Source organism: Camellia sinensis, chromosome 1 (genome assembly GCF_055761805.1).
Source record: "Camellia sinensis isolate YWXY chromosome 1, ASM5576180v1, whole genome shotgun sequence".
Classification (NCBI taxonomy): domain Eukaryota; kingdom Viridiplantae; phylum Streptophyta; class Magnoliopsida; order Ericales; family Theaceae; genus Camellia; species Camellia sinensis.
The window spans coordinates 141,707,019-141,779,107 of NC_138961.1; the positions used below are offsets into that span (position 1 = coordinate 141,707,019).

General features: G+C 35.8%; 2 protein-coding genes across 2 annotated transcripts; both read right to left on the reverse strand.

Moving 5' to 3' along the window:
- Window positions 1-11,754: 11,754 nt before the first annotated feature.
- LOC114290345 (large ribosomal subunit protein eL13z) lies at window positions 11,755-15,073 on the reverse strand. Its single transcript, XM_028234224.2, has 5 exons — window positions 14,879-15,073; window positions 13,322-13,437; window positions 13,017-13,150; window positions 12,242-12,400; window positions 11,755-12,145 (listed from the first exon to the last, which is right to left on the reverse strand). The coding sequence occupies exons 2-5, from the start codon at window positions 13,428-13,430 to the stop codon at window positions 11,924-11,926; spliced, it is 624 nt and encodes a 207-aa protein (XP_028090025.1). The 5' UTR covers window positions 13,431-13,437; window positions 14,879-15,073; the 3' UTR covers window positions 11,755-11,923.
- A 3,980-nt stretch (window positions 15,074-19,053) lies between these two features.
- EMB1270 (Pentatricopeptide repeat (PPR) superfamily protein) lies at window positions 19,054-26,087 on the reverse strand. Its single transcript, XM_028234223.2, has 4 exons — window positions 22,266-26,087; window positions 21,956-22,156; window positions 21,267-21,357; window positions 19,054-20,622 (listed from the first exon to the last, which is right to left on the reverse strand). Exons 1-4 carry the CDS (start codon window positions 25,844-25,846, stop codon window positions 20,089-20,091), a joined length of 4,407 nt encoding a protein of 1,468 aa, XP_028090024.2. The 5' UTR covers window positions 25,847-26,087; the 3' UTR covers window positions 19,054-20,088.
- Window positions 26,088-72,089: the final 46,002 nt, after the last annotated feature.

Genomic DNA, 72,089 nt, shown 5'->3' on the forward strand with positions numbered 1-72,089 from the left:
CTGCTGGATATCGAGTAAAGTTCAAACCATGATCACGAGTAAATCTTAGATATCTAAGAACCCGAATGATCGCTTTCCAATGGTCTTCTCCAAGGTTACTAGTGTACCTACTCAATTTACTGATAGGATAAGCTATATCAGGACAAGTACAATTCATTAGGTACATTAGGCTTCCAATGATTTGGGAGTATTTTAACTGAGACGCTGCATCACCTTTATTTTTTGATAAATAAAGACTGATGTCTACAGGTGTTCTAGCTAAATTCAAATCATCCTTAATAAATTTATCAAGAATTTTCTCAATATAATGAGATTGAGATAATGTATATTCGTCAGATGTTTTAGTAATTTTCATTCCTAATATAACATCTGCGACCCCCATATTTTTCATATCAAATCTTTTGTTAAGCATCTGCTTAGTTGATTTGATCATGTTTTAACTGCTTCCAATGATAAGCATGTCATCCACATAAAGACAAACTATGACATATCCTTGGTCAGTGTTTTTAACATAGATGCATTTGTCACATTCGTTTATCTTAAACCCATTAGTAAGCATTGCTTGATCAAATTTTTCATACCATTGCTTAGGTGCTTGTTTTAATCCATAAAGGGATTTTACAAGTCGACAAACTTTCTTTTCTTGCCCTGATACTACAAACCCTTCGGGTTGTTCCATATAGATCTCTTCATTTAGATCACCGTTTAAGAAAGCTGTCTTAACATCCATTTGATGTATTTCTAAATTAAACAACGCTGCTATAGAAATAAGCATGCGAATGGATGTTATTCTTGTCACAGGGGAATATGTGTCAAAATAGTCCAGACCTTTCTTTTGTCTGTAACCTTTAACAACAAGTCTTGCTTTATACTTGTCAATTGAACCATCTGCTTTCATTTTTCTCTTGAATATCCATTTATATCCAAGAGGTTTAGAACCTGGTGGAAGACCCACCAATTCCCAAGTATGATTTTGCATAATGGATTCAATTTCATTATTAACAGCCTCTTTCCACAAAGGTGCTTCAGGACCTGTCATTGCTGCCTTAAAGCTTTGAGGTTCATTTTCTAACAAATATGTCAGAAAATCTGGACCAAAGAATTTTGATGTTCTCGCTCTTTTACTTCGTCTTGGTTCATCATTAGTTAAATCCTGTTGGTCGTGACTATTACTAGTCTCTTGTGTTTGATTGTCATTAGTCTCTTGACTTTGTGTACAATCATAAGTTCTTTTCTATGAACTTAATTCCTGTCCTTTCTTGTAAGGTAAGACATGTTCAAAAAACACAGCATTCCTTGACTCTATAATACTGTTCACATTTATATCAGGTATTTCTGATTTATAAGTCAGAAACCGATATGCACTACTATTCTGAGCATAACCAATAAACACACAATCTACTGTTTTTGGTCCAATCTTAGCCTTTTTAGGAACAGGTACTTCAACTTTTGCCAAACACCCCCACACTTTTAAGTATTTGTAGGAAGGTGGTCGACCTTTCCACAATTCATAAGGAATGCTTTTGGTTTTCTTGTGGGGTATTCTATTAAGAATATAATTAGTAGACAATATTGCTTCCCCCCACAAGTTCTGTGGTAAACCTGAACTTAGTAACATGGCATTCATCATTTCTTTGAGGGTTCTATTCTTCCTTTCAGCAATTCCATTTTGCTGTGGAGAATAAGGGGCTGTAGTTTGGTGAATAATGCCATGTTGTGCACAAAATTCATTTAATGGTGCATCATATTCACCACCCCTATCACTTCTAACCATTTTAATGGTTTTACCAAGTTGATTTTCAACTTCTGTTTTGTAGAGTTTAAACATTTCTAAGGCTTCATCTTTACTTCTAAGTAAATAAACATAACAATATCTTGTGCAATCATCGATAAAAGTTATGAAATACTTTTTGCCTCCTCTAGTTTGAATAAATTTTAGATCACATACATCAGTATGAATTAATTCTAGAGGTTTGGTTTTCCTTTCAACCGATTTAAATGGAGCCTTAGTTAGTTTCGCTTCTACACAAATTTCACATTTATGATTAGGATTAATTTCAAACTTTGGTATATAATCTAAACCAATTAATCTACGCAAAGCATCAAAATTCACATGTCCTAATCTACCATGCCATAAATTTGACTCAAGAATATAAACAAAAGATGTGTTATTCTTATTCATAGCAACTTTCGGTACAACTGTCATTACATTCAACGTAAAGAGACCATCACTCATGTATCCATTACCAACATACATACCACTCTTTGTTAATACAAATTTATCAGACTCAAATACAAGCCTAAAATCATTTTTACTTAACAAAGACCCAAAAACTAAATTCTTCCGGATGTCAGGTACATGCAGTACGTTGTTGAGGGTCAGTTCTTTCCCTGATGTCATCTTCAAGATCACTTTCCCTTGTCCAGCCACAGTAGAAGTAGAAGAATTTCTCATGAAAAATTGTTCACCATTTGCAGCCTCATTGTAGGTAGTGAACATTTTCTTGTCCGCACATATGTGACGAGTTGCTCCAGTGTCAACCCACCACTCTTTGGGATTTCTAACCAAGTTAGCCTCAGACACTACAGCAGAAAGGTTGATGTCATTCACTCCGTCAGAGATGTAATCCAATTCTGTTACATTGGCCTGATTGGTGGTCTTCTTACTTGTACTTCCATGATTCTTCTTAGGGCGGCGGCAGTCAGAAGCTCGATGTCTAGTTTTGCCACAGTTATAGCATTTTTCTACTATCGTCTTGTTTAGGACCATCTCCAGTAAACTTCCTCTTTTTGTTATGTGGTTTATGAACTTGTTCAACCATATTAGCCTTGGACTCAATGAGATTTTTCCCATTCCTCTTTTCAGCCTTTCGGTTATCTTCCTCAATTCTTAATCTTACAATCAATTCATCCATAGTCATCTCTTTTCGTTTGTGTTTTAAATAACTTTTGAAATCTTTTCAAGCCGGTGGTAACTTTTCCACTAAAGCAGTGACTTGGAATGACTCGCTAAGAGACATACCTTCTGAATGAATATCATGCAAAATTATTTGAAAACTTTGAACTTGAGATATTACCGTTTGGGAGTTTACCATAACAAAGTCCAGAAATTTACCGACGACAAATTTCTTCGTGCCGGCATCTTCTGTCTTGTATTTCTTCTCCAAAGAATCCCACAATTCTTTTGCTGTTTTCAGAGGACTGTATACATTATACAGCATATTGTCAAGGCCATTTAGGATGTAGTTTCTGCATAGAAAATCTGAATGTTTCCAAGCATCTACAGCGGCAACAACTTGCCAATCACTTTCACCCTCTTTAAGTACTAGAGCCTCTTCATGGAGAAACCGGGCCAAATTAAGAGTTGTAAGATAGAACAGCATCTTCTGCTGCCATCTCTTAAACTCGGTACCGTTAAATTTTTCCGATTTTTCTCCATGATTGATTGGTACATGAACATGGTTCTGGATAGGGACCGATGTAGGTGTAACAATAGGAGTACCACTGCCAGATGCAGTTTCAGTTGCAGTAGTCATAATCTCTGATTACAAAAATCAGAAAAAATTAAAACACAAATTAATTTTTTAGTTACTAAAACCAAAAAATAAATTATAACAACAAAATAATTTTATTTTCCTTGTTACTAAAACTAGAAAAATAAAATATAACAATAATTTTCTGTAATACCAAATAATATTCTGCAATTGTTAATGATACCAGTATATTACTACTAGTTGTCAAAGAAAAGAGACAGTATATTATTACTGTCTGTCAAATAGCATAAATCACTATTTATTTTTCCAACCAGAATATTACTTTGAAAACACAAAAAATTAAATACAATGAAGATACCAAAAAAGGATCTGTCTTAAGATTGTAGGACAATCTTCACTGTATTTAAAAGATTTAAATTCTAATTGTTGTTGTGTACACAATAGAATTAAATCTTTTAAATACAGTGAAGATTGTCCTACAATTAGCAAGATGGCTTTACCAAATCTTGAGTCAAATTTAACTCAAGATTTAACTGTCATTCTTTTATTAGAGTATTGGCACACCATTGGAGCACCAATTTTGTGAAGTCAAGTCATTTCTTGGCTTTAACACGATCAATAGTACAACTATTGGAGATGCTCTAATTATACCAATCACCCTTTTAGTAGGTCCAAAGGTATAGGGTTGTGAAGACACAAAGATAAATAAAATAAAATGTGTATTTCAATGAAAAATAGATGAAACTAGTATTTATTCATCCATATTACTAGTGAATTATTAATAAAAATTGATTATATGTTATGTGAATTAAAACCTTATGAGAATTATGCTAAATTTATTAAACTTATATATATTTTTTCAAATCTCAAAGGAGGTCAATGTAATTTACCCTTAAGTTTATTTCAAGTTTGATTCACATTACACAAATTTTATTAATATCTTTTTGAAAATTTTTCTTTACAATTTCACAATCTACATTAAATCTTACTTTTGTCGCTCATTTTTTAACTATAACAAATAATACCTTGTATTTTTGGTCAAATTACAGTATGACTCTTATTGTGTGACCCTCACATGAGGCATGTTTTAGAATAAGAATAATGTAACTTTTTTTTATATTTTAATTTTCTTCTTATTCTCTATTATATATATATATATATATATATATATATTCTCTCACTATTGTATTTTCTAAACTTACTAAAGAAAGGGGGTAGGTGTTGTCGATTTAATAAAATGGAGTAGAGAGAAAATATTGTAAAAGAACAAACAGAAAATAGAAAATGGAAGGAAATTACATGTTATCCTACAATGCCTCATGTAAAGTTCACATGAGAATTTTCATTAAGCATTTTAATTTCAAACCAACAAAAAGATCTCATTATAACTTGATTGAGAGTCCAAAAAATTGATTAATTACAACTGAAAACTTAGAGACCAAATTAAAATTTATTGAAAATGTAAATAGGATGGGAATCATTTCGTGTCGTTTTCGTGTCATGTCATATCGGATTCGTATTTAAAATAATCCAACACTAACACAGCCCGTTTAATTAAACGTGCCAATTATTTTGATTCTGACTTGACTTATTTATAATCGTATTAACCTTAACATAACACAATTAATACGAATAGCATAAAAAATACTCATTATTTTTATATTAATTTTTCTTTTTTGAGGTGAATAATTTTTTTATTTGTATTTTTTTATCAAATTAATTTGTAGTTTGTAAAAAAATTCAAAGAACAAATTTTTAAAATGAAATCAAACAAAGTGAATAAAAATTTTAACACAAAAAATATTAATAAACAAACAAAATATATTATAATTGTCAATCACGTTGACTCACTACTGCAAGTTGTAACTTATATGCGAAGAAGAATAAAAATAAAAATAAAAATAAAAAATAAAAAAATTATGACTTTTGCTTGATTGAAGAGTTCTTCAAAATTTTCGTAAGAATCTCTTTGTTAGTTGGGGGAAAAATCCACACAAATTGAATTTTTTGAGGAACATATAGAGAGATAAAATTCCTTTTCTTGTGTCGAAGACTAGGAAGACGAATAATCACTCTTAAAATTATTTGCACATTGATCTGTTCTAAATTCTAAAAAATACTTTTCTTTGAAAAAAGAATAGACACAAGATACAATGGCATTGGGATCCATTACCACACATTGGTGAGAAGATTTGAACTATTGATCTTTTAATGAAGTGCAAGAGTTCTAACCAATCGAACTAATTCCATTAATTTGTTCCATTTCAAACTTGTTATATGATTATGACAAATAAAAATAAAAAGTTAATTAAGTTACCATTTTAAACAACAAACGACTTTTATTGCTCCCCAAGTCTTTACTTCTATACCAAAAGCAAAGAGAGGCTTAATTTAAGTTTAGTGAGAGGCTTAATTTAAGTTTAGTAACATTTACTCTTGTCATTGGATTCGAAAACACAGCTCACTAATTCATATATATTTTAATTGTCATGTGGCTTAGGGTATAGTATAAAATTAATAGTATTTGTTTTTTTTTTTTAGTAGTTCGTGTTACTCACTTGTTAATAATGCGAGAGGTCATTATGTTTTGATAAATTTAAAAAGCAAAATTATTGTACTACCTTCGCTTCCATCTTTTCTCTTCACTCTCATGCCACGGTATACCCACAACACAACACACTTACCCAACTATCCATTCACTATGTTTCTTTTTATCCTCATGGCAGCATCAATTATTGTCCTCAGAGCCAATACACCATGTATGATCAAAGAGATCCAGTTCAATCTCTAAGGCATCCAATGATTAAGGCAGTGTTTGGTGGACTTTTCAAATGCCTCTCTAATTATGAAAGTCTTTTTAAATAAAAATGGGGGAATTGGATGGAAAAAAAAAAAAAATTACACCCTCTATATTTTAGAGAGGTGCAAATGAGACATATCCTCATAGTTTTTCGCTTGCATCCCACTACAAAATCAGTTAGGCCAAGTTTGGCATATTGCAAAAAAGTTAAAAAGTTACTCAAAAAGTTAAAAAATTAACACTATTCACCAAAAGTCAACAATTATGGCTGCACAACTCTCAATCCTAATTTTTCCCTACAAATCAATTTTTACAATTTTTTATTACACATTTTTCCATAAAAAGTCAAAAAGTTAACCCAAACATCCATATTTTCTTCCTCAATTTTTAGTCTAAAAAGACAAAAAGTGCACTTATTTAGGACACTCCAAACAACCCCTTAATCTGTAACACCCTCTATATTTTTGTATTTTTGTGTTTCTTTTTTTTTTCATTGTTAAGTAATTCCCTAATAAAAATTATAGTTTGGTGAAAATAATAAAACATTTCACCAAAAGTCATGTACCCCAAAGTTCATCACGAAGAAGTTACCTCCAGAAGATTGCAAATTGGCTTCTTGGAAAGTCAGTTATTCACTAATTAATGATATTTTGAAATCTTAAGCTATCTATAATAGTCCATTATATTATAATATTTGCAAAATCAAACTTTTAATACATATTCATGAGTATGTGCATGTCTTACTTATACAATATGAAACAATATGAATGCTAGTCTTAAAATTTTATTCATGAGTATATTATAACTGACATATTTACAAATAAAATTCAGGTATAATTCATTTTTTTATATAAATTTCTTCTCAATTATTATATTTAATAAAAAAGATAATGTAAGCATTGGCTAAGGTTTGTATGTGTAAAAAGTATATTCAAATATACAAAAAAATTTATAAAATTATATAAGGGTATCTCATCATTCGTCCGGGACCATTGGTTTCTCACTCACTTTTTGTAGATGATTGTATGGTATTTATGTCTTTTCTTGCCGAGGAGATGTGGTGCCTTAAATGGTTTTTGGATGCTTTTTGCCGTCAGTCGGGCTTGCGAATTAATTATCACAAATCTGATTTATTTGTTAGCCCAAATATGTCCAGAACAAATCGGGAATTTTTACAGAACTGTTTAGGAATAAAGGTGGTGGGGCAACCGGGGGTGTATTTGGGGGCTTCTCTTAATTTTGTATATAAAAAGGGGAAGTGTTTCAGTCTATTTTGAATAGATTTATGCTTTGTTTGATTGGGAAATTTAAGAAGGAATTTGAAAAAAGAAAGGAAAAATGTGTGTGAAATTAGGTCAAATATAAGTATATTTTATTCACATTTCATTTTCTTTTTCCATTTCCCTTTCTAAATCCTTCTCCAAATCTCTTAATCAAACACAGCGTTAAGGTTAAGCTACAAGGGTGGAGGAGAGCTCTTCTTCCTATTGCAAGTCGATATATTTTGGTTAAACACTCCCTTCTGTCCATTCTTATGTATTTGCTATCTGTTTTTCGTGCTCCAATTTATTTTGTCCACCAGATTCGGAGTGTGGTTACTAGGTTTCTTTGGAAGAATGATGAGGGTAAGGGGGTGTATTGGAAAAATTGGAAAAGCCTTTGCCTACCGGGGAAACTTAGTCATTCACTCTTAGTTAAGGTCGCCAGCGAATTCTTATAAACCTAATCTTCTCATCAGCTGTGTGTTATAAGCAAAATATTGTAAATCCAGAAAGTTCGTAGACATCAAACCTTCAAGCGGGTGCTCTTGGGATTGGAGGAGCATTTTATGGGGGAGGGATTTGCTTAAGACAAGATTGTTTTGGAAGGTAGGGAGTGGGAAACAGATTGATCCTCAAAAGGATCAATGGGTGCCTACAATGCAAAATATGCTTGTTGGACAGTGGCTGGGAAGGATGTTTTCTTCTGTTCAAGTGGAGCATTTGATCAATCATGAAAATAAGGAGTGGAGGGACATATTTTGCATATTTGCATTCCTAGAGATGACATTCCTTCTTCTATTCCCACAGGAAATGGCCAAACACATGTTGCATAGTTACATTCTTGGAGATGACACTCCTGATCAACCTATTTGGTACGCAAACAAAAATGGACAGTGCTCGGTTAAATCTAAATACTTTTTTACTTTGGGAATTGAAAGACAATGTAGACACTTGGCATTGGAAGAAACTTTGGATTACACATTCCCCACAAATGGACATTATTCCTGTGGAAGTTATTCCATGGCATCTTGCTTGTTATAACTGTTTTGTTGAGTAGAGGAATTGAAGTTCCAGTGGTGCTACATCCCCCATTCCTTGATGCCTAATTGCACCCCTAATGAGGTGGGTGGAAAAGTACCTTTCAAATTTCAGTTCCACTGGACAGTGCGTGAAACACAAAAATACAAGACAGAACCCTGCTCTCTCTCTCTCTCTCTCTCTCTCTCTCTCTCTCTCTCTCCAAATCAAAGCCTCCTCTCTCTTTCTCACCTCTTCTTCCCAACGGTATTCTCCATGACACCACCAACGAGGAAATCCACCGGAGAGAAGACCCACACTTCCGAACTGAACTACCGACGTCGCTCTTCTCTTTCTAATCTCCTTGGCATCTTCCAGAGCTCTATTAACTTAGTTTCAGCAACATCCAACGAATTTCTTCACTGAGTGTTACTTTGTAACTTTTAATTTGTAAATTCTTAACATCGTAATAGTTGAATTTGCAAACTTTTAACATCATAACTAGCAAAAATTGCTTTCTTTACTCCGGTTGTTTCACTAATTTTTGCATTATATTTTGTGATATACTTATTTTTAACACACTTCAAATTAAACCCAACAAATGAGTACAATTACAAGGGACACACCCTGCAATACACCTTGTAACTACAAAAAAGAAGAAGACATATTTCCATACTTCTTGAATTATAATTAAAAAAATAAAAAATATTATAACTAAATGCAACATGATACATAATTAAAGTTCTCAAAACATAACTAAAATAATGTTATAACTAAATAAAAAAATTGATCATAACTAAATAAAAAAATAGATATAATTAAGAGTGCATATGGTACACCTTTTTTTGAGTGGTGTGCCTATTAGAATTTCCGCAATTACAATATCATAAAACAAAAACATAGATTGTATGGACTGGATTCAACAAAAAGATCAAACAATGTAATGGGGAAAATCTAAAACCAGAGTAATGTGGGAAATCTAACTTCTGAAGTACACATAATGCAAGTCAAATTCACAATCTTCGATTGGGCCTCGCTCCCGTGTAATGTGTTGTTCGTCAATCTTCAAGGCTGAATGTGCGATTCGTCGCCTAGATTGAGTCTGGGCTATGTTGTGGTATCCATCGCAAGGTTGCCGGAGGGAGTGGGTTTGCGACGATGATGCCGGCGACGGCGGTGGGTGGAGGGAGAGAGAGGGTGGAATGGCGTGGGTTGCCGGCAAGGCTAGCCTTTGAGAGTGGCGGGTTTGATAGTTTTTAGGGAGAGAAAGTAGGAGGAGGATGCCGAAGAAAGATGCTGCAGGAGAGAGGAGAAAAGAGGTCCACAGGTGGTCGGACTCGTCAGAGTCATCCACCATTGGGAAGGAGGGAGGGAGAGAGAGAGAGAGAGAGAGAAGAGAGAGCCAGACAAGGCACAAACAGAGACAAAAGAGAAAGAGAACAAGATGAGAGAGGAGGGAGCGTGGATGGTGTAGCTTTGTAATCTCACATGGCCTACCTCCACGTCATTAGGGATGAATCGACGCTCCCAAATTAGAGCTCTCAAATATTATTACTAAAGTTCAACCCATGAACCCAAGGCATGTAGCACACTTGATAAAGGCCTAGCGGCTAAGACCCCATGTCTCTCTTAAGTTCAAAATTTCTTGGGTCAACCTCCTGATTGTAGCGCAGTTGGTTAGGAAGTTAGCCTCAACTTATTGTTACCACAACACTTAGTGTGAGTTCAATGCTCCCTTTTACGTGAGTCCTGACTTAAGCAGAACTTATTTTGGGAGGTCAGGACAAATTCTCAAGTTATAATCCCTGACTCAGAATGGATAACAGGACACCTTGATAATTTTTACAAAGGGAGCTATCTTGGACCTTTGGGAACGGAGAAAGATTTTCCTGTAACCCAAAAAAAAGTTCAGCCCATTTGTCCACGGGGCTTTGAAGTGGAGAAATCATTAGAATACCTTTGTTTTAAATGTCTTTTTTCTAAATATATTGGGTGTGGGTTGCGATAGGGATTATACTTTGATGTCGGTGAGGAATTAACGGTAAGTGAGTTGTTGAAGCAATGGTTTAGAAGGGCTCCAGATGAGGATGCAATTGTGGAAGTGATCACAATGCTTTGGGGAATCTGGTTACACAAGAACAAGGCAGTTTATGATAATGTGATAAGCGGATCTTGCAAGGACTGTGAATCTTATGCAAAACTTGGATTGGACATACCATAGGCTCAGTTTGGGTATTCATCAATCTGACTGCGTTGACAAATCAGACAGCGGATGTTGGTTGCTCAATGAATAGTTTTGTTATTACTAATAATTTGTTTTGGTGCCCAGATATGTGTTTTGATAGGATACTAATAGATGGTGCATGGCATAAGCCGTCATGTGCAGCAGGAGCAGCTTGGGTGGGAGTTGATTCAAAAGGTATTCAGCTGGCCCAAAAGCAGCTATCATTCTTCACACATTCAGCAGTGGTTGCGGAAGCACAGGCTTGCTTGGAAGCTTTGAGGTGGTGTCTACAAAGCAACATCAAGGCTATCACTATTCTTACAGATTGTTATGCTCTGATTACTCAACTTAATGATAATAGCAAAGCTGAATGGGATATTAGGCATATTTTGCTAGATATTAAACTATTATGTAAATACTTTGATCATGTTTATATTTCTAAGGTGCCTAGGCGACATGTGCAGGCTGCTCATAAAGCAGCGCAAGCAGCCTCAGTGAAAGGTTGCTAGTTTTGTGAACTATGGTCCTTAATGTTAATATATATATATATATATGCAGTTTCCTATTCGTCAAAAAAAAAAAAAAAAAAAAAAAAATTGAAAAATTAAATTCATTTGTTTTTTTTTTTTTTTTCATTAATGATCTACACCTATAATTTTACAACATGAGAACTTTGGAGGGCCTAACAGGTCAGACTAATCTTCCCCAATCCATAACCAAACTAGAGAAGAGTTTATCCCTAACCAAAAACACAAGTTCCCCAGATGAATGTGACCCATACTTGTAATAGGTTTCTTTGAGGGAGATTACAAATCCACAACCCTAATAAATTTCAATATATATATTTTATTATGACATTCATCCAACATTAATGCAGTTCGAATATATAGCCAAACACCGAAGTTAAAGGGTTGGGCATTGTTATATCTATTCCATTCTAACAAGGATTCAGAATGATGGAACACAAAAATCCAAACAGATAATATAACCAAGAATAATCTTGAAAATTAGTACACCCAACTGATATTTTAAACACTACCACTAATGGTTCAAAAGAAATCCAGCAAATAGACTCAAGACTTAAAAAAGCAAAAACATTCCCACATTAGCATGGGCAGAAACTCACTTATTTCTTCTCTTCCTTCTCAGCCTCAGCAGCCCTCTTCATCCTGACACCAACATAGCGTGTATTCGTCCGCTCGATACGCAGCTTAGCATAGGCCTTGAATGATTTCATCTCGTCTGTGACCTTAACAAGTTCCACAGTTGGCTTCTCACGCACAATAGGCATGTAAGGACCTTGGACTTGAGTGGCTGTTGCCAATTCCTCAGGAGCAGAATCACCAGCCTGAAGAAGCCAAAGGAAATTATATGTCACAGTGTCGAGGCTTATAGATGAATAGCAAATGTTTTGAGTGAAGTTCGGTCAACCAATAAACATTACCTTGAATTTGCGAGCACGTCTTGGGAAGACAACCAACTTGGCCTTGTATGTCTTCAGCCTCTGCACATTAGTCTGAAGACCCTCCAGAGAACGGTTCCTGCGACGATGATCAACAGCTATGCCAATGGTTGGGGCAAGTTTTTTTGGAATACCTGCTGCCTGGTTGGAAGAAAAGGGAAGCGATAAGCCACAAAAAATATATCATTTGAAGAAATTCTAGATTCAATAGGAATACAAGAATTGTCCAGTTTGTGTCACAATCAAATCTACTCGCAAATACCTCCATCAAGCCAAGTACAATGCTTTATCTGAAAGTAAAGGACTGAAGCAGTATAGCTCCCTCCATTTCTAGAGAGCATGGCTTTCAAAGATGAACAAAATTTATAATTCTGTCTAATGTAACAGAATGCAACAATTTATGATTGCCAGAGAAGCCAAGAGCAATTATTTGGTTAACGAATCCAAACATATTCGGCTCTACCCATTATAAGCAATGCAAACGTTAAACTATTGTACCATAAAATGTACATATACATATCACTTTTGTCAAAAATCACAAACATAACCACCATGATATTCTGGCTGCAGATGTTACAGGATGGAGAAAACAAACACCACTTGACCACATTTCAAACCATGAAGAAATTAAGTGAGAAAATTTTCCATTAAACATTTCTATGCATACTTTCGTGTCCCACCAAGTCAAGATCCAAAAAGGACACTTGAGAATACACAAATGTTGAACAACATTAGGTACAAATAAAAAACAACTGACCTTGAGCTCCTCAAGGGAAAATCCCCTGCCAGCCCTTAGCTTCATATTGTACTTCAATGTCTGCCCATGAACAATGGGACGAAGTGGTCCAGCTGTAGGCCGAGGGAAGATCTTCACAGCTTTCTTTTGCCTTGCTGAGAATGGATTTAAAAGACAATTATTGTAGAAGTTGGCAATAAAAATTTACACAGGCAACTGTTATAAACAAATGTAATTTTCACCAAACAACTCAACCAATTCACAGCACCAAAAAAGGGAAAATTGCCTCATCTCTGTTTTTTAAAAGGGGCTGGGGATCTACTTACCAGTTCTTCTTCTGGTTTTGCGGGCAGGCTGGTTAAACCATGTCTTCACATAGTTCTGCCAGTGCTTCTTAAAGTGCCCATTGGGAATAACATTATTATGCTTCACCATAATTTACCTGAGAAGTCATAGAATGAGTGAGAAACATAACTCCAAAAACAGAAACCCAATTTCTGTCGAAGTTATAAGATCACTTTTAAATCATTGGATAATAGTTTAATTTGACACAATCTGCATGTGGTAGAACAGAAAACAAGGCCCCACCATGAAATCTTAATATTATGCATTAATGAGCATCCACCTTACTTTCACCAAACCAAAACAAATATAAATAGATATATATATACAAATAGATGAATTGCACAAATATATATATATATATATATACAAGGAACACCTCAATTCTAAATAGAAGGTTGGTGTGTAAACAATTCAAATAAATATGTTTTACAAGTTAGTTACAACGGAAATCTGAAAACATATACAGCAATTCATTCAGTCAAAACAAAAGAAATTAAATAAACCAGATTTAACTATAGCTGCACTACTACCTACCATGTATGCACATTCAATGCAAGTGAACACCAAAGAAGATAGGAATAATTCAATTTTCTCCATCACAGCATATTACTTGAATACAAAAAAAATAAAATAAAAATAATAAAAATAAAAAAAATCCACAAAATATTTCAATAGCCAACTAGTAGTGATGAAACAACTACAACAACATGCCATTTCATGAAAGCAGATAATTCATCACATACCCTCTGATGCCATGATAAAAATGAAACATACTGTTTTCAACCACAGTTAAAACTAAGGGCAAATTACATATACACCCCTCCAGGTTTGACAAAATTACAGATACCCCTGAGGTTTGAGAAATTACGAATTCCCCCCTGAATGCTATATTTGCATAAGAAATTAGGGGGTAATTTGTTATGAAATATAAACCTCAGGGGGTAAATTGTTATGAAAATACAAACCTCAGGGGGCGGGATGTAATTTCCGAAACCTCAGGGGTATCTGTAATTTAACTAATTTGCCCTAAAACTAACACAAAGTTGTCAAAGCTTAAAAAACATTGCAAATGGAACCATTAACAACAGGAAAATGAAAACAACAATATAAAAAGTTTCTCAAATTGCCAATTGTTCCCAACCGTACAAGTAACTCCCTACTTGACTGCTACAGAAATGTACATTCAAAATTACATTTTTTTTTCTTTTATTTCCGCTACCTGAAAAATAAAATCAAAACTTTGTACTGGAAATTAAATTTTTTTAAAAAATAACCTCATAGAATCAATAAACGTGAATTGATCCAAAACCCTAATCCACAACCCACCAGCTTGATTCCAAAAAAAAAAAAACCCAAAGATATAAAATAACTATCAAATATCGTCAGAACAAAGCTGAATAATATTTGTGTAGGTTTCATGAATCAAGACTTTCGTTTTCATCTCCTACATTTCCCAGGAAACAAACACAGATAACCTTACGATGAAAAACCTAGAAGTCATTGACGTTCCCAGATCTGAGAGAAAGCGAAATACTTACAACAACTACGATAAATCTTAGCAGAAGTGCTGAAGAAGAGCCTCGCTTCGCCAGTCGCCACTCTCAACCCTCTCGAATTAGGGCGTCTTGGTTTATAAATAAGAGATGATATGATACCAGGAAAACAAACAGGAACCCTAGGGTTGCTTGGGCCAGGGAAATGGGCTGTGTCGGCCCAAACGGGGTTAGAATTCACACTGTTGTCATGGCCCATTCAAAAATAAAAGTTATTTACACAAAAGTCTTGAGTGACATTTTCTACATATTTGTCTATCGTTTTGATGATGAGAAAATATTATTTTTTTGAGTTTTTTGTTTTATGTTTGTAAAATGATCATTTGGTATTGATAATGATACTGATAAATTTGTCAAAGTGATATAGATTAAAACATTTAAATTTTTGTTTGTGAGTTTTGATTTATTTTTAGTTTAGCTTTATTAATTTATATTGAAATATGAAGAAGGAAGTTTGAGAGATTGTCTAGACCTAATACGAATTGTGTCAAGATTTGCTTAAATCCACCGAAGTCTAATTTGAGCATAATAAATTGAACTCAAGTTAAGCTTAAATTATCCACAAAATCAAATTTTTTTAGGTAGATTGATTAATTTGTTAAAGTTAGATTATATTAAATGATAAGAGAAACATAGAGAGAAGTGAGATGATGATGGAGTAACCAATGTGTTTTTATGGTAATTTTTGTCATTTTCTTAACGAGAAAAGAAAATAGTAAGATTTTGTGTTTAATTTTTTGTATATATGATATATAGTGAATATGGTTTTTTTTTTTTTTTTTTATAATTTTTTTTTTAAGATGGGGGAAACAATTACACAAGAGTTGGAACCTTAGAAGCCACCAATGTCAATAAGGATGAAGGAACTTCCTCCATCCAAAATCATGGTAAGTCAAAATTAAAGACTAACCTAGGGGTGCAACTCGGGCGGGCTCAACCCGAGCAACCCGAGCCCAGCCCGAGTTTTTTTAGGGCTTGGGCAACTATATCTTGTAATCTGGACGGGCTTGGGCAGATTTTTGATGCCCGAATTGCAATTCGGGCCGGGCTTGGGCAGAACCAATGGCCAACCCGAACCCGAATTCAATTTAATATATTATATAAATTATATAATATATAATATATATATAATTTAATAAATTATGTAATATATATAAATTAAGTAAAAGAGTTAGTCTTAATTTTTATTTTTATTTTTTTTTTTTGTTAGTCTTCTATTAAGTAAAAGAGTTAGTCTTAATTTTTAATTTTTATTTTTTTTTGGTTAGTTTTCTACCATTAGATTAGCATCTTTATGTCTACCCTTAGATCTACAACAGGTTTCTGAACTCGGGCAATTCGGGCAATTCGGGCAACCCGAGTTCAAAATACAAAGCTTGGGCCGGGCTTGGGCAACAATGTTCGGGTTCATGGTCGGGCTTGGGCGGGCTTGGGCAGTGCCAAATACAATTCGGGTCGGGCTTGGGCAGACCCCCAACCCGACCGAACCCGCCCGAGTTGCACCCCTAGACTAACCTACACAAGCAACAGGTCACAGAATTTCCCTCTCTACACACATACGACATAAATGTAGATTAGAAGAGCATGAGACTCTCTTAAACAGCCCACAACACGTGCCCGTAGCAAGATAATTTCTCCACTATCTCCCCTGTATAGCAAAAATTGTTGGACAATCTTCACTATAAATAAATTAACTTAATTCTGTTTGAATACTAAACGACAAACAGAATATAAAAGAAAAATAGAAAAGGAGAGAGAAAGTTTGATTACAAAAATCAAACTAGAAAAAGAATTAAATAAATAAAAATAGATTTTATTTTGTTACAAAAATAAAATTAAAATATGATTTAAATTAATAATAAAAACAGAAAATACATAAATAACTTACTTGATTAATATCTTCAATATTATTCTGATCAAGCCCAGTGTTTGACACTGTGTCCTTAAGACAGATTCGTCCTCTCTATGGTGCTTTCAGAATATGGACGTCTATCTCTCATGATGAAATGATCAACTACAAATAAATGCAGCACTACAATTTATTTGTTTAACGAACACACCAAGTGTTTACACTATTTCTCACAAAAATTAAATGCAGCAAAATGAAGAATAAATTTGCAAAGGAAAAGTACGAAATTTCTAAATGTAAAACATCAAATGAGGGCTGCTTATTTATAAATTTGATCAACCATGATGGATGTAATTACCACCCCTAGTGAATATGATTTAATAATCTGAATTATTATAACACTTTCTAATGGCTAATAATTAAGCGTATATTTTTATTTTAACACTCTACTTGAAAATTAGTTTGTCTAACTTCCAATACTCTCCAAAGATAACTAGACAAGAATTGATGAGATAAATGGTACCATATTACCTATTCTATCGAAACTCAATTTTGTGATAAGATTGGACAAAATATTTAAATACTCTAAATGCCTCTGCAATTGGCGATGCCCTCACACCATTTCTTTCTATTTTCTATATGTATGTTTTTCTTTTCTCCATCTTTAAATCTCTCACAAATAATGTGAGATATTAGAAGATTAAGGCCTCGTTTAGGAATAGGTTAATTTAGTAATTTTTTGACTATTTGGTTAAAAAGGTAGGTAAAAAAAACTTGTATGTTTGGAATGACTTTTTGACTAATTACGAAAAGATGTGCAAAAAGTAGAGAGAAAAGAGAATATTTGATTTTTTGGTATGAGTTGTTGGCTTTGACTAATTTAGGCCTCGTTTGGGATGCTACCTTTTTAGCTAATTAGCCAATTAGTTATACCAAAAAGTCAACAATTACAGCTTTTCTCTACTTTTTGCACAGTTTTTCGTAATTAGTCAAAAAGTCATCCCAAACATTCAAGTTTTTTTTACCTACCTTTTTAACTAATTAGCCAAAAAGTTACTAAATTAACCTATTCCCAAACGAGGAGTAACTTTTTGACTAATTAACTAAAAAAGTTAGCCCCCAAACGGGCCTAAGTGTGAATACCATTATTCTACATCAGTTGTCACAAAAAAAAAAAAAAAAAAAAAGAATAAAAGAAAAAAGAAAAAACGTATATTGCCTAGTGTTTTAGAGCCACACTATCAAGTCAATTTCTCTACATTTAGGCCAAGTTTGGGGACTTTAAAAAAAGTCAAAAAGTCAAAAAGTTACTCAAAAAGTTAAAAAGTTAACACTATTCACCAAAAGTCAACAATTACGGTTGCACAACTCCCAATTCAAATTTTTCCCTACAAATCAATTTTTACAATTTTTTATTACACATTTTTCAATAAAAAGTCAAAAAATTAACCCAAACATCCATATTTTCAACCTCAATTTTTTAGTCTAAAAAGACAAAAAGTGCACTTTTTTAGTCTTCCCAAACTTGGCCTTAGTAATCTTATGCGCTACACAATCACATAGGCCACACGCATTTTAGTAGGCACTTAAGAGCACCAAAAGAGCACTGCTAATATATACACAAAAAATATATAAAATAAAAAATTTAATCTATTGTCTAAATTCATTTAAAATATAAATTTTACAATACAAACATATTATTTTTATGAGTATAATTTTTGCACTTGTAGTATGAGCACATATGGCTTTACTTGCACGATAACTTCTAAAATTAACTCTGGTGATAGTAATTGCAACAAAATCATAAAACATAATCGAGTAATGATTCATCTCCTTTTCCCCCCACCCCCTTTAACCCTCTCTCTCTCTCATTGGTTACCTTTTCTTTTTCTTTTTCTTTTTTTTCCTGCTCTACCAATCACCCCCTGCCACGTGGCAAAGGGGGGTGAGGGGGTGACCCCCAAAAGGGGGTCCCAAGCATTATTCCACAATAAATCAGTCACCCCACAAATACTAATATTTTATTTGATTTATTGAAATAAAGTAAAATAAAATAATTATTTTATCAAAATATTTATATTTAAATTTGGTTGACTAAATGATAACAAACTATATTACAAATAGAATCATCATTCACTATTATAAAAGAACAATCATTTCATTCCATTTTAACTCATTTCAATAAAACCAAATAATACTTAAAAAAGGAAAGCACAGGTCAGGTATGACAGTGGGGGTTAATAATTGCAAAACTATGTAATGTAACAACAGGATTCACTTGAATAAACCCGGTGAATAAACCCAATACTAATGAACAAAAGAAGCAGCAGAGATGCATAGCTTTTTCCTTTTCATCTGAAATTACATTTAAATTCCAAACACAATGAAATACAATTAACTCATATATGCCTACTTCTCAGCCACCAGTTTGGCTACAAAGGGTCTTATTGTTTGGCTGTGCTGTGTGCTTCTGTATTTGGCTCTACACAAGCTTTTATTTTCTTTTGCTTGGTACCCCCTACATGGGCATTCACTAAATTCTTCTGGACTAACAGTCCATACAAATCTTTCACTGGGTCACATTAGTATCTAGAAGAGCCTATCGTCAACAATTTTACAATTTTACAATTTTACAATTTTACAACACAACAACAATCAAATGATTCTACTAACTCATTTCTGGAGAGGGGGGTGGGGATTATTGCTTACTGTATTAGAAGCAAGGTTGGGACATAATTTTTAATAATAGTATCCAGATACATATTAGTATCGCCGATACAGTGATGTGTCGGCCAATATTTAAAATCCTAGTAAGCAGTCTTGTAATTTATCACAAATACCATGTCTGAAAGCCACAGCACAGTGGCTTGAAGAATACCATCAAAACTCCAGGACGCCTTGTTTAAGGCCTCATTTAGAATTTTACTTCACAAGGCAGGCAATTTCCAGAGATTATTGTAGCATTCAGCGCAGAGCAACTCATGTCAAACTACTCAGCCGCAGAAACTGGTCCCTCTCCGGCTACATACCCGTCAAAATTTTTAGGCAATGGAGTTTCTGTGATGTCCAAAAACACCTAATTAGTTGGGTGGTGAATATCCATGAAAGTAATGGGCATATTGCTCCTGCAATATCAACAACCAAGTCTACAATAGCCGTGTCTCTGGCACCCCAAACCGCGAAGTCAGGCCAACAAAAGAGGAGTGTAAATATGATCCTTCCAGATGGGATTTGAGGGAGGTGTGAATATGCTTGATTAGAAACTCTTCATCAAGCATCTACGTGCTGATTCTCTTCAACGTGCACTAGAACCAAAACATCGAGCACTTATAATTCATGAGGCACCTCAGTTCTTTCTTTCTGAAATCATGCTCCTCCTAACAAATTTTTTCTTTCCGAACTTCTTGGTCTTCTTCATCCTCGAGACTCCAATATTTTTTAACTTCGCCAACTTCTCTTGCCTCCCATCTATATCAGCTTGAATAGCTTTGTTTCTTTTCACATCTGGAAGCAAAGCCAGCCTTGCAAATTTCTTTGGCCTCACTTGCCCGAGCTTCTCATTTATGTCCTTGAAAGCAGGAACAAGGCCACGTCTAATATAACATCCTTCAACGAGCTGCATTGAGTTTACCTCTGGGAGATTGGGGCTGTTTTTCAACTCAAGGTCCAAGCAAAATGGTGAGTCCTTCAACCACATTCGAAGGGAGTGTGCTTTTGCAACAAGGAGCCCACTCCTTGTTTTACAGGGCAGAAACGGGGAACCCATTTCCCAAAGGTAGGCCTTCAATGTGCTGTTCAAGGAAACGTTGTTGTAGTCTGAGGTCCCGGTAATCAGTACAACAGATTTGGGAGACTCCGGGAAACCCTCCAGCGATGCGTCCTGACATAATTGAAGCCATCTATTAGGTGCATACAAAGTATAGCCAAAAACTGTGAGCAAAATAAGGATGATTCTAAGAATGTTCTTAAGATATTATTGACTTAAGACCATTCAAAGGAGGGCAAAGATTAATCAGAGGTGATGATTCATAGGATAAGCCTGTTAGCAGAACAATTTACCATTAGATTTATGTATGCCCAGAAATACAGTCTGTGTCCTCATAAAACTACAAAAAAAAGGTATGCAGATGGTAATGATTGGGTAAGGAATGACAAATCTATTTGGATTTAACCAATATTTTACCAACCATATGAAATAGATCAAATTAGCAGACACATTTTACAGGTTTCCATGTCCTTTGGGTTCAATCAGTGGCCAAACTCTGGTCAAAAACCAAGTAGTTCTACATGAATATACACAAGAAAGTAGAGAAGATATAAATTATTCAGGGTATAGAAGAATAGAGGTTTTGCAAGACTCTGAATAATCGTTCTCTTTAAGGGCTTTTAAAATTATACCAAACCAAGCCAAGCCTTAAGTCCCATCAGGCTTTTAAAATTATGAAGAAAACTAAAAAAATAAAAACCATACATCCATATACATCTGAATATATATGTGAAAAGATGAGATAAAAAGAAACTTGCTTGCATGTGGTCAAGCCATAAAGTAAGACCAACAAGAGCTGCACCAGCAGACAACTTTCTGAAATCAGCCCCCCAGTCCTTGTCAGCTACCCTGCAACAAGAAGATGAGATACGGGCAAAGCCATGAGAGAGAGAGAGAGCACAAACAAGTGGAAAGCTACCATGAAAATAAAAGGTCATGTCCTGACATCCACAGGACACTTAAATCATTTCCTTTGTTAAGTTTACTATTAAGATACCTCCTTCACCAATCATCAGGATCTCAATTATGATATGCTCCGTAGAATTTGCATTAAAACAGTTTGCCCACTAGAGATGAAATACAACTCAACTCAACAAGCCTGCTCACTTGCAGCTAGATGACATCTATTGATATCCAAAATGTGTTCTCATCATCAAAATTCCTGTTTGGGCCCTCTAGACCTTTCAACTATGGGTCATTTTTCATTACAATTTGCCTCAAAATAGATTTGCCCACTAGCGACAAAGGCATGATCCAAATTGTCCAGTAAACGGTTTCCCTACTATCAAGAATATTATTTATTTTCAATATTACAAACATATTATATCAATGTTAAATGATGCTTCATTGCCATTTTTGGGTGGATATCGTGAAATCTTTGGGGTCACAATGATGTTGATAAACAAGTAACCAACGGAATTAGCGTAGAACTAATTTCAGAAGTTACCTGAACACATCATGCTGATAAATGCTTCTCTTTATTGCCAGTTGAAAAACCCATGACGCAGTGGCCCGGAGTTCAAATGCCCACAATAGATCTTCCAAAGCATTAACAAAATTAAAAGCTGCATTATCTTCTATAGGTTCCAGTTTCTCAAGATACTGATCTACTTCCAAGACTATTGACTCAGATTTCTGTGTCAGAAGCCTAACAAAAGAATAAAAGAAAGATTATTTTTCCATTTAAAGGAAAGATATGGAAGAAAACCAGAAAATGGAGAAAGATAGGGTGATAAAAATCAAGTATTAGAGTGTACCTGAGGGGAAGATCAAAACCAGCGTCTCCTATAGCATTTAACAAAATTATGGCTTCATTTGTGCTCCGAGATAAACTTGCAGCCCTAATAAACTGAGTCCATATCATGTGGTCTGGCTCTAGATGTTCTTCCTTCATCTCTTGGAGCTTTTGAATTCCAATGTTATAATCTCCGTTCTTGAGATAAGCGTCAATGACTGAACTATAAGGTAATGTAAGATTTGCACCTGTTAATTTCAAATTATTAAGCACTTTCTCCGCTTCAATGGGTTGCCCTGAGCTGCCATACGAGATCATCAGCATATGCATTGTAGCAATGGTGGGTTCCACTCCTGCTTCTTTCATCACGATTAGTAGCTTTTCAGCTTTAGAATGATCTCCAGAGCTTCTAAATATTTTCATCATTATATGATAAAAAGAGCGATCAAGTTTATATCCTTCCAATCGCAGTCCTTCAAACACTTCTTCAGCTTGTTCCACCATTTGTTGCTTGCCAAATGCGGCAATCAGGCTTTTGTATGTGTTCAGCTTAGGGTTCAAACCTAGACTTTTCATTTTATGCATCAGCTGCAAACCTTCCACTGGTCTGCAATCCCTACAATACATCAATATTAAAGAATTGTAAGTCTCCTCATCTGGTTGAAGCCCAGCTTCTTGAATCTGCTGGTATACTCTCACTGTCTTTCTAAAATCCTTGATTTCTGTATATAATTTCAGTATGGAGTTCCATATCGAAAGATCAGGCCTGAATCCCACTTCATCCATCTCAGAAACCATGGCCTCAACATCCCTTACTCGTTTCCCCTTCGAAAATAGTTCAATCATAACTCTATAGAGATGCATGGAAGGCAAGTAACCTGCAGCCTTCATTCCGTGATATATTTTCTTCACCTCAAATATGTTCCCAGCCCGGGCAAATGCATCGAGCATCAAAAGAATGGAACTCTTACTAATCTTAAAACCCATATCTTGCAACTCCTGAATTACCACGTAGAGCTCATTTAATCTCTCGTCAACAATCAAAGCTTGCATGAGACCGTTAATGGTATCCAAAGTTGGGGAAGGACCGTCTCTCATCATTGTATTAAAAGCAGCTCTTGCCTTCTCATAGCAACCACTTGCAGCATAAGCCTGTATTAGTGCATTCCAAGCCTTACGATCCACTGTACTGAATCTCTGTCTAAGAATCCCCACCAAACTCTCAGCTTTCTGAAGTAGCTTCAACTTGCCATAAGCCTCAATAAGCGAAACATAAATGGAGATATCATCAAATAGACTGCCCTCTGCTTCCGTCTGATCAACCAAATGATGAGCCGTCTCGGGGAAGCCCATTTTACAATACATAAGCACCATACTTTCACAGACATTCTGAGAAGGTTCTACTCCATTAAATGTCATGTCGGAGAACACCTGAGAAGCTTCGGCAAACAGTTCAGTCTCTTCACAGCATTTAATAAGGGACTCGTACATGGACGGACTCCCATGAAATTTACTTAACCCCCTAGTTTTACTGTATTCATCCAAGGCAGCATCCAATTGATGAGCCTTACAATGAATAACAATCGCAGCTTCGGTTATCAATTGATGGGATCTTGGTGCATGCTCTCTCACAGAATCTAGCAATTGCAGTGCTTCTAAGTATCTTCCTGATGAACTATATGAACTCAAAATAGTCAATAAGTTCTCATGGTCCAAATCATAACCCTGCATGATAGCCTGTTTCAACAATTTAGCTGCATGATCATAGCATTCCCCCTTGACAAGAATAAATGAAATGATTTGTGGATCCAAACCACACGATTCTTCCATATCCTTGACCACTTTTTGAATATCTTCCTCTTTGTTCTCTTTTCCGAGTGCATGAAGCAAAACCTCATAAAGGGATTGATCTGGAGTGAAACCATTACGGACCATTTCACGATAAAAGGCCATTGCCTTCTTGGTCTCATTAGACCTCAATTGGACATCCAGCATAACTGAATATGCTAAATGATCTGGTTTAATCCCAGACCTCAGCATGCAATTAAACGTCTCTTCAGCTTGCACTCGCTTTCCAGCCTTTGCATACCCACAAATTAATGCACTGTAAGTCCGCAAAGAGGGTTTAACACCTGCATTAAGCATCTTTGTCATCACATCAGCAGCCTCTTCCATCATATTTGCTTTCCCGAGTGAATCAATAAGAACGGTATATGTGACCACATCAGGACTTCGGCCTGATGATTGCATGTCTCTGTAAAGTTGTAAAGCTAAATCATGCCGCCCATTCTTCCCATGCATGTGGATGATCGTGTTATAAGTCATCTCATCCTTTCCAAACCCCATTTTCACCATATCTTCGCAGATTTCCTGTACCTTCTCTATATTCCCTTCTCTAGCAAATGCATAGAGTAGAGAATTATACGTTACCGCATCTGGGAAAAACCCTTTTGACTCCAATTCCCTAAAAAGCCGTTCAGCCCTGCCAGACCGGCCACATCGTCCACAAACTGAAATCATGGCATTATATGTCCATAAATCAGGTTGGCATTTGTATGCCTCCATATCATTGTAAACCTTTACCGCTTCCTGCAAATTGGACTCGCGGGAACAAGCACTTATAAGTGTGTTGTAAGTAATTATATCAGGTCGAAGACCTGACTTTCTCACTTCATTTAGAAGCTCAATCACCAAGTTTGGTACCATGGACTCCGATTTGAGGCGTGCATTTATCAAAGTATTGAAACTCACAAGGTCTGGTTCGCACCCTTTCTCCTTCATTAAATCAAACACTTCCTGAACCTTATTGAACCGACCATTCCGAGCATAGACACCCATCATTGCATTGTAAACTTGGACAGTGTTACCCACCCCAGGCTCTGCCCTAGAAAAAATTTCCACAGCTAAGGCTTCTTGATTGGCCTTGCCTAGTACAGCCAGAATTGTTGCTAGCATTCGGGCATTAGGAGAGTACCAATGCCGAAGATTCAACCACTCGTAAACCTCAAGAGCGCGTTGCCAACTCGATTGCCCAACCCATTTCACTACAAAACAGAAATCAGTGGGAGTCATTTGCACGATCCGATCATCCAACACATCGGCCACAAACTCCTCTGATTTCAACTGTAATATCCTATCCGTTAAAAATTGAACCCTCTGTCGCCAATCTTTAGCCCTCTTCAAGGCTAATTTGGTCATTTTCTTTGCCCTAGTCCTGCTAGGCCTACCCAAAACCTCTAGGGTTTCATCATTAGCATTCAGAGACTCCAATACATCCCCGTTCTGGGTTTCCTCGAAATCTTTGGTTTTTACCAGAAGATTCACATCGTCGACGACATGGGTCGGCGGAGGAGAGGCGACAATGAATTGGGAAGGAGGTGAATTGTGATGGGTATCGGTGAGTTTGAGATGGGGCCATCTCACAGAAGGAGAGGCCCTGCTGTATCTAAATTTCTTGGTAATTTCAGGTTCAGTAGATGAAGATGAAGATGAAGATGATGATGAAGAGCAATCCAAAGAGCAAGAAGTAGGAGTGTATACCTTAGATTTTGTGGTTGATTGTAATGGTGGTGTAGCAATAACCAGCACTCCAGTGCATGCCATGTTTTCTTTCTCTATGGTTTATGGAAAAGGGTTTTGGAGATTGGTTTATGCAGTTTATTGTAGATCAGAGCAGATGAACACAGAGAGAGAGAGAGAGAGAGAGGGGTACCAATAGATATTTCATTTTGGCGGGTTGTTCTGTTAGTTTCGCTCTCTGTAATCTATCGATTGAGAGAGACAGGTTGGATTTTTTTTTGGGTACAAATGTGGATCGGATAGCCTTTGTGTGTGTTTATACGGTTCGATAGCACTCATCTAGTCAGCAAATTGTTCAGTGGCTTGTTGAGTTCCGCCGTGGCGTTAAGATCCTCCAGAGTGGATTCTCTAGAGGATCTCCTAAAAGAATCTATTCAATGGTTAAGATTTTTCGTGAGTAATTTAAAAATAAAAAAAAAATATTAGATTTCAAAATTCCTACGCAAAAGATAGAGAGAGAGAAGAAGAGAGAAAGAAGCAGAGGGAGACGACGTTGCCGCCCTGCCTCCTGACGCCCTTCCGTCGCCGCCGTCCTTTATTCAACTGTCTCTCTCTCGCGCTCACTCTGCTATCTTCTATAGCAGAAGCCTTACCACAAATGTAAACCATGAATTTCAAACAAACACCTAACAAAAACAAACCATCCTTTACAAATATAAATCGCCAATAATAACTAATTTTATCCAAAAACAAATCCACCATATCAAATTCCATTGAAGAAAATAATCAACTAAAAAACAACCAAATTCTTCTCAAATCCAAGTAGTTACTGAAAACCCACAACCAAAAACAACCATTAATGGTGATTCTTCAAAACCCTATTCATGTTTGAGAGATGTGTTCAATCCACCGAACAGAGGTGAGGACTACTCCATTTTACAAGCCCTGTTTAGCATACACATGGTGGTTCTCTTTATCGCCACCACTTGCGGCGTCAGAGGAACTTTGACGGCGATCGGCAGCGGCGTGGAAGTGGTGGCGGCAGCACGTCGGGGATGGGAAGGGGCTAGGGCTAGGCGGTGATGTGGCGGCCTCCTCCTCTTCTCTCCTTCTTCTATCTCCTAGCCCCTCTATCTCTCTCTCTCTCTCTCTAATGCTTTATCACAAGAGAACAACACAAGACTGAAATCTGTTTTTTTTTTTTTTCAAAATTACTCACCAAAACGACGTCGTTTTGGTGAGACTGAATCACAGCCATTGAATGGATCACTCTAGGAGATCACTCTAGAGAATACACTCTAGAGGATCTTAATGCTCCGCGGTGTGTGTTCAAAATGTGGGTTGGATGCTTGGATATTAGTGCCCAAAAGTCGTGGGTTGATAAAATAATTTTAAATAATGACATTATAATAAATTGGGAAAATTAATTTAACATTCTTTTTTAATTTTGGGTAATAAGAGAGATTTTCAATTTTTTAATTTTTTAAATTTTTTTTTAATTTTTTATGTTGGATAAGGTTATGGGTGCTCGCGGATCAGCTTTGTGCAGTTTGCGGTTCAGTTTTGACCCACTCGCATCTATGCGGTTTGGAAAAAAATCAACTCGCAACCACCTGCAGTGCGGTTTGCGGTTTGTGCGGATAGGGTTTGCAGATGTGCGGGCGGTTTGCGGTTTACACTTTTTTCTTTAAAAATTAATTTTTGAGTTTTTTTTTTCCCCATCGAATTTAGGCATCAGATTCATTTTATATATTTGTGATCATTTGACAATAATTTTATGATGAGTTTTCAAATAAAAATTGAATATCAATGCATTAAATGAAAGTACCAAAGACAAAGAGATCCTACACTAGCATTTTTGCCATAAAAAAATATATATCAATGCATTAAAGGTTGTACTCAATTAGAATTGCCAGTTCAGTAATCAATAATCAAACTAGAAGTTCCATCAACCACCAGAAGGAAAATTTTATTAAGAAAAAGTAGGTGAGTCACCAATAAAAATCATATAAGAAACCAAGTTTAGGACTTGATAATTCTACGGTATTAAGAAAGTTGAGAAATACTTAAAAATAAGGATCCTAGTGTCATAGAGAACATAATGGTACTTCTGTTAAAGTTACAAAGTCGGTATATAAATAATAATAATAATAATAATAATAATAATAATAATAATAATAATAATAATAATAATAATAATAATAATTAAAGTGCGGGCAGTTTTTTGCGGGTTACGGGTTTAACCTGCGACCCGCCCGCAACCCACAAATTTGTCATATTTTAAACCACATCCGCTTGCATTATGTTTGTGAAACTGTCAATTTATATGCGGGTTGGGTGGTTTGAGTGGTTCGGATAAACCGTTGCCCATCTCTAGATAAGGTATCTTATATCCTTTGCTTCAGTTTTATTAAAAAAAATGTTAATTTTACCCTTACTTTTCTCTTTTATCTCTTTTTTCTTCTCTCTTCGTCCTTCTCTCTCTACATATCTGGGTCTCTCTTCTCTTTCTACATATTTGGCTCTCTTTTCTCTCTCATCCATTTCTCTAATCTTTGTATTCCCAAACCTTAAAATTCAAATCCACCATCTCCTTATTCTTTGACATAGAACACAACTTCGAAAATAACTGAATAAAACAATAACCAAATGTTGAATTTATGGTCGCTGAAGAACAACAATCTCACAAGAGAAAGTAGAGTAAGTGAAGATGATGAAGAATAGTAAGGAATAGTAAAAAAGTTGATATAATAGTTTTAAATCGTATCTCTCTCATCTTATCTCTCATTTTTCTCTCTTCCTATTATTTTCTTCATATATGTTGAAAATCAAAATCTTTGTTTTTTTTTTTTGGGTGTTGAAGCATAAAATATCATGTGTCTCTATGTGCTTGAGTGAAATTTCTCTATGTTTTTGTTTTTCTTTGTGTCTTTCAACAATTTTTTTTTGACTTTGTTTTTGTGTGTGTGTGTGTTGAAACATAAGATTTTATGTGTCTTTGTGTGTCTAAGCGAAATTTCTTTGTGGCTTTATTTTTCTTTGTGTTTCTTAGAATTTCTTTGAGCGTGTTTGTGTGTTTTCTTTGGCTATCACACATCTAGTACTTCTCTAGCATGTTGATTTTTTCTAGCCATTACACACACACACACACACATACTCACGATTTCTCTAGTTGTGTGGAATTTCTCTAAGATGTTTCTCTAGTCATTTTACACTTTAGACACTTAATACTCTCTTGTGCATATGAAATTTCTTTGAGTTGCACATAAAATTTCTCTGCAAATGTAGTCAAAGAAATTTACTTTCTTGTGTATTTGATTTTCACTGGACACATTACACAATTGCATATTTATTTCTCTAAAACATTTGATTTTCTCTGAAGTTTCGTTGTCATGTTGATGTTTTTTGGCCATCACACACTTGCAATTTGACTTGCATATAAAATTTCTCTATAAATATAGTTAGAGAAATTTACTTGCATGTTGATTTTTTTCTAACACATTTGACTTTCTCTGAAATTTCTCTACAAATGTAATCAGAGAAATTTACTTTCATGCTGATTTCTAACTCAGTGAAATTTTGTCATTTTTTTTCTTTTCAAATTTCATATTCATCATAGATCTTATTTGATAGATCTTGACGAGAGCATTTCAAAAATATAATTTTTGTTGAAATTGGACATCTAAATAAAAAATTATTCAAATTTTAAGTTTTAAAAAATTTCAAAAAGCGAAAGACGTTAGACTGAGGTCTCGTTTGGGAAGGCTCTGTTTTAGCCAAAAAGCCAAAAAGTTATTAAATTAGCCAATTAGCCAATTAGTCATACCAAAAAGTCAACAATTACGGCTTCTCTCTACTTTTTGCACAGCTTTTCGTGATTAGTCAAAAAGTCATCCCAAACATAAAAGTTTTTTTTACCTACCTTTTTAGTCAATTAGCCAAAAAGTTACTAAATTAGCCTGTTCCCAAACGAGGCCGAATGTAAAATACAAGGATATTTTGATCTAATAATTTTGAAGGGAAGAAATGCATGTTTTTGAGGGACCTGAGGTAGTTTGAAAGTTTGGAATGCAGTTTATCTCCTAAAATTGTAATATTAGGGACCTTAAAAAAAAGTTATTTTTTGATAAATTCTCTTTCAAAGTGTTTTATTTCATCTAACCCATATTTTTTTTGAATATTTCATTAAGTCCTATTTAATGTAATATGACCAAATCATCATTTCTAATTTTTTGCATATATTTCTATTTTGAAACTAATACATAACAATAGTTCCTTATTTTATGGAGAAAGTCTTTCCCTCATTCTAAAGAGAAAAACTTTCTCTTATTCCATGGGAAAAATCTCTCTTTTATTCTAAGGAGAAAATCTCTCCCGCATTCCATCGAAAAAATCTAAAATTATGAATTTTGAACCTTTTTATAATTTGAAAATTTTAAAAATAACACAACAAAAAATTTGAATAAAAATCAAAATACAATGTGAATGTTCACAGTAAATGACAAACATACCAACTAACTTTTGAAAAAACAATACGCATACTAAAGTACAATGTGAATGTTTACAATAAATAACAAATATACACCTAACCTTCGAAAAAATAAAATTCATACCAAAATACAATGTGAATGTTCACAATTTATAATTAACATACAACTAGTCTTAAAAAAATAACTCATATTAATGTAAACATTTACACTGTAACGTGAAAACATAAAATAAAATTAAAAAAAGTGAAAATCGACTATTTCAATTGTTCAATGGTAACAAAAATGATTGATCAACTAACCAGCATAGAAACAAAAATAAAAAACATACAATTAACTTTCAAAAAATAAAACTTATACCAAAATACAATGTGAATGTTTACAATTTATAATTAATATAAAATTAATTTAAAAAAAATTAAACTCACACCAATGTGAACATTCACACTGTAATGTGAAAATATAAAATAAAATTAAAAAAGTGAAAATTATAGCGATCCCGGGTTTACCCTTGTTGTACAGTGATCCGGACATGGGTCCGTAGATGTTGGTAGTTGTTCTTTATCTTGTTTACATTCTTTTTTCTTCATATTTGAGTTATAGAATGTGTTGGGCAGGTTTGTTACAGGTTGGTTGAGTTTAGAAACCAAAACTAGTTGCCCAGATTTTTGGCCTGTCCGCTCGAGCGGGGATGTTGGCGCTCGAGCGGGGAATACACCCATCCAGTATTTCTTGTGCAGTGTTATACGCTTGAGCGTGGTATTGGCCGCTCGAGCGGGGTTGAGTGAGTGCCGCTCGAGCGTAGAGTTGTGAGCTCGAGCGGAGGCCTGGTTCTGCAAAAGTGCTGGGCGAGTGCATTCTGAGCTCGAGCGGGAGTTTGGCCGCTCAAGCGGAAGTCTGTGAGTGGCCGCTCGAGCGGTGTGTTTTACGCTCGAGCGGAGACCTGGGTTAAAGTCCCGAATTTGTGACTCTTCAAATCACTTTTTCACTTTCTCTTCTCTCTCCTACTTTTCCAAAAAACACCATTGTTGAGCCTCTCACTCTAGATACTACCTTCTCTCTAGGTTTTGATCTAGTAGGAGTGATTTGCTCACCTTTGGCCTTTACAAAAAAGTTGTTGATCGTCGAGGGCTACATTTTAATCTGAAAATTTCGGGTTTTGGAGCACGTTGGGTTTTGTCATCTTCTTCCTTGAGGCTTCGAATTTGAGGTAGGGATATCCTACTCCTCTCTATGGATTTTGTCTTTAAATTTTGGTATTTTGAGATGTTGGGCTTGGTTTGGTAATTTTGTGAAAGTTTGGGGCTTTTGTGTAATTTTACAAAAGTTGGGGTTTTATTCATAATAAACCTGGATGCATGTTTGGCATAGAGAAATTGAATGAATGTTAAATCATTGATGAAAATGGGACCTAAGGGTTGAAATGTTAATTATGGGAATTGACCTAATTACATTGTTTAATTAATTGGGATAATTAATTGAGAAGAATGAGGAAATGTAATGTTGATTGAATATCCATTGTGCATTTATTTTCTGTTTAGAAATAACTGCTTTGGGCTATCGGTGGAGGATAGTCGTGATTGTTGTAGACAATGCATGATGATTAGGCAAACTGAAACTAATCAATGAAATGTGTCATGGAACTTGACGGTTGATAGAATACATTAACTGTATGTATTGGGTGATTGTATATAGAACCAATGTGTTTATATACGTTATGTGTAGAGGAGGAGATAGGGGATGTACTCCACGGTTTAGGGGAAGATAGGGGATGTACCTCTAAACCGGATAGTGTTGGGAGAAGATAGGGGATGAACTCCGTAGATACAGCTCATATGCTTGTCTAGAGAAGTGAAGATAGAGCTCATATGCTTATCTTTGTGAAGTGTGGATATAGCTTATATGCTTATCTGTGGATATTGTTGTTATACATATCTGTTGAGAATGTGGATATAGCTTATATGCTTATCTGAATGTGGGATATAGTTTTTATACATATCTATGGAAATGATGATAGAGCTAGCATGCTTATCTGTTGAAAAAGGAAAAATGAAAGGTAACTTAGACTCGTAAGTTGTATGACATAAATGTGTAATTTATGTGAATGTATCTGTGTTAGCCATCTATCAATTGCTAATCTTTTAGTCATTGTTCATGGTTGGTTTAGTATATTTCTACTGGGCTATGGCTCACCCTATATGGGAATATCATTTTCAGGTGCAGGTAGCATGCCACCTCCAAGGACATAGCTGGGAGGCTAGAGGCGGACATACTTTTGTCGCTTAACTTTTGATGTATTACATGTAACTTCAAGCCAAGGGCTTAATGTGTAAACGAGTTAGTACTCTTTTGTTGTAACCAAGTGTTAACTTGGAAAGCTGTAAGCCCGTAGGGCATTTTGTTTTGATGATAACATGTAATACCTATGTAATGGAACTCTAATGTATAAAAGAATGTGGTTAGTTTATATGTAAATGCATGTCTTATCTGATGGGTTTAATGTTGTTATTTTGAGGGCGTTTGAAAATCGACTATTTCGATTGTTCAATGGTAACAAAAATGATTATGAACCTACAAGCATAGCAAAAAAAAAACAAAAAACAAAAAACAAAATATAATTAACTTTTGAAAAAACTTCACCAAAAAAAAAAAAAAAAACTCATACTAAAATACAATGTGAATGTTTACAATTTACAATTAACATACAACTAATCTTAAAAAAATTAAATTCGTACCAATGTGAACATGCACACTGCAACATGAAACAAAATTGAAAGAAAAAAAATGACTATTTCAATTATTTAATGGTAACAAAAAATGATTGTTCAAACAACAAGTACAGTAACAAATAACCAATAATATGTGAATATTCACATATTAGAAAATATATAATTATGTCCATATCTATATTTCAACACTTATTTCTCTGACTTTCAAACAATGTGAAATGTGAACATTCACATTGATTGACAAAAAAAATAGAAACAATGACAACAATAAAATTAGAAATTCAAAAAAAACTCAATCACTCTAAAAACAAAAAATATCACCCATCCCCATCATCATCATCATCATCATCATCATCATCTTTATCATTATCACTATCATTAACAATTTATGCAATTTCACCATTATACCAATCCAAATCAAACCAAACCTACATTTGAAGAATATGTTTGTAACAAAATTGACTGGACATAAATAGAGTTTCGACTTACAACAATGGAGAAATATAGAGTTTTGAACAGAGAGCAATAATGGACGAACACAGAAGTTCGAACACAAAGTGACAATGAAGGAACACAAAGCTTCACCGCAACAATGGAGGAGCATAATATTATTTCACCACCATGTGTAATCTAAAGTTTCTAAACCCTATCAAATAGAGAGTTTTGAAACCCTAGCACAATGAAACAATACCACAAATGTGAATGAAATTGATCAAAAAGAAAAACGTGAATAATGGTAACTACCAAAATAAAGGTATCAACAAAAAGGAAATGTGTATTTCATTTTTCTATATAATACATATCAATAATAGACATAAGGGTATAATCGTCCAAAGAACAATATAAATCAGGAAAAAAAGATCTCATGGAATAAAAATATAAATACATAAGACTAATTATATTATAATTTTCCTTGGTGAACTTATTGGGTTAGAACACCTAAAATAAGATTTATCAATAAAAAAAACCCCCAAAAAAGGCCCTAATAATAAATTTATGTAATAAAAATTTTATTTTTATTATTTTGAAATTATTTTTTTTATCTTTCACTTTTTTGAAATTTCCCCTATTTCATTTGGGCATACCTTTTTATGTTTTTTTTTTTTAAAAATAAATATTTTTTTATTTTTTTAATTTTAAAAATATTTTTGGACTAACCTTTTTTTTTTCAATTTAAAAAAATTAATTAAAAATGAAAATCAATTTTAAGGTGGTTTTAGTGGAATTTTTAAAAAGTTGATCTAATTTGTGCAACTCTCACAATATCATGTGGCATGAACCCCAAATTTTATCATTAGGCACTAGGGATGGGCGCGGGTTGGTTGCGGCCATAGAATCTCCAATTCGTCATCCTTTCGCCAGATTGATGGATTGGAGAAAATCAATCTGCATTTGTCTGCCAATTCGACAGATGTGGATTGAGCGGATTAGTGGATGGATGCAAATCAGTTTGGCAGTTTAAAATTTTATAAATTTTTAACATGATTCAACTTGTTCAAAAAAAGTATTACAGTCAATGACTTAAAAAAAAAAAGTATTACAATCACTGCATACCTTATCCAAAGAAATTTTGAAATTGAATATTACAATCACAGCATGCCTCATCCATATATTACAATCATAGCATGCCTCATCCACATAAAGTAGTACAATCTGCGGTTTTTAAAATATAAAAATAATTCCAACCACCGAAACCATGAACAGAGCAGTAGTAAAGATTGTATGCCTTTGTATTGTTACATCTATACCTGTTTTTGAAAACAAAAACCAACCAGCATATATCATATTTTCTATTTATTAGTTTTAGAGTTAGTTTTAAAAACCAAAAAATATAGATAAATAATACATTTGTTTTTTTCAATTCAAAAAATATATTCAAGTTGAAAACTCTTTTTCAACAGAATATTTAAACTCTTTTTCAATTGAAAACACAAACATAATATTTAAACAAATTGAAAACACAAAGACTTATAAATTACTAGGGGTGCTCACGGTTTGGTGGCTCGGTTGTGGCCAAAGGAACCTCAAATCCACCATCCGTCCAAAACGAGGCGGATTGAGAAAAATCAATCTGCAATCGCTCACTCGTCATCACGCATCCATCCAAAATGTGACGGATCGGTTCAGTTCGATCGGTTTGGGTGGATCGGTATATCCGCTGCTCACCCCTATTAGGCACCAGAGTACTAAATTGTTATGTGTGTTTAGTTATGGATCCTTGGATCTTCAAATCATTGAATACAATGAGATGGATGAAATACGAAAGTTTTCAATTTTATCATTTTTTTTTGTTACGAAAAATAAATTGCAAGAGTAACTTATTATATCCAAAATAGTTATTCGGGTAGGTATTTACTTGACCTGTTAAAATCAAATGATCAACTTGTCAAAATTGAATGATCTGAACCAATTCGCCATTTAATGGATGCATTTTTTTCAATCTATCTAAATTCAGACGGATGGGTTGACTTAGGAAGTCTAATTTGTAATTTATAATCTGCGACGGCATGTATGCCAACTAAAAAAGTTTTTGTGATTTCTATAAATTTTGTTCTTGATTTTGTCATCATGATGTCATCTCAAAAAGTATTTGCGACAGTAAATACAATTTTTGTGACCACCTCATGTGCTTCATTATTTATTGAATGGACAATTCAATATTAGTGAAGTAACTAATGGTGTTCACGAATCAACTTGGGTCGGGTGGTCTCCCATCTGTTTAAATTTAGGTGAATTAAAAAAAATCAATCTATCTCCGTTTACTTAGTTAGGTGGGTTCAAATTTGGTTGAGATAGTGCTGCTATGTATATCTATTTTGGAGGCTGCCATTGGTCTAAAGTTTTGTGCTTTGTTTGTTGTTATTTTACTTCAAAGTTTGGGTTCTATTTCGGCTTTGCTTCGAAGCATCGTTTGGTTCGTTATTTTGGGTCTTCTTAACTCTATTTCGAAAACAATTTGTTCATCTATTTGGTGAGATCTTTCCTGTTATTTATTTTGTGTTTATTTGGAATTCACCTAAGGGTGATTTGTGAGACCATTCGTGTCTCGTTTGTAATCGTTTGAAAACTCTTGGTTGATAGTGGAATTGGATTTCGGTCCCATAGACGTACCTCATATTTAGGGAACCACGTCAAAATTCTTGTGTCATTGTTGATTTAAACTTTTCGCATTAGTTTTTATTTCCATTGATTGATTTACTTGTGGGAAATTATCTATTTTCCCTAACAACTGGTAGTTGTTTATTTTGGCTTATTTATTTGTATAAATCAATGGAAAGGAATATGGGTCATATGACTAGCTTCAATGGAAGCAACTGGGTAATTTGAAAACCTAAAATGAAGGACTTATTATTTTGTGAAGATTTGTATGGGCCTATTGAGGGTGATAGTGGTAAACCTAAGGGTATGAAAGATGATAAATGGAAGAGGCTTAATCAAAAAGTCGTTGGTGTTATATGTCAATGGATTGATGATAGTGTGTTTTATCATATTGCTACTTAAACTTCGGCACATGATTTATGAAAAAGTTAGAATGTCTTTATGATTGAAAAGCAGCCACGAATAAATCTTTTTTGTTTCGAAAGTTGGTTAATTTAAAATATAAAGAGGGCACCCCCATTTCGGAACATTTGAATGAAATGAAGAGTATTGTTAATCAACTTGCTTCTATGAAAATTGTTTTTGATGATGAGTTGCAGGCTTTGATGCTGCTTAGTTCTTTACCTGAAAGTTGGGAGACTTTAGTTCTGACAGTTAGTAATTCGGCGCCTAATGGAGTTGTCACAATGAGCCATGTCACTAGTAGCTTGTTGAATGAAGAAAATAGAAGAAAATCAGTGGGTTCTTCTTATTCGGAGGCATTTGTTGTAAGAGGCCGAAGCAAAACAAGGGAGATGCGTAAGACTCCTCATGGTCGTGATCAAAGCTGTGACAAATCAAGAGATGGTTCTTTTTCAAAGAAAGATATTGAATGTCATTATTGCTATAAGAAATGGCACATGAAGTGATAATGCTGAAAGCTCAAGAACAAGAAGAAAATACGTGACAAAAGTATAGATAAGAAGCAAGAAGACACAATGATGGTTACTACTGATGGTGATCTCATGGTTGTTTGAGAAGATGATTGTGTCAATTTTGTGGGCCAAGAGAGCAATTAGGTAATTGATTTCGGTACTTCTTTTCATGTGACTTCTTGAGCTGATTTTTTCACTTCCTACACCAAAAGAGATTATTGTAACATGCTCAGGGGATACCTGTGCACGTTAAATAGTTCGGACCCTCGATTTCTTCGATCTAGTCTCACGGGTGCAATGTGAAACATATATGAGAGTCCATATTTGACAATTTTTATAGAAAATCTATTTTATTGTAAAACCATTGTCAGAAATGGACTGTATCACCAGATCTTAGAGTCACCACCTAATATTTTGGAAAAATTAGGAACCCCGTGACTCGCACTAAGGCCACTGTTCATCGTAACCAAAGATGCTTGGCTCGAAACCTTAGGTATGAGAGGGGAAGGTCTTTAATTGAGCACCTTCGCTCACTCGATCAAAGATCAGCCTCTACTAAATCATGACATGGGTTTTATTTACTTTATATGTTCATGTTCAGATTAGTTAATAAAACCTAAAATTTACTATGTGTAGCAAACAAGTATAGACTATGTCATTCATTTTGGAATAATTTGATTTCATGTATTTTGAAAGGGTTTTGAAGATGTACAACTCCAAGAAATTGAGTTTACAAACATGAAAATCAACATCATTCCAAATTAAGTGACACAATCTCCATCCATTGGCATTCATAGAGATACATCAAATAAGCAAATACCCATATGATAGAATACCAAACATAGTAAGAAAAACACACAAAAGTAGAATGCTAAAGCATAAAAACTTACATATTTACTAATGTCCCGCGAACAACTACAAAACAAAATTAGCGAAATATGCATGATCTTATATACAAAATCCTAATGCAATTCACTCATGAGATGAAACTAAAGATTCGGCTTCTAATATATGATGTGAATCATCTCAAGAACATGAGGTAGCACACATAATCACATAAGAATTGATTAAATCCATAAATACAAATTTAGCCGAATCAAGATGCATGAAACATGGATGCAAAGTATGGATATAATGAAAAGAAAAATATGATGCATATTTACAAATAAGGAAAGTAAGTAAAAGAACGTGATAGAAAGAAGCGGGGCGGAGAATTATTACAACACTTGAATAAATAATTACAAACCAAATGAAAAGAAGATAAAGAAAATATTACAACAAAATAAAATCTCACAAAACTCTCAAATGAAAAGAAAATAGAAGATATAGGTCTTAAGGATCGCCGAAAACTGGTGTACTCAACGCCGGAAGACTACTTTGTTTCGTTCATCGGAAGTTAGCCGGCTGGCCAAATAATTAGTCGGTCGGCCAACTAGGCCTAGCAAAATTTGTCTTGTTATAACACTGAGAAAAGAATAAATAAGGAATTTGTAGGTGGCTCAACTAACCACTTCCGGTTAAATTACAGTAAAACTAATATGAAATTAAAGCAAGAAAATACAAGAAAATGAAAGAAATTGATGAAAGGATTACTCTTTAAGTTTCTTGAACTTGGCAAGGATTACTCTATTTGATCAAAGTTTTAGGACTTGATTTCAATGAATTCCTTGAGTGGTGTTTTGCAATGGAAGATAAGATATATGGAAGCTAAGACAACTTCATTATTTGGCAAGACAACTCTTTCTTTTTCAAAGTTTTCTTTTCTTTCTTAACTCTAATCTTCTCATCTCAAACTCATCATTCTCTCCACATTTCTTCTCTCAAATTCATCTCCCACAATTCAAGACATAAGCTCTCCTTATATAGGCAATGCAAGTGGAGCAATTATGGAAGACAAAGTGGAGGGTTAATGGAGCATTAGGGAAGATAATGGAGCTAATGGAGCACCAAAATGGAGCATTATCTTCAATGGATCAAGCACTACTCAATGGAGGCTGAGTATACATGCATTGGGTGCAAAAATAGGTCAGAAATGGCATTATGGAGTGCCCCATAACAAAAAATTTAAAGTTCATTGTGTGTAGGTCATAGCCACGGACCAACTGGTTGCGGGCACGAAGGGCTTGGTCGCGCCGGCAATGGACAAGTGGTCGACCAGTTGGTCGATCGGCCAAAGGAAATTTTGCTCGTTTCACTCTGGTTTAGTCCAACTTTGCTCCAGGTGTCCAACGGGGCTTAAACACTTGGCCATGATAGGCTTAGGGTTGAGAATAAAGCTCAAATTCTAACTTTCTTATTGAGGATTTTGCGAGAAGCACATTCTTATTTTCATTATCGGGTAATCAAAAGAAAGGGCCCAAGTCTTAGGGTCGGTTAAAATGGGGTGTCTACAATTATGGTCGTGTTCGAATGAAAAATGAAGGTTTGTACAAGATTGTTGGCATGGGTGATGTTTGTTTGGAAACAAATTTAGGCAGCAAGTTTGTAGACACCCCATTTTTGACCGCCCGTAAAACTTGAGCGCTTCAGGCTGATCACTCGATGATGAAAGTTATGCTATACAAACGTTCGATTTCTTTAGCAAGAAGAGCTCTAAATCCCAACCTTACATCCAATTTTTGACCAAAACTATTTTAGACCAAACCAGTTTTAGACCTTAAAACCATCTTTTCCAAAATATTTTTTTTCAAATGTTTTTACAATGTTCCGAGACTCGCATTTCGTTAAAAATTGCACTTTTCGGTAAACCGAGTAAGGACAAACTGGAAACAAATGAAAGGGAGGTGAACTATTTGAAAAATATTTAAAACACATCTTATTTAGAGGTTTGGAGTAGAATAAAATAGGAGGGAAGGGAAGAAAACTAGTTGGGGAAATGGTTGAGCATGAAATCGTTGAGAGAGAACTGGGCAAGATTTACTAAAATAAGCATATCTCTTTGTAAACTTAGAATTTAGTTGTGAGACCACTGCAATTAGAAATTGGACTTCTGGGGCTTCAATTTACATGCAAGAATCTCCTAAAGACAAGTTCGGATGAGGGAGATATGACCGTTTGAAGTTAGGCATCAATCCGATTAAGATAGAAATGAGAAACCTTCACTAAAATAGGAATATCTCTTTACACACTTAGAATTTAGATATGAGGCCACTTCCATTGGAAATTAGACTGCTGGGGCTTCAATTTAGACTTAAGAATGACCTAAAACTGAGTCCGAATGAATGAGATGTGCTCGTTTGAAAGTTAGGCCTGGAAGCAGATTTTTGTAGCTAGCAGCCCACTATTTGGCCACCCACTATTAGTGGCTGGCCGGTCACTACATTTGGCCTGCCGGCCACTTGTGTAAAACTCAGATATTTGTTTCCAGCTGTCCCCCCAAAAGCTCCAGCTATTCCCATACAGATATTTTCGACCTGAGAGGTCGTTTTCTATATATACAAGGCCAACCCTCTTGGTTTTAGGTTACAAAAAAATTCCAAAAGGGCCAGAACTTTAAATTCTCTCTTTATCTCTATCTTGCAACACACACACCTTACCTAAACACTTCCTAAACCAATATTAGAGCTCTCCTTGCTGAGATTATTAGGTCTTGCTGAGATTATTAGGTCCAAATTTCAGCCCTTGAGAGTGTAAGCTTTGTGATTTGTGAATAAAAGAGTTACCTTGCTTCAAGAGGTATAATTTTGGGCATCTCTACACTATTTATTTCTTTTTTTTTCTTACTGTTTTTGGACTGTTTTTACACTGTTTTTATGGGTTAAAACTTGTGATTTAAAGCTACCAAAGGTGGAGGGGTTAACCACCCTTATTTGAACCTTGTTCTCTAAGCTTTTGCCCTTATGTTTCCTATTCTTTTCTCAATTTTTTTTGAGATTTTTACCAGTGAATTTCAGAGTTTTTTAGAGGCTAAAATTATGCTTTGAGGTCCCAAAAATGGAGGGGTTAGCCACCCTTCTTTGGCTTGTTTACTAGCTTAAATTCTCCATTATTTTAGCTTAGTCTTTTAGCTATTTTACCTAAATTCCAGCACTGTTTTTGCTTAATTTAGGATTGTTTTGGGCTGGTTGCGTCATTTATGCTTTATATTACATGCTTGTAGTGTAATGGTCCTCATAGGTTTGGTAGTTTAAGCCTTAGCCACCAGCCTATTTGAGTTGATAGCGTTCCATACTTGTTTTCATATCTAATCACCTTTGCAACCTCTCTCATTTCTTGGGTTTTCCTTTGTTTTGAAAGTTGTTTCAAACTAGTTATTTGTTTAAGCTTGAGATTGAGGCTGTTGTGCTTAATGGTTTAATCTCTTTGGGGATTCATTACCATTGGCATGACACTTCTCTCATGCCCAAAACAACACTTGGTTTGGTACTCCTTTCCACTATAGGACTTAAAGCTCACTTTTAGACTCAATTGAACTAAGGAATGGTTGGTAATTAAAATGAAGTAATAAAATTGGGACTAAAAATGGTATAAGATAATACGCAATTTAGTGTTCAATCGGACGTTAATTGAACACATGGAAACTTGAGGCATTTCATACTTGCTAGTGATGAAATGGTTCAAGTTTCCAAGGTCAATCACTTCCTTTGATCAACCCATGATAGGGAGGAGGTTTGAGAGTATTTTATTGTGCATTTATTGAGATTGTACCTCTTGATTCATAGGCCATCCTGCAATGAAATTGTATCGATTGATGGCTTGCAAATTGAGCTTGCCATTCCTTTGAGCAGTTTGATGATAAAGAGGGGTAAGGTGAACAAACATATCTTGAGAATACCCTATTTATGCTCTGTATGCTTTCTGTTGTAGTAGGAGGAACCAAGCTTCAGTGACCGGCTAGCCGGCCACTCACTTTTTTTGGACGGCAGGCTACCTTTTGTGGTCGATCGGCCATTACTTCTGGCCTGCAGGCCACTTTTGTCAAATTGAGCAACAACTTTTTGGAATAGAACAGAGCAGAGGCTGAGGTGAAAAGATGCTCTAATTGTGCAACAGAGGTATTCTGGCAGTAGAACAGTGGGCTTTTCAGGTGGAAATTCGCTCATGCATGAGCATTCCTCACTTCCTGGGGCTAATTAGTTAGCTTAGTTACTTCCTTCATGTTGTATTCATGTTCTAATTAATTAGTTAATTATAATTTGCAATTAATTAATTAGCTAGTTTCATAGAATAGCTAATTATTGGTTTTGTAATAACTAGCTAGCATAGTTAGTTTATTCGGTTTGTAATAATTAGTTAATTCGTTTTGTAATAGCTAGTTAATTAGTTTAGCTAGTTAGCTTATTCGGACCCTCCTGCGCGAGGGCGCAATTGTAATAATGTGTATGTCTTCCAACCCCACGTCTTTCTCATTTTTATTTACTTGCTTATGATGGATAGTTTAGAACATCACTTTCCTTTTAGCATACTCTATGTTTGCATCCACTTGTCTTGCATGCATCGAGGCTCAGTTTATCATTCTAACAATGCATTGTCATTTAAATACTTCTTTGAAAATGTGCTTAAACTGCATGCTATCAAATTGACTCACATGTAATAATTAGTAGCTGAGCCTATTAGTTACATATTGTATGTATTGCATTAGTCATATTGCGTAGTTAGGATCATGCATTATTCTAACTCTGTCATCTTTTTTGGCTTGGAGTACTAGGTGAGCTTTTATTTGTTTTAGCATATTACATGAGCATGGTTGTTACCATGTCAAAGCATGTTCACCATGAGGCTAAGTGCTTAAGTGATAAACTGTTTGAATGCCTGTGGATGAAGGCTAATTGCTTGAATTGGGATAGTTTGATTAATGTACATTTGAGCTCACTTTTTCAAGTGGCACATTTACAAACTCTTTTAAAAAACAAACATGAAATCAAATGTTCTAATTTTGGAAAAATACTCTATAATTGTGTGCGCATCACATAATAAGTTAGTCTAATAAATCAAAACAAGAGCATATAATGTAAATAAGAATCACATCATGATTACTAGAGGTTGATCTTTGATCGGGTGAGTAGGGGTGCTTAATTCATGACCTTTCCCTCTCGTACCTAAGTTCCCGAGCCGAGACAATCTTGGTGATGACGGACACGTGGCCATTGGCACGAGTCATGGGTTTCTTAAATTTTTCAAAAATATTTAAGTGGCGACTCAGTATCTGGCAAAGTAGTCCATTTTTGACATTTTGATTCAAAATCGATTTTCCAAAAGAGTTTTCGGATTTGGACTCTTTTGTGTTTTCTATTTCACATTGCACTTATGGAATCAGATTCAGAACCACGGGAGTTCGAACTGTAGGGCTTATTGAGTTCCGAAAGGAGCACAAAAAGTCGAGCTACAGTTTCTGGCGACTCTGCTAGGGAGATTTAGAGAACTTGACTCGAATTTCATAATGTGAAATTTTATGTACACTTATATGTTCTTTGTATTGCATTTGCATTGGTGCGCTTAAGTCACTGTGCTTGCCATCTGTTATTCCTGGATGGTTTGCTGGAGGCTTGCCCAAAAGCTTGCCAAAAGGTTGACCGACATGGGCTCTACCATATTGGGAGCACAATCCTTGGATCTGGACTACCGCTGTACCGTTTGATCCTCATTTCACTTCTTAGTGTTAGGTGTGAGAGGTATATTAGGTAGCCTTGCTGAGGTACCTCCTTTGACCATTTAACCTAGCTGCATATAGTAAAGCCATAGTGACTATTTTAAACTAGGACATGATGCTCACCAGAATGCAGGATTGTGTGAAACCGCTTGATTAAAGTAGTGAATCCTAGTTCATGACGAAACTAGGACAGGATAGCCCTACCCCCTCATAGGGGTGTTTTGGCTCTCTTTACCTGGTATGTGTTTTGCAGTGAAACTATACAGGGGTGCTTCATATCAGTGGTGAAGTTGGTATCTATTTTGGAGCAGAATGCAGCATAGAGTACAGTCACTCAGCTGTGATCATATCTGTTCTAGTGAAATTGGGTTGAGGTGTTGTTTGTTTTCTCTTTTGCTAGGTAGTCCTGGAACCATAGCTTCAGAAGGCTCCAATATCCCCCGGGAACTCTGGACTTGTGTCGATAGACTTTGTAAGGTCGGGGACCTAGTTTAGGGGCAACCAGTGTTTGCTTCACTGTTGCCGGTTACAAGGCGAAGGAGGATGAAATAGAATTCACCAATCCAGTTCCTACAGCAGTCACCCCTCAGCTCACTTGTGTCCAGTCTGGTTTGGGAACGGTCATCTACTTCCAGCCCAGCACAAGACCAGTCACCTATTCCAATGGCACAGTATCCCCTGGCCAGTATGGAAGAACTGATACACCATCTGCAATAGATAGTTGAGACACTATAGCATGACACAGTCCGTCAAGCCGAGGTTACGACCTGTCAGGCCGAGGTTATAACTAAGCTACAACAACAGCAACTGTAGCCAATAGCAGCCTCTGTATCACATGTACCCACCGTAGCTATCCTTCTGCCCGGTTCCATTGCTAATACGGCCAATGTCCAAGAAAACCAGGGCAATCCAACAGAGCCAATCCTAGCACAAGCTTCCAAAGCACCGGTTTATCAGACCAAGGCACCATTTGAATTCGAAGTCGATCCAACTGCGCTCGAAGTCAACAAATTTGAGAAGTTGTTGAAAAGAGCACAAGGGGTTAACTCCATCTCAGACATAGATGATGGATACATTGATTCTGCAGTTACATTGTCGGATCGGTTTAAGATGCCGCACATTGATTGTTTTGACGGCTCCAAGGATCTGATGGTCCACTTGCGATTGTTTTTTGATATCTTGCGGTTGATGGGCTTAACTAGACCACGGAAGCTATCTCTCTTTGGTCGCACCATGTGGGGTATAGTGGCCATTTGGTATGCTAAGTTGGAAGATTCCGTCAAACAAAATTGGGAAGAGATGGCCGAGACCTTCGTTACTTAGTACTCTTAAAATACACAGATTGAGGTCACAACTCGTGATCTCGAGGCAACCCGTCAAGAATCGAAGGAGGGATTCTCTGAGTTTGTAACTAGATGTCACGACCCAAACTCGGCCCTATGGGTTTAGCACCGTAACCGGCCAGTAATCCGAGATTACCGAAGGCCTGCAGAACAGTAGTACAGTAAAACAGAGTACAGGGCCTGGCGGAAGCCAATACAGTAAAGAAACAATGCCCAATGAGCTGTGACAGTCTGTATGCACAAAGACTTTTCATACATTCATACATAAACGGTACAGAACAGTATGCACAATATTTACAATCATTCAGACTAGGGACTTAGTCCCTGCATAACAGTACGATAAACATTCAGTCTATACAGAACAGTAAGACAGTACAGAAGGGGAAAATCTAAAACACCCCTAAGCCTTAACAATTAGGCTCGGAACCTCGCAGTGAGGCATATAGGCTGGCTTGACAAAACTGGAGTAACCCTGACGCTCCTAGCCGCGGTCTGGTGCCTGTACACCTACATATATATATGAGCAGTGAGCTAAAGCCCAGTGAATAACATAGTGCGTAAAGAGGTTAAGAATGAATGTCCTTACAGTATGAAAACAGTTCATTTCAATCAGTCTTTCAGTTGTTCAGTACAGTAAACAGTCATATGTGGTACATCCGTTAGCATAACAGTAAATAGTAGGTCTAGAAGATCGAACAGTAATGATGGCCATCAGTCAGTAAACAGTAGTGGTTCCAACAAGGGAACCGACAGAGATCTCTGTAACAGTAACAGTAACAGTAACAGTAGGTGCTAAGGATGCCACAATACAGTTCAGAATATAGGACATACATTCATTCAGTTAACAGTAATCAGTTCAGAAACAGTACAGTTCAGTTGTTCATAAAATAATCATTTGTGAACATATCTTTACACAATCATTACTCACAGAGTTCGGGCTACAGTATGCTAGAGCGTGCCTCCCCAGTCGCCAACCTTACACAGTTAACAGATTGAACACACTAAGCTACACAGCTGGGAAAGATAATAACTTAATCCCTAAGTTGCCTCGATGTGTTCTACATCTATATCCTCAACAGGATGTCTTAAACTAGGCCTAAGAATGCCTAGAATGGGATAAGGATGCAAAGATGTACTCGAAAAGCAGTTTTAGAAAAACAGAGTCCCGCTCGAGCGCAGGTTTCCCCGCTCGAGCGGACATGCAACAAAGGTACACGCTCGAGCGTCAACTTTCCCGCTCGAGCGTACTGTAAAAGTACTGGATGGGTAAAATCTCCGCTTGATGCCCGCTCAAGCTTGAGACATGACTCCGTTCGAGCGCCCAATCCTCCGCTCGAGCGGCACTTCCCCCGCTCGAGCGGAAGTGCAGAATCTGGGAATTCCAGATTGCACCTCCAAGCTCAAACTCACATTCAAATGCATCAAAACCAATCCTCTTGGGCCCATTTTCTGGAAAACATTTATAAACACATAGAATATCCTAGTTCAAAGCTCAATTTTGAGAAATCAAGGCCCAAGGGTGTTTAATTCAAACTCAATTTCAAACCAATTTCATGAACAATATGAACACGCAAACATGCATGAATTCAAATCAATTCAAAGCTCCAATTTGATGCTCCAAGGAGCCAATTGTTTCCAAAACATGATGAAATCATGGACTACACTCAAGACATGAACATGAATGTAACATTTTGCCATGAAAACAACTCAAAATCCAACAATACTAACATGCATGCAAAGATTGGGCTTCAATTCACCATTAATGAACCAAATCATGACTTAGCTCTACAATTGGACATGAACCATGCATGAATCAACTTAAAGATAGGTTAAAAGGATGAAATTCATACCTAGGTTCCTTGTATGCAAGTCTAGAGGTTCAATTTAGAAATCTACACTTCAATTAGCAAGCAATTCTCCAAGTTCCAAGCAATCCAAGATGAAAACCAATCTCTCACTCTCTCCTTCTCAAGGTCGGCTAAGCACAAGGAGAAATGGCCGATGAAGTTATGTTGTTCAAGTGCAAGGAGTTCAAAGGTGTACGAGTTAGTGGGCACTTAAGGCTAGTTTGGTAAATAAGGCCAACTTAAGCAATTGATCAAGATTTAATCCAATTTACTCATGCCTAATCAGTTTTCAGATAATTATACCATAAAATCACATTAATTATGATGATCATAAAACAATAACCAATTCCCAGTTCGGCCGTTGATAAGGCCTTCAATTAACAGTTTAAACAGAAAACACGAACAGATCAAATAATCAATCAAACAGATAGAATACAAATTAACATACATACTTAGTCAATTCAGTTCCAGTTTTCGGTCAGTCAGTTCAGTACTTTCACCAGTCCAATTATCAGTCATAATCAGTTCAGTTTAACGGTAATCAATGTTTATCGGTAATCAATCAGTCATTAATCGGTAAACAGTATGAGGGTTGTTACACTAGATAGAGGGCCAAAGCCTCAATGATGACCACAAGACCTTCCGAGAATGATTAGATCAGAATGGTTGTTCGGAATCTGCATGGCAAGTTGCTGCAGAAGATGATTGTTCAACCTCTATTTACCTTTACAGATCTTCATGAAATGAGGGTTGAAATTAAGAATGCCATCAGATAAGAGATCATTGTGGAAGATAATGAGCCTTTGAAGAAGAATGTTGTTCGCAGTTCCAATACTACTACCAGTGGTAGCACAGCTGTGAAATGCTCAAAAGTAAACACTGTCACCACTCCCATCAATTAGCCAAAAACCAACCACTTCAACTTGGCCCTAAGTCCGAAATTTCCATCATCTTTGCATGAGTCTCGGTCAAGCCTTGAAAACGCTACTATAAAAAGGGTACCTAAAACTCCTAGAACCTTGACCCCTCCCAAATCCTCTTCCACCAAGATATGACTCCGCTAAATACTGTGCATATCATCAGCAGCATGGTCATGATACAAACTGTTGCATCTGCCTCCATCATAAGATTCAGGATCTTTTTGATGAAGAGATCATAGCTCCACCAAAAGGACCTCAGGCCACCACTAACCCATTATCTCCACATCTCAATCTAATCCATACACTGCCATCCACCTACAACCCCAGCATATACATCATCCCGACACCTTTACCCAAGACTGAGGTGTTCATTCCAGAAAACACGGACTTGTGTATGATGGATGCACTTGAACCCCAATCATCTCAAACCCATGAACCCACTAATTTTGAGCTAATGAGAATGATTGAAGATTTGCAGAGAATTGTGGAAGATTTAGCCTTCGGGATTTTGGCTCCATCACTGACCACATCACATACTAGAAATTTCACGCCAAAAGGCTCCCCAATCTTGGGACGAGTTGCAATTGAAAAGGGCCAACCTAAAGCTATCTCGAGTCTAGGTGATCACATGTCAACAACAAATGGGCCTCGCTCCGATATATCACTCAATCCCTTGGCAACGCTGACACAAGTGGTAAGAACAAGGTTGTGGCAGACATTGATCCCTATGAACATATTCGGTGGGCTATTGAGGCTTTGAAAGTTAGAGGGCTGAACAACTAGCAAGTGCTTGCAATTGTTGCAAAAATTGTGGATGACACTTTCGTCATTCAGGTTGGGAGCATTTTGAATAAAGGAGCAAGCTAGGAAAAGGGATACCATACCAGAAACACCCATTTCAGCTCCAATCCTACACTCGTAAGAGATCCTCAAACCCCATCAACACCTGCTAACCCCTCTGTCAATCCTTGTAGGGCTGGTGGTAACTGCACCTTTAATCCTCTTTACATGACCTTATCCAAAGCTCTCCAAATCCTCATAGGACAAGGCCATCTCAAGCCCCTTGACTTTTGGCCTTTACCTGATCTCCTTCCAGCTAAGCATAACGTTGCTAAGTACTGTACCTTCCATCAACAAACCAGCCATAATACTGACAGTTGTTTTTGTCTTCGCCATAAAATACAAGATTTGATTGACAACAAGGTCATCGCCGCACCAGGTCCTACAAAATCTATCGGTGCTGGATCGATGAACTTGGGGGATAATGTGACTATGTGATTGGGGATGAACCACCTGCTGATGGGGCTCATTTTACTCCAAATGTGGTGGATGGCATGCACTTTTTAGCACTTTGAAAATGCTGTTTATTTTACTTTCGGACTTGGGTATTGAGTCAGTCTTGTTGTATTAAGTTAATCTTGTTGTGTTGGAGTTTGGTGATTTCGGGAGTGTTAACTCAGACATCACTTTCTTGTTTTGTGTTTGTCTTTTACACTCTTTCTTTTGAGTCTGTTTCTACCATTGAGCCAGTTGCGCTAGAAGATCTGAATGAAACGACAGTGCTTGTCACCTACTTCTTTGCGCCTTTAAATCATTGCATTGACCAAAGTTTTTCAAAACTATTCTAATACTATGATGAAAACAAAGAGGGAGGAATTCCTCGGAATTTGTAAAAATTTGATCAACTGAGAGGAAGAGAGGCGTGTTAAGCCCTTAATGATTGAGATCATGTCTATTAATGTGAGTACTGAAAATGAACCTGGCTTGATCTAAATTGGTTCTACATTGTCTTTAGAAGAGCATGAGTAACTAGTCGCTTTGTTCAAAAAATTTCAAACAAATATTTTGCGTGGTCCTACGGAGACATACCGGGAATTGATCTTGAGATTGTACAACATAGGATCACTCTTAGCCTCGAGACTCGACCCTTTTGCTTTCTAACTTTGATTCAGAATGTTCAATGATTAATTAGAATATGAGGCTTGCATAGCCGGACTTGAAGCAGCCCTTGAACTAGAGGACAAGAAGGTCAGATGTCATCAAAGGAAGCTTGCATAGCTGGATTAGAAGCAACCCTTGAACTAGGGGCAAAACAGTCAGATATGCTTAAAGATTAAAAAATGGGTCATTTCGCAAACCAATGGAGATTGACAAGAAAGCCAAATCTCAGAATCTAATCAAAGAAATTTTTGTTTCACTCAAGGACAATCGGGTTCCTAGCCACGACACTAGGGGCAAATTCAGACCCCAACTGGATGGGCTCTTACAACATCAAGACTATTTAGTCAGGAACAACAGTCATTCTCTTGAATTTAGATGACTTAGAGATCCTACGACCGATCAATATGGACAAATTAAACTTTTCTATCCTTAAGAGGCTTGCTGGGCTAAAAACCTAGAAAGGCGACCCAGGCAAAAGTTAGAGTAAGAAAAAGAAAAAGAAGAAAAGAAAAGAACAAAAATGAAAAAATGAAGAAAAAATAGAAGAAAAAGAAAAGAAAAGAAAATGAAGAAGAAAGGAAAATGAAAATAAAAAAATGTAGCTCGCAAGGTTGAAAACCCGGAAGGGCGGCTTTGGCAAAAGTTAGAGCGTAAAAGGAGAGTGTTAATACCTGAGTGCACCTTAACCCAGGAACTACGTTCGGCCTGATTCCCATCTTTGTGATACGTAGGCAACTTCATCCTGAAGTTCAGCCCTAACCATTTTCAACCTGCTTGTCTCATCCATGTTGGTTGGCTTATCCTTATTCAAACTTGGCTATCATATCCATGTGCAAATTGGCTCATCTTCGTGCTCATCTTCGTTCAAAATCGATTGTCCTTTTCTGTTAGAAGATTTAGCTGCAAGACAAATCAAGTTCAGATCTGAGGTTGTGCATCTCAAGAGTTAATTCCACGTTGGTTGAGCAGGGGTCATTTGCAAAAACAGTTTTGAGGATTTTTAATGAGGTTGACTAATTTTCTCGAAAATTATTCCATTTTTCCAAAACTGAACCACTTTTTGGAGACAAAAAAGGAAAATTTCCAGTGCTCACAGCCTGGTTTACATGATTTCAAAGTAGAAAGTCGAATAAGCATGTCAATCTAACTCACATGTTGGTCAAAAATGTTTTTTTTTGACTTTGAGCTCTATCAAAGAGGGGCAACTGTAGACACTCCATTTTTTACCACCCTTAAGACTTGGGCGCTTCAGGTTGATCACTCAATGATGAAAGTTATACTGTACAAACGTTCGATTTCTTCAGCAAGAAGAGATCTAAATCCCAACCTTACACCCAATTTTTGACCAAAACTATTTTAGACCTTAAACCCTTCTTTTCCAAAATATTTTTTTCAAATGTTTTTACAATGTTCCGAGGCTCGCATTTATTTAAAAATTGCACTTTTCGATAAACTGAGTAAGGATAAAGTGGAAATAAATAAAAGAGAGGTGAAATTTTTGAAAAATATTTAAAAACATCTTATTTAGAGGTTTGGAGTTGAAGAAAATAGAAGGGGAGGGAAGAAAACTAGTGGGGGAAATGGCTGAGCATGAAACCGTTGAGAGAGAACTGAGAAGCCTTCACTAAAATAGGCATATCTCTTTGTATGCTTAGACTTTAGTTGTGATTCCACCACCATTGGAAATTGAATTTCCGGAGCTTCAGTTTAGACTCAAGAATCTCCTAAAGCCGAGTCCAGATGAGGGAGATATGACCGTTTGAAGTTAGGCATTAATCCGAGTAAGATAGAAATGAGAAACCTTCACTAAAATAGGCATATATCTTTTCACACTTATAATTTAGATGTGAGGCCACTTCCATTGGAAATTAAACTTCTTGGGCTTCAATTTAGACTCAAGAATGACCTAAAATCGAGTCCGGGTGAAGGAGATATGCCCGTTTGAAGTCGGGCTTGGAAACAGATTTTTGTGGCCGGTAGCCCACTATTTGTGGACGGCCACTACCTCTGGCATGCCGGCCACTTGTGTAAAACCTAGATATTTGTTGCCAGCTGTCCCCCAAAAGCTCCAACTGTTCCTATACAGATATTTTCGACCTAAGAGGTCTTTTTCTATATATACAAGGCCAACCCTCTTGGTTTTAGGTTACAAAAAAATTTCAAAAGGCCAAAACTTGAAATTCTCTCTCTATCTCTATATTGCAACAGATGCACCTTACCCAAACACTTCCTAAACCAATATTGAAGCTCTCCTTGCTGAGATTATTAGGTCTAAATTTCAGCCCTTGAGAGTGTAAGCTTTGTGGTTTGTGAATAAAAGAGTCACATTGCTTCAAGAGGTATAATTTTGGGCATCTCTACACTACTTCTTTCCTATCTTTTCTTATTATTTTTGGGCTATTTTTACACTGTTTTTAAGGGCTGAAACTTGTGGTTTACAGCTACTAAAGGTGGAGAGATTAATCACCATTCTTTGAACCTTGTTCTCTAAGCTTTTGCCCTTGTGTTTTCCATTCTTTTCTCAAATTTTTTTAAAGCTTTTTACCACTAAATTTCAGAATTTTTCAAAGGCTAAAAATCATGTTTTGAGGTCCCAAAAATGGAGAAGTTAGCCACCCATCCTTTGGCTTGTTTACTAACTTAAATTCTCCATTGTTTTAGCTTAGTCTTTTAGATATTTTTTTACTAAATTCCAGCATTGTTTTTGCTTACTTTAGGACTTTTTTGGGCTGGTTGTGTCATTTATGCTTTATATTACATGCTTGTAGTGTAATGGTACTCATAGGTGTGGTGGTTTAGGCCCTAGCCACCAACCTATTTGAGTTGATAGTGTTTATTTCTTACTTTCCATACTTGTTTTCATATCTAATCACCTTTGCAACCTCTCTCATTTCTTGGGTTTTCCTTTGTTTTGAAAGTTGTTTCAAACTAGTTATTTGTTTAAGCTTGAGATTGAGGCTGTTGTGCTTAATGGTTTAATCTCTTTGGGGATTCATTACCATTGGCATGACACTTCTCTCATGCCCAAAACAACACTTGGTTTGGTACTCCTTTCCACTATAGGACTTAAAGCTCACTTTTAGACTCAATTGAACTAAGGAATGGTTGGTAATTAAAATGAAGTAATAAAATTGGGACTAAAAATGATGCAAGATAATAAGCAATTTGGTGTTCAATCGAACGTTAATTGAAGACATGAAAACTTGAGGCATTTCATACTTGCTAGTGATGAAATGGTTCAAGTTTCCAAGGTTAACCACTTCCCTTGATCAACCCATGATAGGGAGGAGGTTTGAGAGTCTTTTATTGTGCATTTATTAAAATTGTACATCTTGATTCATAGGCCATCATGCAATGAAATTATATTGATTGATGCTTTGTGAATTGAGCTTGCCACTCCTTTGAGCTGTTTGATGATAAGGAGGAGTAAGGTGTACAAACATACCTTGAGAATATCCTGTTTGTGCTCTATATGCTTTCTGTTGCAGCAGGAGGAACCAAGCTTCAGTGGCTGACCAGCCGGCCACTTTTTTTGGACGGCAGGCTACCTTTTGTGGCCGGCCGGCCACTACTTCTGGCCTGCCAGCCACTTTTGTCAAATTGAGCAGCAACTTTTTGGAATAGAACAGAGCAAAGGCTGAGGTGAAAAGATGTTCTAACTGTGCAACAGAGGTATTCTGGCAGCAGAACAGTGGGCTTTTCTGGTGGAAATCCGCTCATGCATGAGCATTCTTCGCTTCCTGGGGCTAATTAGTTAGCTTAGTTACTTCTTTCATGTTGTATTCATGTTGTAATTAATTAGTTAATTATAATTTACAATTAATTAATTAGTTAGTTTCATAGAATAGCTAATTATTGGTTTTGTAATAACTAGCTAGCATAGTTAGTTTATTCGGTTTGTAATAATTAGTTAATTCGTTTTGTAATAACTAGTTAATTAACTTAGCTAGTTAGCTTATTCGGACCCTTCTGCGCGAGGGTGCAATTGTAATGATGTGTATGTCTTCCAACCCTACGTCTTTCTCATTTTTATTTACTTGCTTATGATGGATAGTTTAGAACATCACTTTCCTTTTAGCATACTCTATGTTTGCATCCACTTGTCTTGCATGCATCGAGGCTCGGTTTATCATTCTAACAATGCATTGTCGTTTAAATATTTCTTTGAAAAGGTGCTTAAACTGCATGCTATCAAAATGACTCACATGTAATAATTAGTAGTCGAACCTATTAGTTACATATTGTATGCGTAGCATTAGTCATATTGTATAGTTAGGATCATGCATTATTCTAACAGTGTCATCTTTTTTGGCTTGGAGTACAAGGTGAGCTTTTATTTGCTTTAGCATATCGTATGACCGTGGTTGTTACCATGTGAAAGCATGTTCACCATGAGGCTAAGTGCTTAAGTGATAAATTGTTTGAATGCCTGTGGATGAAGGCTAATTGCTTAAATTGGGATAGTTTGATTAATGTACATTTGAGCCCACTTTTTCAAGTGGCACATTTACAAACTCTTTTAAAAAACAAACATGAAATCAAATGTTCCAATTTTGGCAAAATAGTCTATACTTATGTGTGCATCATATAGTAAGTTAGTCTACTAAATTAGAACAAGAGTATATAATGTAAATAAGAATCACATCGTGATTAGTAGAGGCCAATCTTTGATCGGGCGAGTGGGGGTGCTCAATTCATGACCTTCCCCTCTAGTACCTAAGTTCCCGAGCCGAGAGAATCTTGGTGATGATAGACCCGTGGCCTTTGGCATAAGTCATGGGTTTCTCAAATTTTTCAAAAATATTTAGGTGGCGACTTTGTATCTGGCAAAGCAGTCTATTTTTGGCATTTTGATTCAAAATTGATTTTCCAAAAGATTTTTCTGATTTGGACTGTTTTGTGTTTTCTATTTCACATTGCACTTGTGGAATCAGATTTAGAACCACGGGAGTCCGAACTATAGGGCTTGTCGTCTTCCGAAAGGAGCATGAAAATTTGTGATACAAAGTTGTTGCTTAAAGATGTAAGGCATGTTCTTGACATTCACCTCAATTTGATCTCTATCGGGAAGCTAGATGACGAAGGTTACGACAACAAATTTGCTGATGGAAAATGGAAGCTCACAAAAGGTTCTTTGGTGGTGGCCAAGTGCAAGAAGACTTTTACAATTTATTCGATGCAAGGAAAAATTTACAAAGGTGTTGTCAATGCACTTGAGAATGATGCTCCTACCGAATTGTGGCACAAGCGGCTTGGGCACATGTGTGAAAAGGGGTTGCAAGTTTTGTTCAAATAAGAGCTTCTTTTTGGTTTGAAAGGTACACATCTTAAAACTTGTGTTCATTGCTTGGTGGGTAAACAACATAGAGTTTCTTTTCACAAAAATGTTGCTTCTAAAAAACAAAATGTTTTGGAGTTAGAACATTCGGATGTGTATGGTCCTTTGAAAGTTAGAACACATAGTAATGTACTTTATTGTGTTACTTTCATTGATGATTATTCAAGGAAAGTTTGGGTTTTTGCACTAAAAACTAAAGATTAAGTTCTAGATGTGTGTAAGCATTTTTAGGCCATGGTTGAAGAAGAAATGGGGCAGAAACTAAAGCATATCCGAATAGACAATGGTGGTGAATACATTGGGCCATTTCCCGTAGCCAAGGTATTCAATATGAAAAGACAGTTAAGAAGACTCCTCAACAAAATGGTGTTGTTGAGAGGATGAACCACACCATTGTGGAAAGAATAAGGTGTATGCTTTCACATGCTAAATTGCCAAGATCTTTTTGGGGTGAGGCAATGAGAACAACGGTTGACGTGATCAATTTGTCTCATTCCTATCCTTTGAATAGTGATATTCCTGAAAGAGTTTGGGCCGACAAATATGTGTCTTATGAGCATTTGAGAGTGTTTGATTGCTGGGCATTTGTTCATATTCCAAAGGATGAAAAGTCCAAGCTTGATAGCAAGTTAAGACAACGCATTTTTCTTGGTTATAGTCGTGATGAATTTGGTTATAGATTATGGAATCCGGTCGACAAGAAAGTTATTTGAAACCATGATGTTGTGTTTCTTGAAAACCAAACAATTGAAGACTTTGGCAAAGGTATCGGAACCGAAAACTAGTGATCTCATTAACATAGATCCATCTCCTTTGCCTTTGGTGGATGATGAAAATGGGGAAGATGTGTAGCCCCTTCTTGAAGATATAGATGATGATGCTACTCTAAATGAAGTTGAGCCTAAAATTAAGGAACAACATCCAACTCAAGAACCGCCACCATAACTTGAGTTGAAGAAATCTACAAGGGACCGACAACCTTCGAAAAAGTATCCTCCCAATGAATTTGTGTTGATTTCTGATCAAGGGGAGCCCGAGAGTTACCAAGAAGCAATTGAGCATGCAAAGAAAAGTGATTGGAAAAAGGCGATGGAAGAGGAAATGAATTCATTGCTTGAAAACCACACATATGATTTGGTGAAGTTGCCTAAGGGGAGGAAAATTCAAAAAAATAAGTGGATCTTCAAATTGAAGAATGATGGCAATAATATAAGATACAAGGCATGTCTTGTTATTAAAGGCTTTGGGCAAAAGAAAGGTGTTGACTTTAATGAGATTTTCCTGCTGGTTGTGAAGATGTCTTTAATTTGGGTTGTACTTAGCATGGCCGCAAGTATTAATCTTGAAGTTGAACAACTTGGTGTGAAGACTGCATTTTTTCATGGCGACCTTGAAGAAGAAATTTATATGGAGCAACCGGAGAGTGTTGTACAGAAAGGGAAAGAGAAATTTGTTTGCAAATTGAAGAAAAATTTGTATGGCCTCAAGTAAGTGCCACGACAATGGTATAAAAAATTTGACTCTTTCATGATGGATAATGGGTTTTCTAAAACCACTTCGGATCATTATGTGTTTGTGAAAAAATTTTCGGATGACAAATTTATTATTGTTTTGCTTTATGTTGATGATATGTTAATTGTAGGTCAAAATTCTTCCATGATTAACAAGTTGTAATTAGAGTTGAGCAAGTCATTTTCTATGAAAGGTTTGGGATCAGCATAACAAATACTTGGTATGAAAATTATTCAGACCGGCAAAGCAAATACTTGGTATGAAAATTATTTGTGATTGCAAAAAGGGACTGATTTGATTGTCTCAAAAAAGCTACATTAAGAAGGTTCTTGAGAGGTTCGACATGGATAAAGAAAAGCCGATTGGTTGTCCACTTGCAGGTCACTTCAAGCTTGGTTCAAATCAATGTCCCACAAATGAGAAAGACAATGAAGAGATGCTGAAAATTCCTTATGCATTAGCGGTTGGTTTTTTAATGTATGCCATGGTTTGTACATGGTTGGATATTGCTCACGTTGTTGGTGTGGTTAGTCGGTTTCTCTTTAATTGGTGTAAAGAACATTGGGCAGCAGTGAAGTGGATTCTAAGGTATCTTCGAGGGACTTCGAAGGTGTGCTTGTGTTTTGGGAAACGTAAGCCAATGCTTGAGGGGTTCATGGATTTCAACATGGTTGGTGATATTAATTCTAGGAAATCTACTTCGGGGTATTTGATGACATTCTCGAGGGGAGTTGTGGTATGGCAATCTAAATTACAAAAATGTGTTATTCTCTTAACTACTGAAGCTGAGTTTATCACCATTACAGAAGTTTGCAAAGAAGAGTTATGGATGGAGAAATTTTTGCAAGAGTTAGGTTTAAAGCAAGAAAGGTATATGCTTTGTTGTAATAGTCAAAATGCTATTTATTTGAGTAAAAATTTCATTTTTCATTTGAGATTGAAACACAATGATGTAAGATACTGTTGGATTCGTGATGTGTTAGATTCAAAATTGTTACAACTCGAAAAGGTTCACACGGATGATAATATTTTAGATATGTTGACAAAGATTTTGTCGAGAGACAAACATTTGAAGTGTCGAACTTTGGCGGGTATGGTTGATGTCTCCACCTAAATTGGTAGGGGGAGAATTGTTAGGTATACGTCCTTAGTGGAGTATGAGACCCAATTGGTTTTATTAAAAGAATTTTAATATGGTTTGGTGTTATTTATAATATATTTTTATATATTATATCTGACTTTTGGAGGTTTAATGGGTATTGAAAAATCTGTTTTATAGCAGCTACGGTTTTGATAAAAGCCCAAGAGTTAACAACATCGTTTTGGCATTGTTTATTTTGTATGCTGCAGTTGCTAACATTGATGTATATTTTTGATGGTTCAAATTTGGTTGAGACAGTGCTACTGCCGTTGGTCTAAAGCTTTATGCTTTGTTTGTTGCTATTTTGCTTCGAAGTTTTGGTTCTATTTTGCTTTGAAGCACCGTTTGGTTTTGAAAAATCTAGAAATCCCCTAGATGTTGATTTGTGATTATGTATCAATTTTAAGCAGAATAAAACAATCCCAATCAAACAATCAAGACAAAGAGACACAACAATTTTAACGTGGAAAAAACCACAATTGGACACCTCCAACTGTGATAAAAAAACCACGGGCAACAGCCACAAGACAATCCACTAAGAAGAATTAAAGGAATTACACAGGTATACTCTCAATTACCTAGCGAATCCACAACGCCTAATTGAACCAACCTTTATGTGCCTCTTCCAACCCCATCTTCACCACGGAATTGTCTTTCTGATGAGCCACTCCGGATTCCACCAAAGCATCAGGCTCGAATTCTTCAGAATCCACAACTGAAGAATAACTCTATCTTCGGTGTATAACAAACAAACCTTTGATGTACTCTCTTTAGATCATGAGTTGAATACTCAATAAAAACATCAAAGAAAACTCCCAAAGTATCCCCAGATATAAACCCTAGAACCCAAAAAGAAGATCTGGAGAAGTAATACTAAAATCTAACCCAACACGTGAATTTATAGAATCTGTCCCGCGATCTCCGCTCGAGCTTAACACAGCCCGCTCGAGCGGACTGACCAAAAACTGCGTGCGAACAAACTGAGATGCGCTTGAGCGTAGGAGCATCCGCTCGAGCGTAAAATCACACCTTCCAGTATTTTTACAGGCGACTGCAGAGATGCTGAGAGCTTCCAATCCCCGCTCGAGCGTCCCTTTCCCCGCTCGAGCGGGAAGGCCAAAACTAGAAAAACTGGAAAAATATAACATGATCGGACAGGCAACTTTGAATGCATTTTTGCATTTTGCTTCGGGGGCGCTGTCCCTCGACCTCGCCGTGGCGCTGCCCCCTGGACCCCCGCGAGCTGACCGGGCAGCTCGATCCCCGTCATAATCAGCGAAGTGGCAATCTTGAACACTTTACCATCACAAACTTCTCTGAAAAGCACAATTCGGGTTGGATTTGCATCTAAACACTCATAGCCTCACTGAAATAAAAAGTGCGAATAAAATTACAACTCAAAGGAGTTTTGTCAAACGGGATTGCCAAGAAATAAAACCTAACAATCTCCCCCTTTGGCAATGCCGTGACAAAACACACCTAACAAATAAAATCCTAAACACCCCAACCCATTACAGCCAACAAAAGCCAACTTCTTTCTTAAGGTCATGATCTGCAAAACAGTTATTAGTGCCACAATCTCCAAAACAACTATTAGTCCCACAAGAGTATATGAAAAAGCAAGAGACATATGACACGATTATCTTGAAACATGAGATGGAAAACATGAATAGATGAAAAACTAAGACTTATGAAAAACAACTCTCAAACAACACAAGCAAGATCATAAACCACACAAGCAATGATATGACGATGTAAATACCATGAACATACAAGAAGGGCAAATAGTGCATAGCAACATGCAAAACATATAGCCAATCTCCCTTACCAAACATATCAAAGTGTTCATGCTAAACAACTCTTGTAATGAAAAACCAAACTCGCTTACCAAACATATCAAAAAGAAAAAGACAAAAAAATAATATGGTAGAGCAAGTAAGGAATTTTAGATTAGTACCTTAAAACACACAAGATTATCCAAGAAGCACAATTACTAGTAAACATAATGTGCACAGTCTGTAGAAAATTCCTCATGAAAGAAAGTGATGCATTATGTGAAAAGCATAGATTCCATGAGAAAAGTGTGTGTGTGACTCTTGGAGTTCGACAAATACTAGATTCAATCCTAGTAGTGATATGAAAGCTGGACCTCCGACAATAGAATCTTAAGCACGACAAAGGAAAGTCAAACGACTAGGAATCAAGGGGTATTTGGTGAGTAAAAGCGGAGGCTCCCCCTCAATCAATGAATCTTTTCCTTTTTTTTTTTTTTTTTTTTCTTTCTTTTGAATATTTTGTCTTCTTCTTTTTCTTTTTCTTTTTCCCTTTTTTTTTCTTTCTTCTTTTTTTTTTCTTTTTCTATTTTGCACAATCATTGGTGGCTGACACGCTCAAGAGTATGGAAACCGAACCAGAGAAGCATGGATATAATAAGGATGGCCTGGTTGGTGACTCTGAGGTAACCTTTTCCTCATGGCTAGACTTCAAAGAATTAAGGGGAAAGCCAGGGAGATGCAAAAGGATGGTAGGTGGTTAAGAGACTCAAAATCACCCATGATATGCTAGTATAGGTCAATTCCTCTAGAAAAGCAAAAGATACAATGCCAGAAGTCCAAAAAAAAATAATCACTAAGGCGGAAGACTCCAAAATTTGCTAATCCAAGAGTGTGTACAGAATGAGACATACTAATCAAAAAACACACACTCCAAAACGAGTAATGACCACAAAAAGCACACACATATTAACATGTAGTGGATATTCTTATCAAATCCAATATGCACCAAAGACCACTCAAAAAATTCAAGCTTGCAAAACCATACTAAGAAAATCTTTTTGGGATTTTTTCCTTTTTTTTTTCTTTTTTTTTTCAAAAATAAAGCAAGACAAAAAAAATGAACAAGCACACATTTTTTTTTTATTAAAAAACAATACACAAAAAGCTAAAACAAATAAACAAATTAACACAAGTCAAGTTTCCTCACCCAAATCTTTTTGATCTTAACAAAATTAGGTCTAGCGGTCTTGGTAAATGTCGCGGTGTTGTGAACACCCTCATGAATCTTGGTATTCCGCTTAGACATGTAAGGCTGTCTCCTAACCCAAAAAGTATTCGAATTTCTACCCTTCAGAGACACTCTCCTATGCAATTTATAACAATAAGGGCGAATATGACCATGCATACCGCAATGATGACAAATAAAAACAGGGTGTACCTCCTTTTCTTTTACCTTACCAACTCTAGGAAGTTTGAGAAGTCCATCCTTATGTTGAATTTTTTGTTCTCCCTTTCCTTGAGTTCTTGTATCATGAGATGTTGAAGCGCTCTGTTTTTGCTCTTTCTTACCACTAAAGCCAATGCCACTCTTATCACAACTCATTTGTTGAGACCCAATGATATCCTCCAAAGTATTTGATCCTTTGTTCCAAAGACCAATGGTAGCCATAGCACACTTGAGCTCTTCCTCTTTCTTGATCATTAGTTCTTCCAAAGCAACTTGTGACATCTCGAGAGATTCAATCTTTTCTTCATACATGGCATGGGTTTGCAGCAGCTCATTTCTCTCTGTCTCACAAGTCAACAGTTTTGCACAAAGAACTTGTCGATCATCAACTACCTTGATGGCATTAATCCTGGCCTCGGAAATCTCCTCCTTAAGTTTGACATTCTCACTTTCACATGCTTTGAGTTTCTTTGTGAGTTTGTCATTCAATTTGAATAAGTTAAGAGATTCCTTATACAACTTTTCATAAGCTTGCTCAAGCTCTTCATGATCACTCTCCGAGGATTCATCATCAGTGATATTCTCAACTGACATCTTCGGAGACTCTGTTTGTCCTTCAGCTTCGGAAGCCGCCATGAAAGCAAGGAATTGTTTATGTCCCTCTTCGCCTTGATCTTCGTTGTCACTTTCATCTTCATCAGATTCTGATTCATCATCCCAAGTGATAGCGAGGGCTTTCTTCTTCCTCAAACGAGTAGGGCATTCTGAAGCAAAGTGGTCAAATCCTTGGCATTCATAGCATTGGAGTCTTTCAGAGTTCCCTTGTATCTTTCCTTTTTCCTTCTTGGCTATAGAATTAATTTTGAGTTTATCTTTGCCTTTAGATTTATGAGAATGAATAGATTCCAAAAGATTAGGATTCTTTTTCAAAAAAGATTTTTTAAATTGTTTAACAAAAGCAGCCGTAATCTTAGAATCTATCTCGCAATCCTCATCAGGATCCTCTACCACTTTATGAGCACTACTAAAAGCAATAGTATCTTTTTGTTTCTTTTTGAAATTCCTATGTGCTTCATAAGTTTGAAGGTTTCCAACCAACTGATCCAGCTTGAGGTTGTCAACATCTTGAGCCTCCTCAATAGCCGTAACTTTTGGTTGGAACCGATCGGGCAAGGATCTCAAAATTTTTCCCACAATTTTGGATTCTGGAATTTTTTCACCTAAATTGAAGCTGGAATTTACAATGTCACTCAACTTCGCATAAAATTCATCAAAGGTCTCACTATCTTTCATTGAAAGGTTTTCGAAACTAGATGTGAGCCTTTGAAGTTTTGAACGTTTCACAGAAGGAGTGCCCTCATGAATAGTTTGTAAGATATCCCAAGCCTCTTTTGCGACTTCACAATTACAAATACGACTAAATTCTTCAGGTGTGACAGCGCAAAAGAGAGAATTGATAGCTTTACTATTCCAGCTACTATTTTGGTAATCAGTTGTGTCCCACTTATCAATTGGTTTGGGGATTGTAACTCCATCAACGGTAATTGTTGGTTCAGTCCACCCATTCATGACGGATTGCCAAACTTTTTCATCAATTGATTTTAAAAAAGATCTTATCCGAGCTTTCCAAAAAGAATAATTGGATCCGTCAAGTAGGGGTGGTCGAACCATAGAATTTCCTTCACGAATTGTATCCATTATCACAAATCAAACAAGATCTCGTTCTAAAAGAATTTTTTTTTTAAAAAAATAGAACGACCTGCTCTGATACCAATTGAAAAATCTAGAAATCCCCTAGATGTTGATTTGTGATTATGTATCAATTTTAAGCAGAATAAAACAATCCCAATCAAACAATCAAGACAAAGAGACACAACAATTTTAACGTGGAAAAAACCACAATTGGACACCTCCAACTGTGATAAAAAAACCACGGGCAACAGCCACAAGACAATCCACTAAGAAGAATTAAAGGAATTACACAGGTATACTCTCAATTACCTAGCGAATCCACAACGCCTAATTGAACCAACCTTTATGTGCCTCTTCCAACCCCATCTTCACCACGGAATTGTCTTTCTGATGAGCCACTCCGGATTCCACCAAAGCTTCAGGCTCGAATTCTTCAGAATCCACAACTGAAGAATAACTCTATCTTCGGTGTATAACAAACAAACCTTTGATGTACTCTCTTTAGATCATGAGTTGAATACTCAATAAAAACATCTAAGAAAACTCCCAAAGTATCCCCAGATATAAACCCTAGAACCCAAAAAGAAGATCTGGAGAAGTAATACTAAAATCTGACCCAACACGTGAATTTATAGAATCTGTCCCGCGATCTCCGCTCGAGCTCAACACAGCCCGCTCGAGCGGACTGACCAAAAACTGCGTGCGAACAAACTGAGATGCGCTTGAGCGTAGGAGCATCCGCTCGAGCGTAAAATCACACATTCCAGTATTTTTACAGGCGACTGCAGAGATGCTGAGAGCTTCCAATCCCCGCTCGAGCGTCCCTTTCCCCGCTCGAGCGGGAAGGCCAAAACTAGAAAAACTGGAAAAATATAACATGATCGGACAGGCAACTTTGAATGCATTTTTGCATTTTTCTTCGGGGGCGCTGTCCCTCGACCCCGCCGTGGCGCTGCCCCGGACCCGCCAAGGGGCGCTGCCCCCTGAACCCCCGCGAGCTGACCGGGCAGCTCGATCCCCGTCATAATCAGCGAAGTGGCAATCTTGAACGCTTTATCATCACAAACTTCTCTGAAAAGCACAATTCGGGTTGGATTTGCATCTAAACACTCATAGCCTCACTGAAATAAAAAGTGCGAATAAAATTACAACTCAAAGGAGTTTTGTCAAACGGGATTGCCAAGAAATAAAACCTAACAGGTTTGTTATTTTGGGTCTTCTTTAACTCTGTTTCGAAGACAATTTGTTCGTCTATTTGGTGAGGTCTTTTCTCTTATTTATTTCATGATTATTTAGAATTCACCTAAAGGTGGTTTATGAGACCATTCATGTCTCGTTTGTAATCGTTTGAAAACTCTTAGTTGATAGTGGAATCAGATTTCGGTCTCATCGACGTACCTTACATTGAGGGAATCAAGTAAAAATTCTTGTGTCATTCTTAATTTAATTTTTCTGCATTAGTTTTTATTTCCATTGATTGATTTACTTATGAGAAATCATCTATTTTCCCTAACACTATTATTATATCTTGTATGAAAACCACAACAGTCGTTGACGTAATCCTATTTTTGGGATAAACCATGTAAATTTTATGTTTTTTGTATGTGTTTGATTTATCATTTTTTAAATTATTATTATTGTTTGGGTTTTTTATCTAATCAATTCTATTAGGTGTATCAATTCCTTACATCATTAACATTAAAAAAATATTAATAATATTAATTTAATCAATACAAAAAAATTTATATCAATGTTGCAAATATTAAGTACAAAATTATCTAAAACTTAAATTTAAATAACCAAAAATATAAACACATCCAAAAAAATTTATTCAACCCCATGCCACGATTATTCCAATCATAACAACTATTAATTGTTAGAAATCAAAATGACTATACAAGAATTACTTAAATAGAGATTTGGAAAAGAAAATCTTTCACCCAAATTATTCTCTCTCTCTCTTTTTTTTTTTTTAATTTTTTTGGATAAGTGAGTTAGATATACTTTAAAAATATAGATGTTACAATGAGACTTGATACACTCCTATGGGAGGACCAAAAAGATGGCATAGCAAGTTATCAAAACAGAGTGTTCACGCGCGTAGTACTAAAAAACTCTCATAGCTCAAGCTAGACCAAAGGAACCAACCACATGTTAATTTTAAAGGACAACACCTATTACTTCATAGAAGACATATGACTAGATTTCTAGTGGTGGTAGAGAAGTTAGCATTCTCTCAAGCAAACTTAAACTTTGCAATTCTTTTAAGGAGTTTCTTCTTGTTCTCACCTCTTGAAGATTGGTTCTTTCATAGAACCAAGAATGTTCCATTTGAAAGGGCTTGTGGTTGCTCTTTTAGACATGAAGATCGACGAAGATCTAGCCTATTTTGATTATCTCCATAAACTTCTTTCTCTTCGTTTGAAACCTCCTCATTTGGATTAGCACCTTTTTCACTCGACTTCTTTTGAGTAGGTAAGCACTTCCGAAAGAGTTTCCTCTTCCGCACAAGACGCAAGCACATTAAAAAAAATTGATGAAGATGAATGTACACTAGCAACAACATTAATGCCATGCGTGACAATACCTTTACCCTTCTTCCTTTTAACTTATTCCCACTCATTTATAATAGCTTCTTCTTGATTTTAGGCCTCCACTCTTGCTTGGCATTATGAGCTTGGATATTGGGCTAGCTTGGGCAAGTATATAAGATCCTAAAACAACACTTGACATTCTAACATTAGGGCTATTCATACCAATATTAAGACTTACTCCATAGTCTTAGTAATAACCAAAACATAAACATGTCATCGAAGCCTCTCAAAACACCACTAATACCACTACTAAATGTAATAAAATATAACTTCCAAAAATAAGTTTATTTTCCAACAACATTTAGTTGTCATATACATTACAAGACCACCAAGAATTTATTCTCCAATTGTATTACCGTTTTTGCGAGGTCTTTCCGAAGAGCCATTAGTCTTGCTCGCTTTTTCAATAAAAACTTTCCAAAAATTTGGACCCAAGGGGTGTGGATATTAGTAGCATTGCATGGATTTTTTTTTTTGCAATTTTTCTTTTATATGCATGGTGAATGCTAAACTTAAGACATTATCTAGAAATATTGTTTCTACATATTTTTTTTGCTAATTATTAATGGATTTTTTTTTTGAACTTAACTATTAATGGAGTTTGGAGCCTTGAAAATGTAATGCCATGAAATCATTGTTCTTCTTCTACATCAGATCGATTCTCTTCTATCTTGGCAATTATTAAGCATTGGCATGACATCTGAGGTATGCTTCCACTCTTTTGAGTTAGATGTATTTATATATGTATATATACATATTATAGAACTATTTGAGTTCATCCGTTTTTTGTTATTAGATATGAAATCACAAAGTGTTGGTGAAAATACTAGAAAATTATATTTTATTAATAAATAATACAAAAAAATGAGATACAAATAGATCAGACTGAGACACGGATATCTTGTTTTCTTTAAGGAGATCAAGCCCACTGCAGTAGGAAGAACCACACCATCGATGCAACAGTCACTAAACTCTGACTTGTCCCCTCTAGGATACAACAACCCAACCACTTGTCATATGATTCATGCCACATCTGCACAAGATGGTGAACCCAAAACTCCACCAAGAAAAACACCTTTCTTTGGCTAGTAATCTCTCAAGTGTAAAAAGAGTTTGTGTAGAAATGAGTAGATGAGAGAAACAATTTATAGGCTACTAGGACCTTACAAATTACACCAAAAATAATAATCCATTAAACAAGGGAAAATGGAGAGTCTTAAAACCTCCAAACACTACCTCACCACCAAGCCCATGACCTTCCAATAATCTTCATTCATGGACAAGACAAAAGGTCACAAAATAAAATAAATAAATAAATAAATAAATAACCAAAAATATTAAAATGGTCCAACAATCCCCCACTCATTTTAATATTAACAAGGACAATGAGAAATTACCAAGCAAAGATAGACTAGTATGTATCATGAGGTGTGCTCTGCAATGAACCTTCATTAGTGAAATAACAACCTCTACTCCAGAGTTAGTAGTGGTCTCAGACTTGAACTATGACTGCTTAGGGAAAATAAAGTATTGATGCTCACACATAATAATCTAGGTGTTGACATGAGGTTTAAACAGCTAACACATTACGACATTGTGCTAATTCCAGTTTTCATGAGTATATTTGAGAATAAGCGGTTCTCATAGAAAGCGGCCCCACTTCTATGCTCACATAGGTGAAATCTGTCAAGGATGTTCCTGTAATTTACACACCTCACTCAACAAGAGCTAAGAAATTTCATTAAGAGTACAAAGTCTCAACCCTCCAACATTACCGGACAAATTCTCTTACATCATAGAGATAGACAACAATATATTAAGGAGTGCATTTCGTACAACCACCATATGATTTGTTCTTCCCATTGAACCTGGTTACAAGATCTCTGGTCCCAAGGTTGTGTGTTCTCATACATGGTTTATGATTTTATAGGCTTCAATCCTATCTCATTCGATGTATTCCAGACCCTATCTCTCACCAAGGACTTGGTTAACGAATCTGCAAGATTATCACAAGATTTTACATAATTCACATTTATAATGTCATTACTCAAATAGGATCTCACATTAATGTATTTCTTTCTGATAGGTCTAGATTTACCATTATAAAAATGGTTGTTCACTCTACTAATAGCAACAATGCTATCACAAAGACTTAACACAGAATGAATTGTTTTTTTCCTAAAAAGGGATTTCATGTAACAAATCTCTCAACCAATTTGCTTCCTCATATGTTGAAGCCAACGCTATAAGCTCAGCTTCCATTGTAGAATTAGCAATTATAGTATGTTTTTAGACTTCCAACATATAACACCACCAATCAAAGTAAAAATAAAACCCGAGATAGAGAGAGAATCACCTAACAAAGTGTTCCAATCAGCATCACTATATCCCTTAAGTACCACAAGATACTTATTATAAAACAAAGCCATAATTTTTTATACGAAATAAATACCTCATAATTCTTCCCATGGCTAGCCAATGATCTCAACTTGGCTTGCTAGTCAACCTGCTAAGTACTCCAACATCATATTCAATGTCAAGTCTAGTACAGTCAGTAGCATATCTTAAACTGCCAATCATGCTAGCATATTCCTTTTGATTAATCACTTCTTCTTTTTTTTTTTTTTTCATTTGTTACAGGAAATAAATGTATGCTTGCATCAAAAGGAGTAGCAACATGTTTACAGTCCAAAAAATTATATCTTTATAAAAATTTTCTCAACATAATGCAATTGATCAAGAAAAATGCCATCATTAGTCTTGGTAATTTTAATTCCCAAAATAAAATTGGCTTCACCAAGATCTTTCATATCAAAGTGGCTATTAAGCATATTTTTACTCTCATTTATAATATGCAAATTAAAGCCAAAGACAAGTAGATCATCCACATATAGGCTAATAATCATATGTGCATTCTCACAAGTTTCATAATATATGCACTTATCAGATTCGTTAGTTTTATAACCATTCTCAAACATGCAGAAATCAATTTTCTCATGCCACAGTTTAGGAGCTTGTTTAAACCATAAAGGGATTTAGTTAGCTTACACACATTGCTTTCTTGGCTAGGGGTTCATGTAAATCTCCTCATCTAGATCTCCATTTAAAAGTTCTGTTTTCACATCCATTTGATGAAATTTTAAATCATGAATTGCATTTACTGCTATTAGTAGTCTAATGGATGTAATTTTAGTAACCGAGAAAAAGTATCAAAGAAATCAAGATTAACTTGTTGCTTAAAACTTTTAACGACAAACCTCGCTTTATATTTATCTGTTGTTCCATCCGGTTTAAATTTTCTATGGAGTACCCATTTACACCCCAATAGTTTTACAACCCGAAGGTAAATCAACTAGCTTCTATGTTTTTAAAAAAAATAGTGAATCTATCTCATCATTTACAGCCTCTCTCCAGCAAATAGCATCAGGTGATGATAAAACTTCTTGTATCGTAAGAGGAATTCTTCCATATTATAAAGATAATAGGTAGGGCCAAAATATTTTTCACTCTAGCTCTTTTACTCCTCCTTGGTTGGATTTGAGGTTTTTCTTCTTCTTGAAAAACTTGAGATGGAGTAGAATAGCTAGGCATGGATAAAATATTTTCAAAAAATATTTGACCCTCACTATTTTTAGATCTAAAAGGAAGTTTATTTTCATGAAAAATAGTATCACCTGATTCAAAAATAATATTATTTCCCATATCAAAAAATCTATAAGCTGTACTAGGCAACACATACCCAAGAAAAGCACAAGTGGTAGCTCGTTCACTTGATTTAGGTTGTTTAGGATCTGCAAGCCTTACAAAAGCTAAATAATCTCAAACCCTCAAATAACCTAGATTTGGTTTGTCCATCTACAACTCATAAGGTACAATTTTAGTCTTTTTGTGTGGCACTCTATTTATCACATGGCAAACTATCAAAATAGTATTGCCCCAAAGATTTGAGGGAGCACCCGAATCAATAAGCATAACATTCGCCAAATCAATTAATGTTCTATTCTTTTTTTCAGCTACACCATTAGATGAAGGTGAATATGGTGGAGTAGTTTCATGAATAATTCCCAATGACTGAACAAAAGAGTTGAATCCAAGAGATTCGTACTCTCGGCCTCTACCACTTCTGATTCTCTTAATCTTTTTACTGAATTGATTTTCAACTTCAAGAATGAATTCTTTAAATTTCTCAAAAGCATCACTTTTATTTTTTAATAAATATACGTTTGTATATTTTGAAAAATCATTAATAAAAGTGATAAAATATTGGTTACCACCATGAGTTAAAATTCCTTCAAACTCACACAAATTAGTATGAAATAATTCTAGCAATTTAGCATTTTCCTCAATACTTTTATGAGGCCTTTTGGTAATTTTTTTTTACTGCAAACTTCACATTTTTCAAATTTTTTTTTCTTCAATTTAGAAATTAATCCTAAATTACTCACGATTCCCACATATTTACTGTTAATATGACATAAGCGAGCATACAAAAAATTAATAGAAGATAGCATATAAACCGAATTGGTAGATGGTTTATTGATCTCAACATTCAGTTTGAACATTCCATCACAAGCATAATCCTTACCCACAAAAATACCCTTCTTGATAATCACATATCGATCAGATTTCATAGTTTGCTTAAAGCCAGCCTTATTCAACAAATAACTTGACATCAAATTCTTCTTTATGGATGGTGTATAAAGAACATCTGTTAACCAAAATACAATGAAGGGAGGGATGAATTAGGTTTCTACAATTAAAATCCTAATAAATACATAATAAAATTTAATCAACAAGAACAACAAATATAGCAAGTATATCAGATAGTTAGAGGAGGTAGATTATGACAATAAGTAGTATATTTGATAAATTAAGGCAAAATGGTTAACACAAAAATATCAAATAGTTATGGAAAATGATTGGTAATGAGATATCAGTTAGATATTATTTGAAAGGTAAAGGATTAGAGATGAACTTCAATCAACAGATAACAATATCAACTATAGCAGTAAATGAAATGTAAAGAGATAAGGGAAGATGAGACAAATAGATTTATAGTGGTTTAGCTTTAACCAAGCCTACATCCACTCCTCAAGTTTCACTTGATATTTTTCACTATATCTTTGGCTTCACAGGGGTGCTAGCAACCTTTTCATAGAAGGAGCAATCTTTTACAGATTTCACATAGGCTTTATAGGCCTTCAGAACCTTGAAATCCTTAGATGATTCTCAATCACTCTCAAGGTTTCAAGAGCACCGTGTGTTATACTCTACAAATTAGAATGGTGTTTTTGTTGTCAAGGAAAGCTGTAATGGAACTCTCTCAAGAAATATTACAAAGATTGAGGTTCTGACTTATATCAATAAAAGGACCTCTTTCAGGTGTACATGCTTAAAGCTAAAACTCATAGTAATTTCTGAAGTAGAGATGAAAACCAGATGAAGAATGCTTCAGAGTATAGAGGAAGATGAGAGTGATGAAGGATAAAAAAAAAATGTGCATAACACGTCTCAGTTGCTCTATATCAGTGTACCTTTTTTGCTTGTTCAGAGCTATGTATATAATACACAGTTGAGTGCTCTGTTCTTTAATTCTTCTGACAGTGGCCATCATCTTCTTCTCGTTGAAGAGATGAGATTGTGATGGCTGAGGATGATATACAATTCATTGTTCAGAGAATCTCTGTTGCCTATGTGTATTTTTCTTATTGAATGATGAGTGTATAATACATAATGAATACTTTTTTGCTCTCAACATTTTTTTGATATATTGAACTTCTCTGCATAGTGGACGTCCACCGCGATGTCCCAAGTGAAGTTTTGTGTCTATGGGTCATCTGCCCTGATGTCTTCCTGGGCATTTGCTTGGATGCCCCATGAAGTTCTGGTCGTCAAGGTTATCATTTGTGGTCATTGAGCATACTGTCGTCTGATGTTCAGAGTGAAATAGAACTGAATAGAAGTGAAGTTGGGAAAAAAAAATACCATTGTTGTTCGTCCTGCTGGTCATCTCCCCCGGATGCTCGGTCCCTTCAGGGCCTAGTTGTTGTGTTTTGCTCTTTTGTTATTTTGTTGCTCTGTTTGTTGTTACATGCTTCATTCCTCATTTGTTGAAGCTCAGATTTGATCTGAAAATGAATAAAATTAGATTAATGACAGATTAATTTTAATGAATGAATCATCTTACACGGGCTCAACCAAAGTCAATTAGAAACAAAAAGATTCAAATCATTCAATCAATGATCATTTTGATCTTCGAACATATGATTAGTATGAGGAATGAAATGAGATGGTTAAGTTTATTAATCATGTTCTCAAAAGCATTTTAAGATAAATCAAAACATTTAAATAAACATCATAAAAATATATAATATCTAACAATCTCTCCATTTTTTATGAAGGCACACCAAGATGTTTTGATTTATATGAGATGAGGAAAGCTCCCCCTCAAGTCATTCTCCCCTTGAATATTTGCTTAATAGACTGTTAGCTTAAAAACAATAGAGATTAGTATAAGCAAAAATAGACATAAATTAGATTAAGTAAAGTTACTTGCATACGTTCAACTCACTAGAATAAGAAAGATTATGCCATATGTTCTTAAAGAAAAGCAAAAAGATCACTAAAATAAAAAGATCATAGTTTCTCTCCCTGTGACGTTATCAAAAATAATATAAGAAACGAAGGTCACAAGGTATCATCAGGTGAAGGTAAATGATAGAAGTGTTGATATATGCCATCAAAGCGGTTCTTAATACGATCAATTCGGGTGTTCAAATCTTGATAATAAAGTCCATTGGCTACCGAAATTCACCGAATTGCTGGATCAAGGAGTGTTGAGCCTGCCTAAAATCCTCCAGTTGAGTTCCAAAGTTAGCCATTTGAGTGGGCATTTGTTGCTTCCATTGGAGGCGCTGATTATAGCGTTCTTGTTCCATAGCCACAAAATCTATCCAATA

Coding starts and splice junctions, on each gene's coding strand:
- LOC114290345 (XM_028234224.2), bottom strand. CDS start 13,430: ATGGTGAAGCATAATAATGTTATTCCCAATGGGCACTTTAAGAAGCAC. Junction 13,151..13,321: donor CAAAACCAGAAGAAGAACTG/GTAAGTAGATCC, acceptor ATCCATTCTCAG/CAAGGCAAAAGAAAGCTGTG. Junction 12,146..12,241: donor GACGTGCTCGCAAATTCAAG/GTAATGTTTATT, acceptor TGGCTTCTTCAG/GCTGGTGATTCTGCTCCTGA.
- EMB1270 (XM_028234223.2), bottom strand. CDS start 25,846: ATGGCATGCACTGGAGTGCTGGTTATTGCTACACCACCATTACAATCA. Junction 22,157..22,265: donor GGTTTTGATCTTCCCCTCAG/GTACACTCTAAT, acceptor TTCTTTTGTTAG/GCTTCTGACACAGAAATCTG. Junction 21,358..21,955: donor TATCAGCATGATGTGTTCAG/GTAACTTCTGAA, acceptor TTCTTGTTGCAG/GGTAGCTGACAAGGACTGGG.